General features: G+C 37.1%; 5 protein-coding genes, 1 long non-coding RNA gene and 1 other non-coding gene across 9 annotated transcripts; 1 reads left to right on the top strand and 6 right to left on the bottom strand.

Moving 5' to 3' along the window:
- Positions 1-7207: 7207 nt before the first annotated feature.
- On the bottom strand, positions 7208-7278 carry TRNAG-GCC (transfer RNA glycine (anticodon GCC)). Its single transcript has one exon. It is a non-coding gene; the product is annotated as a tRNA-Gly (tRNA).
- A 647-nt stretch (positions 7279-7925) lies between these two features.
- On the bottom strand, positions 7926-12127 carry LOC103418780 (uncharacterized). Of its 2 annotated transcripts, XM_029099580.2 has the most exons (9): positions 11634-12119; positions 10940-11125; positions 10335-10427; positions 9996-10178; positions 9810-9912; positions 9527-9712; positions 9117-9452; positions 8947-8995; positions 7926-8787 (listed from the first exon to the last, which is right to left on the bottom strand). In XM_029099580.2, exons 1-9 carry the CDS (start codon positions 11880-11882, stop codon positions 8763-8765), a joined length of 1410 nt encoding a protein of 469 aa, XP_028955413.2. In that variant the 5' UTR covers positions 11883-12119; the 3' UTR covers positions 7926-8762. The 2 variants fall into 2 exon arrangements, with proteins under 2 accessions (XP_028955413.2, XP_028955411.2); XM_029099578.2 differs by having other exon boundaries at positions 8947-9452; positions 11634-12127.
- Positions 12128-14991: 2864 nt separating this feature from the next.
- LOC114823879 (small ribosomal subunit protein eS26x-like) lies at positions 14992-17272 on the bottom strand. The gene is made up of 5 exons (XM_029099577.2): positions 17020-17272; positions 16825-16917; positions 16561-16645; positions 16253-16383; positions 14992-15317 (listed from the first exon to the last, which is right to left on the bottom strand). Exons 1-5 carry the CDS (start codon positions 17020-17022, stop codon positions 15231-15233), a joined length of 399 nt encoding a protein of 132 aa, XP_028955410.2. The 5' UTR covers positions 17023-17272; the 3' UTR covers positions 14992-15230.
- A 2281-nt stretch (positions 17273-19553) lies between these two features.
- Positions 19554-19919, bottom strand: LOC114824094 (superoxide dismutase [Mn] 1, mitochondrial-like). Its single transcript, XM_070819489.1, has one exon. The coding sequence runs from the start codon at positions 19917-19919 to the stop codon at positions 19554-19556; it is 366 nt and encodes a 121-aa protein (XP_070675590.1).
- A 643-nt stretch (positions 19920-20562) lies between these two features.
- On the bottom strand, positions 20563-24073 carry LOC114823878 (UDP-xylose transporter 3). Of its 2 annotated transcripts, none has more exons than XM_029099574.2 (9): positions 23559-24073; positions 23343-23391; positions 23067-23242; positions 22442-22626; positions 22159-22226; positions 21818-21950; positions 21476-21637; positions 21097-21369; positions 20563-20993 (listed from the first exon to the last, which is right to left on the bottom strand). In XM_029099574.2, exons 3-9 carry the CDS (start codon positions 23185-23187, stop codon positions 20886-20888), a joined length of 1050 nt encoding a protein of 349 aa, XP_028955407.2. In that variant the 5' UTR covers positions 23188-23242; positions 23343-23391; positions 23559-24073; the 3' UTR covers positions 20563-20885. The 2 variants fall into 2 exon arrangements, with proteins under 2 accessions (XP_028955407.2, XP_028955409.2); XM_029099576.2 differs by having other exon boundaries at positions 23067-23211; positions 23559-23750.
- Positions 24074-25580: 1507 nt separating this feature from the next.
- LOC139194163 (uncharacterized) lies at positions 25581-28524 on the bottom strand. Its single transcript, XR_011578937.1, has 3 exons — positions 28415-28524; positions 25886-25934; positions 25581-25797 (listed from the first exon to the last, which is right to left on the bottom strand). It is a non-coding gene; the product is annotated as an uncharacterized lncRNA (long non-coding RNA).
- Positions 28525-38772: 10248 nt separating this feature from the next.
- On the top strand, positions 38773-39126 carry LOC139194603 (ribonuclease T2-like). Its single transcript, XM_070819488.1, has one exon. The coding sequence runs from the start codon at positions 38773-38775 to the stop codon at positions 39124-39126; it is 354 nt and encodes a 117-aa protein (XP_070675589.1).
- Positions 39127-56911: the final 17785 nt, after the last annotated feature.

The raw sequence follows: 56911 nt of genomic DNA, 5'->3' as shown, positions 1-56911 counted from the left end.
TTCAATACGTATTATAAATCATTCTATAAAAATTATATGTATAAAAATATTAATTAAAAATAAAGTTATTTAATCAACCAACTGCAATAAATAGATAGATGTGTATGCTTTTATTGTACCTGATTATTTGTTTTTATACATTTCAATAACTAAATAATCTTATATTTGATTGATTTTCGAGAAATAATCTTTAGTTATTTATAATATAAATAATCATAAGGGATAATCATAAATATGAAATTTTGTGAATTTGTTACAAAGCTTCTTGACGAGAACTCCTCATCCTTGGAAGAGCCATGTGTCACAAACCCTTAAGCGTATTTTTTCTTTTATACATTCAAAGCTATAGGTTTGATTCTTTTGTTCTTATATTCGCTTCTATAAAAAAACAATAAGAGAGATTTGAATTTGAAATTTCTTTCAAGATATATGCTCCCAGTATATGCCAGTGACATATGATAGTTGAGTCAAGTCCACAGACATCTGGACTAGCAACCTTTATGTGCTCAATAATATGAAGGCTTTCATTTTTTTCATCTTACAGTTAAGTTAATGATGATGTCTACTTGAATCATATTTTGTAGATCACAAAGATCCTGACTATCAACTGACACATCATTTAGTTTACAAAATATAATTTAAAAACATAACATCTCAAGTCTTCGACCCTCTCTAGCATTTTCCTTAAGGCAAATACGTTTGTTTAGGCGCTTGTCAAAGCACTACTAAACAAACTTGATGCTGTTGGTAAATGGTAAGGATGCTTCTTACTCATTGGAATTTTCCCTTACCGATAGAACACAATCTGAAACCATAATGTTATTTTTCATAAAAACTGTGAGCTATAATTCGTAATCCGACTTTCTAAACCCTATTTTCGTATTTTCGATGCACCATGAATTTCTTAAATAACTGTGGGAAGCCACCGAGGGCGCCCACCTCACGATTCTTCCAAGTAATTAGTATTGGGTTGACAAATCTATCAACCTCTCACTTATCTTTTCATGCATTTCAACTTTTCATTGGGGTCCCTCCATTCCCACTTATTCTATTCTTATCCTCTCTTTCTCAATGATATTTCTTCTTTGTATTTGGCCCCATTCTTCTCTGATAGGATTTTTAACGTCTATGCAAATAGGGTCAAAATCACATGAAATACTTGCAAGAATACAAGGATATTGTAATATAGATGCTCATGTAAGGTCGTTTTCCTCAATGACTATTTGGATAATTTATGTAGAAACAATTCCTAATCAAAATACTTAGAATTAAAACTTGAGAAAATAAAGTTTGAGATTGGGTAAATTAAAAAACGAATTTTAATTAAAAGCTAATATAATCGAAGAAAAGATTTTTAAATACCAATTTATAAAGGCACTAGGGTTCCACCATCACCTAGCAATCCTATGAATTTCTACCAATTACTTACGATTTACACATGCTACTTCAAAGGTTAGGTTTTCCTAATATATATTCTCCTCGTGATATTCAAGCAAGAACGTATATCTAACATGCAATCCGTCTGTGATATTCAGATCGAATATGAACATGCAAGACTCATTAAGATTTATGAAAACCTTTTGAAGAACCATGCAACCCCTAAGAACGTGATATTCGCCTTAGATGAAATTACAATTATCAATCACAAGAAGCAATACTCAATCCTCCGGTGATATTCCGACCGAATTGCATCCAATTACTTGTCTAAACATCCTAATGGTGGCCAATCATCAAGATAATTAGATAGTTTAAAACAGTGATCAATAATTCAAAGTGCGCATGCAATCAATCATAAGCAATTAAATAAAAATTACATATTCATGCTAAGGCTCAAGGCTTCGCCCTAGCAAAAGGAATTAGTTATGCATATTCATAATTGAAATCATAGAAAATATTATTACAAATAAAAGGAATGAAAGCACCTTGAAGTAGAAAATCTCCAAGAACCCTAGCCAAGTTCTTTGTCTCTGAAGTTGAATAATAATAAGCGTAACCTAAAACTGTAGACGGCCCAAGCAATATATTTGCTCCGCCCCCACAAACCCTAAGACATAGGTTTTTTATTCCAACTAGGAAACTAAGAAAAATAATAAAACATCTTAGAAAATAAAACCCTAATTAAACTAGGAGAATCTGCCAATTACTTGTCAAGCCACGTTTTAGCCTCAGATCTCCTCCAAATCCGGCCCAAGATAGGTTGTTTTAAAGATAAGGGCGTTCCGAACACATCTCCAGAAGGTCACGAAACCATCCGAGGTCATCTTGGGCTCCAAAAACGCACTTTAAGCCCAGAAACGTCATTTTCCAGCACCGCGCATCGCTCCTTTATTTTATCGCCAGCAAATAACCGTTTGATGGAAAAATCCCAAATTTTGATACGACCAAGCTAAGTAACTCACGAACGTCCTCCAACTGGAATTACTTCAAAATTCGTCCATTTGTCCATGTTTTGTTCCAGAGGAAGTCGAAAGTCCTATATTGAAAATACAATTTAAAGTATCAAAATTCTTCCAAAATATTAACCAAAATATACCAAGAATAGGGTTAAATATATAATATAAAATTCACTTATCATTCTCCTCACAGCATACTTCACAGTTACCTCAATATATATATATATATATATATATATATATATATAAACTATATATGCTGCATGAAACCTGTGAAATTTGTCACCAAAACATTTTTATACCTTTATTTGGCTGACTATTTCAGCCACGCATGCACACGTACCATCTTGCGACTCATCTTCTGTAATTTATAGTAATTTACAAAAAACTTGTTGATAAGAATTACAGGATAAATATCTGAAAACCCTAATATGAATTTGGACTAATTCAGACAGGTGAGAAGGGGAAGACATTTTGTTTGTGGGTTGTAGTGTACAAATTAACAAAGAACAAATATTATCATAATTAAATGGATAAACTTTCCATTACCATTTTTTCATTCTATTTCTAATGAAACAAGTCACGACTTGTGGGGTAAAATTTGAAGAAAAAACATTAATAAAACATGGTGAATTGTATTATGGAGCCATTTGCTTTTGTCTGTGCAGCCGAATCCAATTATACATTAAAATAAGGGTAAATAATGACCACAAAATATAATGTTATTAGTCCAAATTCACAACGAGTTGCATTATATTAAGTTTAACTAGCCTTCACGCACGCACTCACGCGCGTGAAGATGACATTTTTTGAATCACGGCGTGTTACGAGCGACTTTATTTACACGTTTTAAATGTATTTATATGCGTAAATTGACAAAATGAAAGTTAAATATTTGAAGTAAATGAATAATTTTAGATCATGCTAGAATAAACCCCTTATAAACCAATTAAAGTAGCTGAATTCACATAATAAAATCAGTTTCTTTAGAATTTACATTAAGAATAGAGAAAATAATATTTAATAAACAATTGATTGAATCACATAATTGCTAGCTCATTGTGAGGCTAAGCACACCCCATCCCCCTTAGTGTAGATAATATCGTTTATTAAAAAAAAACAATCATTTGACAATTAATTTAATCACATTATTATCCGCGTGTAAAAAACCTTTTTGTTATAAAGAAAATCATATTTACTAAACAACTGATTGAATCACATTATTGCTAACCTATTGTAAGATACTAATTTTTTTTTTTTTATCTTTACTAATTTATCATTGGCACTACGCGTCTCTTAAGATGTTTTGAACACAATATTCATCATTTTTCTTATTTTTTTATTATATTTTTATTTCCCTTAGACACCATCAACTTTCACTTATCCTTTCATTTTTTTTATTCTTTTCTCTTCTCACTTATATTTATATTGTATTTTATGATGACCAAATTACCCTTACATTATTTAATATATTATATTGGGTTGCTTTTGGATTTTTTTGGTTGAGGGGCAATTTTATCCTAATATTTTTTGTCAACTGCGTGACCCCAAAAACTTTGTCAACATGCGTGACCCCAAATTAGGGCTCTCGCTTTCTATTATATAGATTTTTATTATATTTTTCTTTCCCCTTTACGTGGGCACCATCAACTTTCACTTATCTTATCATTTTTTTATTCTTTTCTCTCTTCTCACTTATATTTATATTATTTTTTATGTTGACCAAATTATCCCTATATTATTTGATATATTATATTAGATTGCTTTTGAATTTTTTTGGTTGAGGGACAATTTTGTCCTAATCTTTTTGTCAACTGCGTGACCCCAAAAGCTTTGTCAGCATGCGTGACCTCAAATTAAGGCCCTCGCTTTCTATTATATATATAATGTAGTATTACATTTATAAGTTCAATGGAGTATTACATTTATAAGTTCATGCACTGCGAATACGAAAATAGTCATACTCAATGATTGTTTTAAATAATGAAGAAAATGAATAAATACGGTTTTATAAAGCAATCTAAATTCTTCAGCCAAGTGTTATATAATTTTATATTTGAGTGATTTTTAATAGACATGATTTTTAAGAAGAAAAAAAAAACCTCTATTTGAGTCATTTTTAATAGACATGATGATCTTTAAGAAAATATCTGAAAAATAGACGACTCAGATCATCGAAATACTTTATTAAAAATATGTATGGCACCCCATATATATGCTGTCACATCCCGGCCCGGGCCGTACCACTTCCCGGGCCCGTTCCATCACCGTAGCACGATATTTTCCGCTTTGAGTTTACCAAGCCCTCACGGTTTTGTTTTTGGGAACTCACGAACAACTTCCCAGTGGGTCACCCATCTTGGGAGTGCTCTGGCCTCCTTCTCGCTTAACTTCGGAGTTCCTACGAAACCTGAAGCCAGTGAGCTTCCAAAATGTCTCGTGCTAGGTAGGAATGAGAATATACATTTAAGGATCAACCCCTAGGCGATGTGGGATGTTACAATCCACCCCCCTTAGAGGCCTGACGTCCTCGTCGACACACTTCCGCCCAGGGATTGGCTCTGATACCATTTGTCACATCCCGACCCGGGGCGGACCACTTCTCGGCCCCGTTCCACCATCGTAGCACGATATTGTCCGTTTTGGGCTTACCATTCCTGTGGATTGTAACATTCCACATCGCCCAGGGGAGTGATTCTTAAATGTATATTCTCATCCCTACCTAGCATGAGGCCTTTTGGGAGTTCACTGGCTTCAGGTTCCATCGGAACTCCGAAGTTAAGCGAGTAGCGCACGAGAGCACTCCCATGATGGGTGACCCACTAGGAAGTTCTCGTGTGAGTTCCCAGAAACAAAACCGTGAGGGCATGGTCGGGGCCCAAAGCGAACAATATCATGCTACGGTGGTGGAGCGGGCTCGGGAAGTGGTCCGTTCTGGGCCGGGATGTGAGAAATGGTATCAGAGCCCATCCCTGGCCGGAAGTGTGCCGACGAGGACGTCGGGCCCCTAAGGGGGGTGGATTGTAACATCTCACATCGCCCATGGGAGTGATCCTTAAATGTATATTATCATCCCTACCTAGTAGGAGGTCTTTTGGGAGTTCACTGGCTTCGGGTTCCATAAGAACTCCGAAGTTAAGCGAGTAGCGCACGAGAGCACTTCTATAATGGGTGACCTACTGGGAAGTTCTCGTATGAGTTCCCAGAAACAAAATCGTGAGGGCATGGTCGAGGTCCAAAGCGGACAATATCGTGCTACAGTGGTGGAGCGGACTCGGGAAGTGGTCCGTTCCGGGCAGGGATGTGAGATATGCACACTAGTGCAGGTAATTATAGTTAAAGTATGACTAGACAATTGTGCCCGTTGATTAATTTGGCTTAAATTCTTACATGTGTAAACAACAACAAAAAGGGATGTGATATTCACATACTCATTTTTAATTCTTACACATCCTTCTAATTTTTTATCATCAAATTGGATGAAATGAAGAAGATTAATGGACAGAAATTAACAAGGGGTGTGTGAGAAGTAAAAAGAAGTGTGTGGATAGCACATCCCCAACAAAAATTAGGATGAAGATGAACAGGTACAATAAGACAAGTTTTATGCCTGCCATTGGTGTTTGGAAAGTGATCATCTCTGGATTCCTTCCTCCTAATCCACCAAACCAGAGGATCCGTGCAGTTTAAATTTGATCAAACGGCTGAAGTTATTATAACTTTTAAAGTGGGTCCTTGTTTGTAGCCGTTTGATCAAATTTTGAGCAACACAGATCCCCTGATTTGGTGGATTAGAAGGAAGAGATCCAGAGATAATCCTTTCCTTGGTGTTTATCTGTTGATTGAGTAATTTGCTACGACAAACTGTGGCTCTAATACTGTAGGAAGACTTGGGTGTCAATGTCGCCTGCATAGATTTTCGTACGAGTTTTACACTTACACAGGAATACACACACACACACATACATATACCAACCTGCATAACGATCATGTTTACAATAGGTAAATAAACTTGACAAAGAAATTCATTATTTATCATACGTGATAACTAATACGAGATCAATACGAACAAATTCTTGATAGAGTTCATCTACCTCTCTCGTACTATGACCTCCTCGTGAGTTAATTAATCTGCGCGTACGCAAACAATTCAGAAATGTGATTGTTTATCTTATTGAATTGTAATTTGTAAATGTGGGGTGTTAAGCCGCCCACATTTTGTTAGTGGTGGATGATATCCGCAGAGGCCGTTGAAAGGCATATTGTGATGTTGAAGGAAGGAGGAAGCATGAAATGGACAGATCAAATGAATTCAGCCAATTTTATAAAGAATATAATAATAATAATATACGGTTCAAGTTTAAACATATAGTCTTTTTATAATAATTAATAATTATATTAAGAATAAATAATGTGAGGGACAAAACAACTTAATTGTATCCGTTCATCATACATTGTGCAACCAATTTTCGTTAGATACTATTTATATTTAATTTTAAATTTTAAATTTTAAATAAATTTTAACCGTATAATATACGATAAACAAAAATGATTGATTGATCATCCAAATCTCAAGAAAGAGAATCCGGAAAGGATACTATTCCCTCTTCTTCCTACTTAATTTGTTTCTTCCCAAAAGTCGATTGCCACGTCGTCAGGTTGGCGGGAGACTGTGTGGTTGGAAATATGGATTCTGGAGTGGACAAAACTATCCTTTTCATTAGGTTCTTTTTTGAAAAAAATAATAATAAAATAAAATAAAGGTCACAGGTAAATCTCTTTTCTGAAAAAGATAAAAAAAAGGAAAAAAGGTATGCACCAGCCGGGAATCGAACCCGGGTCTGTACCGTGGCAGGGTACTATTCTACCACTAGACCACTGGTGCCTTGATGATGGATTCGGTTTGCATGTTCATACTTATCCCTCAACTACAAACTGGAACAGGTACCCCTCAAGGGATATAGTTGGTGTATTTATCATTTTAGGGCTGATTTGGTGGGATTAGATTGGATTGGATATCTCAAGACGTGCTGAAGGAAGAAATGAATAACTTTGTCCAACATGAGGGTAGAAGAATTACTTAATAAATTCTCACAAAAACGTAGGATTTTAGGAGCAAACAATCAAACAATCGGTAGGATTTGAAGAGTCTCCTTCATGTCTAACCATTTCAAATCCTCCCCAGAAATGAAAAATCATTCACCTCATCCTTATAATCCAATTGAATCGAGGCACCAAACGAGCCCTTTCATGCTACAATTTTATTCATCTTGTGTCAATCACAAGGTTCCTAGATGGTAACCCTTGTAGCTGATTCATTTTTTTAGTACAAATATTCTAAGTTAATATAAAACCTAAATTTCGGAGAGTGTTCAAACTCGATTACTGAGAGAAGATAAAACACATTGTTCTAGGCAACTTGATTAAACTTAGACCTGCAACTGTCACGACTTCACTTAAAACAAATGAACTTGACCAAAATATACTTTCATCAATTCATAGTAACATTCTGACCGAAAAAAAACCTAAACATAACCAAAATTTTCCTGGTTACATTTATAAATCTCATCATGTGTATGCTAACCAGTTCTAGCCGAAATACCTGACAAAGGTTTCTCAGTAGTGTGTTTAGAACTAGAAACTTTGGGAGGGAATGACAAGCCGAGGGGCAAACTTTGCCCCGTATATACAACATCCACCCAACCCAATGAAGGCGCACAAATGTGCGCATAGTTATGAAACGAAAAAGAAAAGGAATCAGCATGTACAACATATGTATTCTACATCGAAACTACCAACAACAGAGGTCCCCAAGGATATCGAGGCTGAGAGGAACAAGTCTTGCCGGAAGCTCAGTCTAGTGTATTAGCACCTACCGTCATAAGCGTCTTCATTCTCCAATGCATAATCCTTCCTTCAACGGCACTCGAGGGGTGAGTGGTGGACATCAACAAGAGAACTTTAGCTTTTGAAGAAAAGCTATTGTGCAGGAGGACTACTTCAAATTACCAAATCCAACTACCTCTCCTCATCGGCTCCAAACAACTTTGCTTGATGATTCAATTCTGGCATGGGTGCCTCCTCCTTAACTGAAGGGATGAGGATCTAGAGTTGAGTTTTGCTTGCAAGTTGGAGAAACTGTTGTCATGAAAAGACTCCCAAAAAGGCATGTGAGGTTAATGGTAATCTAATGTTGGAGTTTCCATGACTTAAAAACTGGGTACTCCGCTTCTGAGAGCTCTCGGCTTCATTCTCTAGGTGAGACTGACTCTTGAGGAGCTACAGTGAAGCCATAACCAAAGGCGTGTCTCTGAAATGGAAAACAAATTCCTGGTGCCTGTTTCCTTCCCCTTCCAGGCAACCTATCCTTTAAGGAACGGTAATTCTGAAAAGACTGTAATAAGATGACCATGAGATTATGAAAACCAGGACTAGTCCTCTGCTGAGAATGACTTCATAGAAAAATAAACCCAAAAATATAAAGCTCATGAATATAAAATTACAGGAATGCAGTCTGAAAAAATGATTATATAGAAAACAAAATTGCCACTACCGGATTTGGGATGTACGTTCCGGTCCCTCGGGGATTCCTTTTCTCTCCTCTGAAAGCAGCAACGGAGAAAGTGGAATCATTTGCATGGTATGCATGTGCTCCCCAGTCAACACCATGTATGTTAGTTTGAGAATTAGTATTCTGATGGAACTGAAGGGCTTCAGACGTACCTCCCCATGGGTTCTTTTTCCATAGCTGAGGTGACAAGGGAAGACTGGGAAATAAAGGAGGTAATGCAGCAGATCCAGGGAAAAAGGGACCATATTGCAGGTTCATTCCATGACTGTCGAAATCTCCACCAAGCTCCAACAAAATGTTCAAAGATTCAGAACTTCCAGACAAGGCATTATTGTGAGCATTAATCTGACCATTGCTTCCATGTCTATCCAAAGTATTTGCGAAAAACTTGGGCAGCTCATCTGCTATGCATTCCCCAGGTAATGAAAGAATCCAACCAAGCTTGCGAGATCCATATTTAAAGGCACTGCATATTCGATAGAAGTTACCTGTGGAAAACCCATCAATCATACTATGATAAAACTCCACAACAGCATGAGAGCGAGAGAGAGAGAATGCATACTTCTGCTGACACTTCGCCCAAGGTTGTTGTCCTGCTTTAGTGGATCTATTATATTAAGATGCTTCAGGGAAAAAGCTCGCAAGTTTGTCTCATACCCCTTTGCTGGAACAGAGAACATTTCCACACAATTTCTCATAAATTCTTCACTCAGCAGTAGATCATCTCTCCCATTTTCAGGTGCCTTAGCTGCAGTTTAAGTGAGTGAGTCAGAGAGAGAGAGAGAGAGAGCAAGAAAACACAAATAAGCCATCCAACATCAAAAGCACACAATAATATCTCTTACCCACTATATCAGGCAAGGATGATTTGCATACTGGTCCGTTTAAACTTATGCAACAGTTCTCCCAGTCAAATTTGCTTAAGTAATCCAAAAATTTATAAAGGACCTATAGAAATGAAAAGTAATTAAGTTCTTAAACTTATTTTATGTATTTGAAATAAGGATTCAAAATTGACTTGGGAGACTCACTGCCAGAGGGCCATCCAGTGACGAATGGAAAAAATGGAAAACATATAGGATTAATATTTCCAAAGCATATGTTGAAATCAACCCATGATGGGCCCCAAGAATACGACTCTCATAGTAGCACCAGGCTTTTATCAGAATAATACTCCGCTTGAAGAGATGATTTTTGCCAATATAATTATCAACCTGCACACAAAGCGACATGAGAAATATGACCCAAAGATGAAACCTGAGTGAACTTTCATGCCAGTGATATAGTAGATAAATTAAAATTGCATCGGAGCAATCTGACTCAGTTATGTAATACCAACCGTAGCTAATCAAAATTTGAAGTGATCATACCTGTTCAAGAAAGTGTAGAGTACTAAATCCTCCTAACTGATTGGAGGATATATCTACAACTATATTTTGTATAATGCACTTCACAAGCTTAACCTGCAACGAAAACCTCCAAATTTTAGACGACGTATCCTCGTAAATGGAAATTGAAAATGTATAATGAAGAAAATTATGATATCTTCATCAACCTAGGAGCGTCATCAATGTGCCTGATGCATTGATGTTAAAACACAGGAAAGTAAAAGCACTCAACAAAATCCATGCAAATGTTGAGTTCCATAATATCCAAGCATGAATATCAGAAACCTTTCCCTATTAATAAGGTAAAGTCCAACGACTTCAATCTAGCGAATAGAAAAGCTATAAAAACAGCTGTGTTGTATATATAAAAGGGGGTAATATAGCACAATAGAACTCTGAACCAACATAATCAGTTCTAGACAATGTATGGAACAAAAAAGTATTGTATGTTGATGCAAACAAAAGAAAATACCAGATAATACCTACATCAAAGACTTCAACTCTAATACCATATGGAATAGGAAATGTTTTCAACTGAAGAGACTGAAGGTTCCCAGAAAAAAATAAGGTGTCATGGTGAGAAGAACCTCGGCATCAATGTAATGTACATCCTTCACATGAAACGGAGAAGCTTCGTTGTTCTCCTCTCCCTTCATAATTGCATAGACATCAGTTGCAAAGACTTTATCAATATTTGCACTGCCAAATGCCGTCATATCAATATCTCCATCAGGCAGATACGTTTTCAATGGAACTGACCCATAAGGAAAAACCTGTGAGATAAACAATACAAAAATTGCAGACGTAACTTATTAGCAAGTCAATGAAATGAAGAAACTCAGAAACATCATTAGTAACATCACCGATTTCTCAAAAAAAAAAAAAAATAAAGAACTCGAAAACAATATTGCTTCACAAATTTCACCAAGTCCCAACATTTCATTGCCAAACAGAAATCAAACACGAAAATACACCTCTAAAAGTAATTAGGATCCAAACAAAACTCAATTAACGCGTAAAGTATCGATTTTTTCAGCTCCAAACAAAAATTCCATTCCATTTATTGCAAGTCATTACGTTGAAAAGCTAAGATCAATCACATCACAAGTAACATTTGCTTACAGGTGGGCAGTGGCACTGCAAGTCTAGACAAATTTGGACATTACCAGCTAAACCATATCGCCATTACCACCAAATTGCACAAGAATTACACAAAACCAACACTAACCCAGATGGCAAACTGAAATCGAAAGAAACGTAATTCGGCAGAATTTTAATTACCTGACACCCGACGTTACATGTGATGAGGTTCTGCACATATTGAATGACCTCCGTCCTCGTCTGGTGGGCCGCCAGAGTAGGCTGAATCTTTGAGACTATCTCCTGGATTGCCTGCTCGGCTCCGGCCCAAGACTCAGGGGCTATGGAGGAGGGATCGGCGTTGGAGGTCGGCAATGACGGCGAAGGGCAGGGTCGATCCTTGCGGAAAACGCCGTCGTTCGGCCGCGCCGAACAGAGGAGGCGAGCCATGAAATTGATCAATGGAGGCCAAATTGGGGGAGGAGAAGAAAATAATGGAGAGAAGAGGAAGGAAACGCGGAAACGGCGCCGTTGATGGAGGGATTAGCAGAGTGGTGGTCGGAGAATTGGAGAGGAACGAACAGTTTCATTTCTTTTGGTGGTGCGAGGAAAAACCTTTTAAACCCCCCCCCCTCCCCAAAACCCAAACCCAAAAGCGGCAAAAATCCTCTTCCCTCTCTCTCTCTCTCTCTCTCTCTCTCTCTCTCTCTCTCTCTCTCCCCTTTTGTTGCTTTCTTAAATTTTTATTTTTTGTTATTTTATTATTAAGTTAAATTGCATTAATGGTCCTTGTAATGTTTTCAATTTCATTCTTGTATTTTCTGTACTTAACATTTGTATCCCTAGAGTTTCGTTTTGTTTCCATTTACTTATGGGATAGGATGAAGCTAATTTTTTTTAGAAAAACTAACGAAAAGTTCAAAAAAACTTTAATTTTAATGAAAAATGACAAATAAAGGTGTAGTGACTAGTATCAAGAAAATGTAAAAATGTGATTTTTTCGTTAAATGTGAACAATATCGGGAGTGTTTCGTTAAAACTCTCAAATTTTTTAGGATGGAATGAAAAAATTTTTGCACGTGCTTGAAATGATTGAAAATGAACTTCGTTGTAGAGGGGGTGTCCCCCTTAGACCTAGCTTTAGCTACATTCATGTTTGAAGAATTCGAGTAACGTCAGTCCATAACAAAATTATAAGGATGAAAATGTAAGAAAAACTATAGTAGGGGCAGATAAAAAGTATAACTAAAACCAAAGTACAAGGACTAATAGTAAAAATTAAAGTTAAATTGTTTTTTTGGGAGTTTTCAGTCGTTGTGGGCCACACAAGTACCCAACAACACAGGTCTGCGGAAAGGTCAAGGAGTGTCTGCCCTTCCACTTCTGATGTCTTTCTACTTCCTTTTATTTGTGTGATCACGGTTAAACCAAGTCATTTTTATCTTATTATCTTTATAAAAAATAATATAAAATGTTGACGTGATTTAACCGTGATCACACAAACAAGAAGGCATGAAAGGCACCGGAAATGAGAAGGCAGACAATCCTTGTCCCTGCCGGAAAGCGACGCGACGCCATGCAAGCGCAAGGCCACGACTGGAACGACGACGCATCAGCGTGTCAAAGAGGAAGAACAATACGCCGCGACAATGCTTACGCCAGGCAGACACCACAACACCGCGCTGATGCAGACAAACGACGTTGTTTCGTGCCGCCTGCTTTTTTCAAACATTGGGGATCCTTATCCATGTTTCCTACCGTAAGTATATGAAATATTTATTTCCTAATTTCGTTTTTTTTTTCCTTTTTTTCCGCTGGAAGATCCTTAGGAATATGTTTTTTTTTTGTTCTCTGAATTTGATTTATTTTTTTATGCATATGAACAATTGTCAATCACTAATGCAGATACGACCGATTCTTTACTTAATGGTACAAGTTATTTGTGTGTCTAAATTCGATTTATTTTTTCATGTACGTAAATGAATCAATCACCGATGCAGAGACGACTTGCTCTTTGTTTAGTTGTACATGTTATTTTTGTGCTAGAATTCGATTTGCTTTTTTATATAGGTGAACGATTGTTGTTACTGATGTATGTATGACCAATATGTATCAGCTACATGCATAAAAGCAAGAACGGTCAAATTTAATGCTTTATTAAATAATGTCATAATTAATAAATATAAAAACATTCACAGTTTTTTGTTACGAAATTAAGGATATATTATTAGGTTCATGTCTTAGAGTGCATTGAGCCTAAATATGAAATCATACATTGCACTATCAATTAAAACCTAAAAATTGTTCCTCTTACTTATGGTCTTGCTCTGTGCCTTATTTATTACACAATAATAACAATATCCCAACTGGAAAATGTGTTTAAAAAACGGGAGGTAACATGTTCGATACTTTGTAAGTTGTGAATCAACTTAATCATGACCACGTGTAAGGTGAAATTCCCAGCTAGCCTCATTTGAATCCTGAAAAAGTGAATAACCGTGATTCGTTACTAGTAATTCCCATTTAAAACAAAATAAAGTTGGAAAATGTGTTGTTACATAAAATAAACAGTCAGCCAAAGAAAGTATGGCACCAAGCTGGATTTATGAGCAAAGAAAGATTTCGATAAGATTGCTGACTAAGACAACTCTTACAACTAGTAAGGTTGAAAGATGTCTTACGAAGATGACGTGGTTGAACATTAAATTTTTTATGATAATGCATCCCGCTAGCGCAAAATGGCATGATTGTGTAGTGTGTGGATTTGGAAGGCAGTGCACATGGTTTCTTTGGAATATTCAGAATGTCATGGTTATCATGACTTTTGACATTTGACACTTCTATCTCACCCGATTAGAGACGCAACAACAACACGTCCAGTTGTCTACTCTCTTCGACCTGCCGTCCAGCCAATTCCTACGCCCGCCAAACCATCCATCTCTTTCTCTGCGGACTAGTCCACCTTTAGTGATGGAAAACCAATGCTTTCCAGAAATTCAACCCCTACTGGACTAGTCAATCATAACACGCCTAACCTTTTGTTATTGTTTTAACCTACATCAATAAAGTATTTGACCGTTAGTTAACACCACATTACCACGTGGCGGTGGCGGTGGCGGTGTTCGTGAAATATGAACCTTGACGATGAACCTTTTGTTAACATTTTACCCTAAATCCGTTAAGTATCTTATCACAACACATCATTACCACGTGACTGTTCATCGAGTAGTGTCCTAGTATAAACTACATCACTACGTGGTGGCACGACCGAACAAATTTGGGCCGAATGCTTTAGCAACAAACTAGCAATAAGGAGAAAGCAAGAAAAATAACTGATTTCAACACTTGGATCCCAACTTTACCGATCAGAGATAACGAAAAGTATCACTAATGCAACACGAGACATAATGCGAGGATGAGAGCAACTATTATTAGAGTTCACGGACCAAAACTAAACTCATAACATCGTTCAAGGACCATGGCTACAATTTAGCCGAAAATCTAGAGTACCAAAATTTTCGAAAATAAAAATCTAGTGAAAACCAACACTGGATGAAAATTAACACAAAAATGAAAAATCTCTGGTTTTGAATCTCCTGCTACATTCTGCAAATAACTTCCCATAACATGATAGTATGACATATAAGACTAAAGTAGTACTACGATAGTACACATAAGTCATAACGGCGTCAAAGAAACATTCAAAGATAAAATGGAAATAGAGCAAGGTAGCAGCCAAAATTAAAAGACTCAATGCACATCCTCAAAGCAATCAAGCAGGTGATGCGATATGCCTTTTCATGGACGAGGAGCTGGCGCTCCAGCTCCAACAGGGCGTGGACCCTGACCAGGAGCACCAGGCGCACCAGGCCTAGGTGTATCCTCCTGAAATGCATAAATCGAAATTGAAAGGTTTAGTAAAAGAAAATGAATGATGAAAGCAAATGTACAAAATAAAAAATTACAGCCAAATGTGATGAAGACATAATACAGTTAACTTTCTAACACTCCAGCATCCCCAGCATTCCCTAGGTCACATAACAACATTGTTGGGGAAAAGGTTCCATACTACAGTCTCACATAACCAATTACAAAATGTCGCTTCCGAGTAGGAACTATCTAGCTAAAAAAGCAAAAGGCTAACATTCGGAAGACGGGATGTAGCCGAACTAGACAGATAGGAAGCAACGTGCATTTATAAGTACCGCCCTTCAAAATTTATCCTAATATTAGCAAATAAAAAACCTTAAATTAAGGAAGAAAGCAACAGCTGGATACGAAAAATCAGAAGCATTTATACCTTAGCAGGAGAAACTCCCTGACAGTAAATATGTTAATGAAATAATACTATGATAGCAGATATAAATTTGAAGTTAAACCCAAAATTGTTTAGCATGCGTTTTCAAACTCCTCAATGTCACTAATAATGGAAGTATGAGGATCATTTAACCAAATATCAAGTCAAAAGCTTAGGTACCAAATATGCATGTCCTAAAGGCAAAAGAGATAACATTCTTGCAGTTGGGTGCTTTTGAACCTCTTTTAAGAAAATTCAAGATGGCATTACCTCCTTCGCTCTTGAACTTGTTAAGTTTGTACAAAATGGACACTAATCCACGTAGGTATAATGTAGAATGTAGAATGTATAATGTATTAATTTCAGACACGAAATCCCCAAAAACACAAGTATTGAACAAACACAACACACACAATTTAAATGAAAGTATATCTCACACTGAACCGTAAACCAAATTGCACAGAGGCATAAACTAAAACAAAATAAGAGATTGAGATACATAGCGATGAAGTTTAGAGCATACCCGGCGCCTGAAACGCTGAGGGGGCTCACGGTTCCTCCTATTCTCGCGAGACCGAACCCTCACAACGTGGGAGTGGATGGCGCAAGAAACGCAGTATTGCATCTTAGCATACAGCTTAGGAAGGGTGTAACCTTCAAATCAAACAGCATTCCCAGTAAAACATTATCAGTACAATCATCAAAACAAATATAAAACTAACAGCAAAAAACATTATCAGCACAATCATCAAAACCAAAAACAAAAATAACACCGAAAACAAAACGAAGAATATTTTTACTGTATTAAACAGAAAGGGAAAGAAAAATTACCATCGTAAACACAAGCCTCCTGAACATCCCTAACTGCAGCCTGCTCAACAATGTTCCTCACCAGAAACCTCTTGATAGCTTTGTCCTTTTTAACACAAACCCAATAAATTAATCCTAAAACTAATACTAATTCAAAACCAGAACCCACTTAAAAAAATCCAAAAACTAATTCAAAACCCATAACCCATTTAGAATTTCAAATCTTTCACTAAGATTTAAACTTTAATAAAAATACGAGAAAAGAATAATTAGGTAAAAGCACACCTTGGGGCAGCATTTTCCGCAGTTGGAGCAGCGGATGAACTTCACGTGGCCGCGGCCGTGCTTGTTCCGGCCGCCGTTTCTTCTCTTGAAAGTCTGCAAACAGAGAGAGATTGAGATTTCCAAACTGAATTAAGTAAAATATTAGTCGTTAATCGTGTAATTCGGGGATGGAGATATGAGGTAGAGAAGAATTACCATGGTTGCTGATTTGCCTACAGGGAAGTCAAACCCTAAGCCGCCGTCTGGATCTGAGCTGCTTCTTCTGCCGCTGCCAAACGCTTCGGCGGCCTCTTAAGGTAGGAGGATATATATGTATGCGTTTTTTTTACTAGGGTTTTGCGGGGTCTTATGATCCATTCGGGGCGGGCCCGCTAAAATCTGTTCGTTGTCTCTCCCTCATTTTTTTTCATTCTCCTAAAAAATCAATCAATCAAAACTGCGTTTACTCAATCCATAAGGAATTTTGTTCACGAGTACTAAGTTATGTGAATAGGTCACAATATATTTTAAGGCGGATTTCAAGGACGAGAAAAACTATTAATAGAATTCAAGATCGAAAAATAAACTCTTGATTCAGATCAGAGACTTTTATTACAATTTAATTGTACATTACTGTAACAAACAATTTCATTATATCAATATTGATATCATTTCGATGTTATGTATGTTATGTGGATATCAATCTTATTAACCTATTGTCGTTTTGATACATTGGTAGTATTGTCATTTGAATATATTGGTTTCATAATAGTGCTATTTGTGAATGGTTCAATCCTTGCAAACTTCAATTTGTCTACCTTAGTGGTTTTTTTTCAAAATATTTCTTTTGCCATATTCATAAGAGAGACTTTTTTGCTTGCAGATTTGGATTCAGTTCTTTTCTTGTTATGCACACTCCTGTTTATTTATATCGACTAACTTTTGATTTATTCAATTCAATTGTCATAAATAAATGATGGTGTGTAGGGAAAAGAAAAACGTGTGTGAAAATCATCTCTATTTGAAAATGAGCAATAAAACCAATCGGCAGGGCACCGCAGGTTAGTCAATGATCAATGTGTTGCCATCACTAGAAATCCAGAGATTAAAAAAAAAAAAAGAGGATTTTCAAAAGGGAGCTACATGCTTCACCATCATCAACTTAAGTAATCATAAGTTGGAATACAGGGTTTATTACACACAAGAGGAAAGGAGATCCTCAAATAAACGAGTTACACAAAAGCTGATACACTATACAATTATGCATCGTCGAAAAGACAGGATGTCTCGGTACAAGTTTCGGAATCCCATCAACGGATGCATCTTATTCCTGCACAAAGTGGACAAACGCAACCTAAAAACTTAACGGGAAAATGGCTTTAGCCCTCAAGGACACACTTTCTTATACACTTCACTTGCGTATTTCCAGTTAATAACGTTCCACGCGTTCTTCAGACAGTCTGGCCTCGCGTTTTTGTACCGCACAAACGTCAATAATTCAAGACTTCAAGTTGCTAAGGTATATCCCGTAATGATCGAATCAAGTAAGATAGCTCGGCACATAGTGGAACAAAGCAGAACTCCGAAAAATGTTATGAAATCAAGCACTTTTGTTCATGTCAAGTAGTCATGAAACGGCCACGTAAAACTATCGGGGGTGCATAAAAAAAACCAAATGCAACCAATTTACCTGCAAGTAGTAAGCATGCTCCCACACATCTATCCCCAGCAGAGGTACATAACTTGCTCCTTTGGTCACAAGCGGATCCTGCATTAAGTTTACGTCAGGCAACATAATACACAGCGCAGCCAGAAAAATGGAATACAAGTTTACCAATAAGAGAAGCAAAAGTGTGTATTATACACCCTCAACCCAATCATGCCGTAAAAGTACCCTCTGAATTACCGAAAGGAACCGAGGAGTACGCAAAATGCAAATAGATCTAAAACTGAAAGGCAGCCCGTAACATCTCCAAATCCATAAATCCAAATTGTCAATAGCAAAGACTCGAACACCGTACCTGATTGAATGTGGTTTCGATAGAAGCTTCTTCTGATCTTTGTCAAGAGCAAGCCACTATCAAAATTGAAAAAAAAAGAAAAAAGAAAAAAAAGAAGCGTTAACTCTCAATACTTGAGTCTATTCGTTTTAGCGAAATCCATCCTAAAGAATTGAATGGAACAAATAGTAAAGCTAAGAAGTAGGCAAAACACGCCTACCACCCAACCGGAACCTTGCAAAGCGGCCCCTTCTGCATTCATTTTCTGAATCAGCGAACCTAAAGAACCAAAGCCATCGTCAATTTCGGATGCTAACGAACCCGTTGGAGGCTCCCCACCTCCTTCCTGCACATTGCATTTTATTAACCAATTTCTAGATAGAAAAGAAAAAGCCAACAAACTAATTCCAAACCACGATTTAAAATAAAGTTAGAACTTACTTGAACAGGGGTAAGATTCTTCCAGAAAATAAGTTTATATGACCTTCCACATTCAAATATACATTATTAATTAATAAACAAATAAATTAAAGGCCAAATCACGATTTCAGTCCATGCATTTTTAGCGAAGTTCCACCTTAATCCATATAGTTATGCTGAGAGTGTAAACCACATCGAGGAAATAAGAGACTTTGCATGTGCTCGAATTGCAACAATTATATATTAAACTACACAGTAGACATGCAAAATCACGACATTAGAAACTACGTGGACAATAGTCGAACTTCGCCAAAACTACAAGAACCAAACTCATGCCTTAAGCGTAAAATCAAAATCAAGTACAAGGTAGCACATTAAAAGCGAACCTCCGCCGTTGAATTTGATGGCGCTCTGTAACTCGACGACGGTGGATGGCTGCCCTTTGTTCATGGCCTGATGGAGGTTCTCGAGGGCGTTGTTGAAGCTGGTGACGTAGGTCTTGTGGTGCTTCTGGTGATGGAGCTGCATGATCTCTCCGCTAATGTGGGGCTTTAGTGCCCCATAGTCGTAGGGCAGGTCCGGCAGCGTGAAGGTCTTCAATCCGCGGACCGAGACAAGCCCTAACCCTAACCTTCCGCCATTGTTGCTCAGAGTTAGCCCCGTTAGGGATTTCCTGCTCAGAGTTCTCACCGCCATTTCTCACTCTCGCACTCCTCCTGTCGGTTCTCATTCGGCAAATGTCAAACCGGAGAAACTTGTGGTACACGTAAGCTGGATATCGTGGCACGCCTGCTTTTTATAACGAACAATAAAACACCAAATTACATTTTTGGTCACCATAGTTTCACTTATTTTCAACTTTGGCGCATGTTATTTCGGTTTTGGTAATTTTAGTCCCAAAAAAACTCGACTTGGGTAGCCGATCACGTCAGCCGTAGGATAGCTCCCTCACTAAATGTGGGATCCCTTGGGTTTTGGTCTTGCATGATCTCAGCTAGCTAGTGTGAGAAGTGTCCTAATCAGGTAATTCTATCAGAATTTTTATTTTTGTCAAGTACTTCTGTGAAGAAAATTAAACGTCTTGTGTTGACAATATGTTCTAGGGAAATAAACGATGCCTCACATGTAGCAATTGCATAGTGCCACATCGAGTTTGATCTCCAACTACATGTCTGAATTAAATTCACAGTCTAATAACATAAGCATCTGACGTCTACAGACCAAATAGCGGTTTAGCATTTTCATTGTCTTCACTAAAAAGGATGAGCTCAAGCCAACATGGCTCCTTGCTTTGTGAGGGTCAAGAAAAAATATCTATTTTACGTAATCTTACTCTTGCTTTGCAAATAAAATGTTTTCACTGTCTTCACTAAATAACACTTAGGAATACTTTTTAGTATTTGGTGGGTACAACAGAAAATTTTCAGTATAAATCCGATTTGCCAAACCCGATTTCGACAAAATTAATTACCAAAACTGCTATATAAAATAAGAAAAAAGAGACATTTCTTTTACTCTGAAGCTTACTACTACACTGGAAATCATAAACCCATACAACTCCCCAGATTGAAACCTCTCGCCGGCAACATCTTCATTGCCTGAACAGTTTTGCCCCCACTAAATTTGATCTACCACAAATGAACTCAGAGATCGCAAAGGCTTTTAAGCTTGTAGGTCCTTGTTCTTCCATACAGGAATTTTCAGATCGTCCCCTAGCATCCCACTACCATTTTCCACACCTAATAAAGGATCACCTTCGCTTTCTCTCGTCTGCAACCATGTGGCGGATAAGAAGTATCAGCAAATTATTCGGCACAGAGTGGGAATTACACAAAGAAACATGTGAATGAGATATGAAAAAAATGGTAAGCACCTGGGGTAACTGTTGGGATACTTCATTAGCCTTCCGCTGGCTCTCGAGAGTGCAATAATAAGAATAGAGCACCATTCCGACTATAGCAATCAATATCCCCAAAATGTTGCGCCAGCTAAATGGATCGCGAAGTAGAATGTAGCCAAATGCCAAAACAAGGCACGTTTTCAGATGTCCAAGGACCTGATAGGTTACTGCAGACGTCCTTCCAATAACCAAAAATGTACTGAAGTTCACAGAGACAGATATCAGGCAGGACAGAACAATGAAGAACTGCAAAATAGACAACATCACGGTTACAAAAAATAAAGGATATCACACAGAGAAATGTCGGAAAGGGGTTGGGAAAGGCAGCGCTTGGGAAATATTGAATACTCACCAGCACTTGAGGGGTATACGCAAAAGCAAAAACATTTTGATTAGTCAAAAATCCATCTAGAAATGGACCGATGACAAATAACGTTATTGCCTGATAGGGGCAAGACTGGTACAGAAGTTGGGTTGATGAAACTTTGAACTTCTTCTGGATCGTATTGGTCATCTGAAATAGCTGTTAAGGTCTAAAACAATGCATCCTTTCTTGATGCCATAAAGTAATCAGTAAAGAATGCAGATCTTTTCTCTTTGATTTGCTTGCTTTTCTTATCAAAAGCACTTCGTTTAAACGTTAAACATGTGACAATGCATCTAATGAAATAGAACTCAGTTCAAGTTAGGATACAATCTGAGCAACACAAGTTGTTAGAACTGCCAGCAGGGACAAAAAGGAACCCAGAGCATTGAGCTGAAGATCCGTCACTGTTGCAACCCCAACTCCCAAAAGAAGGATAGAGAGTGAAAACTGCACACTTCGACTATTATAAGGTAAGCATGTCAGATCCAGTATGCAGTTGTATCAGTTGAAAATTCAATGCAATGGTACATCGAAACTAAATTTAACCACACAGGTAAATAGTGAAGCAAATATAACATCCTAGGTAGAAACCATGCAGGGTTTAGTTCAAACTAGAATGAACTACAACAAATTCATCCACTACAGATTGATCTATGATAAATACTGACCTGAATTTCTTCTTAAAGAAAAGGGTTTCCAGAAAAACAGTACAGGGGATGATCGCCAGTTTTGTCATCTGAAATAGAAAATTAAGGGGAAAAAAATCTACAGAAATCAATAATTTACATGAAAATTTTAAAATGCTGAAACGGTAACTTGATAGATTTTGAATGAAAACGTACTAACATAGCTAAAGAAGTAAACAATCAAAGCATGAATGGGATCATAGTACAACACTAAAAATGGATGATATCTCAAGTAGAGGGAGGCAGGAACTAACAAAAAATTTACCTGGTAAAAACCAACGGAATTGAAACCCAAGCTAAGATTCAGAAGGCCTATAGAGATTCCATTAAGAATTCCAAATCCCATTACAGAACGAGGATCAAAAGGTTTGTGTTCAAAAAAATTCATCCATAATGCTACATGAAGCGAACAAAATGTGACCAGAAGATGCCAGCTTGTCAAAGTTGTGGCTGCATAACCCATATTGCCATATTGTGATTTAGTACATTAAATGACATTGACAAGGCGTTAGTACAATATCATGATCATTAGCATGATGTTAAGTAAAAGAAACTATATAATTACAAGAAACAAAAGCAAGTGAGCTGAGCAATCTTTGTAACACATTATGGCTTTTTAAATGAATCACCTTAGAGAATACACACGAGAATTCTCAAAACATCAACATATTTTCTACATTCATGAATCATGACCAACCATCCCGTCGGTTCCCGTCAAAGTAACCACATTCAAGCTTTGAAGACGCACCGGCCAAATTAACTAGAGCAAATTCTTTGCCAACAGTATATGTATCTAAGCAACCAAATTAAAGAATTCCAACCACCGAAACAAAGCAGAAAACCAATACATACATATGCCAAATTTCATATCAAACATGTGCATTACTCACCAAAAGTGAAACCAAGTGTGCTAATAAGGGCCTTGTTGCAAATCACGATCGATACCGACGACACCACCGACAAACTCAGAGCCCCAATGGTCCCCAGCCGGAACTTCTGGTTCTCTCCCATTTTCTACCGTCTTGCACTCTTTCCCTGAATTCAAAGCCCCAACCTTTATACGGATCTAGCAAATCCCACACAGAAAAATTCAACCAGTTTCAATCAATTTCCAGCCAAACTCACAAAACAAACATTCCATAAATGCCCACATTCAAAATTCCCACCTCATCATCCGAAATATCAGATTTTTTTCAGGCGCAGAGCAGCTCAAAACTGCAACACAACAACAATGGCAAACACGTAAAATTACCAAAAGCCACATTTACTGGCTCCAATTTTCGATTACGAAGCCATAGATCTGCTTCTTCCTAAGAAACACCAAACCAACAGGGAAAACGAGAGAGAGAGAGAGAGAGAGAGAGAGAGAGGGAGAGAGTTACCGTACGGAAACGAAGACGCGAAAGCTGGAATCGACGAACGACGACCAAATCAAATCACTCAAACACTAATCACTGGGATTGCAAGAATCGAGCGTGGCATTGATGGCGGGCATCGCCAGCATGTGTTCTTCTTTTAATAAACAATGATATGAATTTTATTTTCTTTTATTTTCGGATTTTTTTAGACTCTTTTTTTTTTTTTTAAAGACTCGTATTACTCCGCATTTGTCGTTTTTTACAAAGAAAATTAATAAAAATAATTTGAAAATATTAATTTTTAATTAAAATAATAAAAAAATATTATAAATAAATAGTACCATGAATGCTTTTTTAGATTAAAAATATTATTTTTGTTAAAAATAAATAATACCCAAAATGTATCATTGAAACTTCCTTTTTTTTATATTTGGATGCGAATTGTCTCGATTCTGTGGGTCTTTGGATTTTGGGTTGATGAGATTCGAAATTAACGTGGATATGGACCGAATTCTTACCAAATTCTGTGTTATTCGCTCATTTGGCACGTACGGTGGATGGTAGGGAAGTAAAGGACCTTCCATTTCTAACGACCACCGACAATGTTATATGTGTGTATATATATGTTAACATATTTATAAATTATAATAGTAAGATACGGAGCGAATAAAAACTTTTACGTTGCTTATAGAAAGATTAAACTCAAAATTATAGGCGACCTACAAAATTAAACTTCAGAAAAACGATCAAGCTACAAAATAAGAGACGAGTGTTACCATATGCCAAGAAAATAAGAAAACAACACACCTGACATTAATATATTTTAATTAATATGCATATACTTTAAATTGTGGACAACCATGTCCTTTAAATAAAAATAATGTTGTATTTATATATGTATACAAAGAAATTCTTTTGTGCGTGTAACAATGTTTGTTGACAATAAGGGATTATTCAACTTAGGTCAGTTTGAAATGACCTAATTTTAGATCTAATTCAAACTTAGGTCAGCATGCATTAACCTAATTTTAGATCTAGATCTGTAGTAGATACATTTTATCAACTAATTATGCTTTAATGATGTATAAATATGTAAGGTAAGTCCAATTAGAAACGTCAAACACTTGTATTTTGTACCAAAGAGAAATGGACATTACAATTTTTTTTTTTTTTTTGAACAAACGATATAATCTACACTAAATGAGAGTGGGTTGACTTAGCCTCACAACGGGCTAGCAATAATGTAATTCAAATTCGGGTAATCACTTACCACTCCACTCTCTTATTTACCCACCATCACTTCTCTCTTCATTTCTCACCGAATCTCTCTCACACACACTCCACTCTCTCTTGTATTATGTGTATAATGCTAGCAGAAAAAGTGACAGTGGAGGTTGTCCACTCTAGAGAAATATATTGGCGATAATACTGGATGATATTCATGTGGAGGTTGAGATAGGAGGACCTCAATTTTGTTAGATTTTAGATGCTGTTATCTTGTAAAATGTTAGACAACTTCATTCACTTAATATTATCTAGTTAAATTCGTTCTATTTTCTCTTCAGATATTGTTTCTAATCTTAATACCTCACCCAATTCGTGAACTTGAGTTAATGTTTTTTTCTTTCCAATTTTCTTCTCAACTGATGCAGTTTAACTTTTATTAATTATAGATCGATATAATTAGTATGTGAGTGGCAGGAACCCGGATGTAATTCATGTGAAAAAAATTTCAATTCTTTTTAAATAAATTTGGTATAGGGCAAGTTTACACAAAAGTGCTCACTCAGTTGAGAATGGTTGTCAGACCTGCCAGAATGAAGGCACAAATAAGGTTCTATTGTGCTTTACCTTAATAACACAAACAACTATATTGTGCCCCTTGACCAAAGAACACACTCATAAAGGGCACGCATAAAATTATTGTTGTTGCACTATTGCTATTTGTCTATGAGCACATATGTTGGTGCTCTTTGGCCTCAAGGGACACAAATAATTTATTGTGCGTGCCCATATTTTTTTGTAGTGTCAAGTGCTATGCATATATATGCAACCGAAGAACTTGTATAACGACCGATTTCAGCAATCTTGGTCCAAGATTTCAGAGATTTGTCATCGTAGTCAATTTCATACAATGCAAAGTGAGTTACAGGGAAGGTCAAGCTAGTAATGCTTTCATCGAGAATATTAACAATTTCACCAGCCTTTTTCCTTTCTTCTTCCGTCAACTTCCCTTAGAGGAGACTCAAATATGGCATAGAACCTGCATCAAATATTGCAGACACACAGATTACATATGTACATTCCCGTCAACACGAGAAGAAATTAAGTTACTGTAAACAACAACTTACTATTGTAGAAACCGAAATGGTAGCTCCAACGTTGGCCATTTTCAAATAACTGAGAAAAGAAGGTTTAATGATAAGTGAGTCTATTCAAGCTCAAGAAACCAAAACGAGAAAGATGAAAAGGAAAGAAAACATCAAGAAAATGAATATGTATTAACAAGGGATCGAGAAAATATATATCTTTCGATCCATCAATAGTGAAACACACTGGTGATAGTAATTCTTAGTGACTACTTGATCAACTTTAGCAACGATGTCATCCATAGGGGCAAATCTAAACTTGTTAAGGGCATTCTCACGACTCATCATCTAGATGGATCCCAAGATGGGGATGTGAGGTTCGATCTCCGGCCTACCAAACTCTGCCTGTAGGCCCTCCATCACCTTCTTGATTCTATGGCAAACATCAGCCGGTGGAATGGCCCAAACCGAATATGAGTACAACCTCCTGCAGCTTTCCCTCTCCCCATCGCATCTTCATCTTTATCTGAGCAAGTATTCTCTATGCTCTCAAGCTTGTCACTGCGTCCCATGACCGAAACTATGCTATTCACATAAACAACATAATCGTTATCTTCTGTTTCAATGGGAATATGCTTAAGCTTTTTGGTACAAAGATTAAAGAAAACCACGTGTCCATCACTGTCAACCATAAGACACTCATCGCCCAACAACGCCACAGGTTTAGACCTACGTATCTGATCATCTGTGCCCTCAATAGTCAAGTGTTTTGTCCAGGCACCCTTAAAGTCATCATCCATCACCCACATTTCATAAGGTTCAGGATATCGACAACTGTTCACACTAAGGGCAAAAAAAGCAACTGATTCGTTCCAAACAGTAAGCTTCAAATAAAGGTGATCCGACCGGACAAACTGTTGGAGCTCAGATGGTAAGGGTATACCGTGAAATACCTCACAACTTGTATCGAACGAAATGATCAATGTCCCATTCGCATGGAATCGATGCTCAACTGCGTCAAATGGAAATAATTCCTTATCTTGCTCAATTCCCAGCCAATAACACATTCCCTTGAAGAACATCTGGAAATACTCAGGCCAAAACAAAGTAGTTTCGGTTTCTAAAGAATCGGTGTTGATCTCTTCCCAAAAATCACAACCCATGGTGTATACTACTGCTTTGTGCCGACTAAGAAATCTCCGGCATGTAAGAATATGAGTATGAGATAGAGAAGTTTTAGGACCGGTTACAGGTATTCAATTTGGATAGAAAGTCCTATTGATGAAAGGAATGCTGATCCTTGACTGAAAAGGATTTTGGTTAGCATTAGGAAACAAGTGTTTGTTTCCGATGAGGATTTTGATAGGAAATCCTGATCTATTTTGGTGAAGTCTATATGTATATATATAGTGACCTCTCTTCTCACAGAACTAACGCTCATATTGGACCATAACCTATCTGTGAGTCGAGCTCTTGACAATCTGCAAGAGAAGAGAATGATCACTGAAAGTTTGATGCAATGGCTACGAGTTCTGGTGCAGCTGCAGGTATGTTTTCCCTTCTGTTATTTATGTGCACATAATTGGGTTGGTTTCCTTTTGTTTGTGGTTCTTGTTTTGGTCTTTGTGTTTGTTTGTTTACAAGTTCTTACACGGCAGTCTTCATCTACCTCTTGAAAATAAGTAGTAAAGGTCACAACTTTGTACTCGTTAGACATGGGATCATAGCCAAATCCAGTATGAAAACCAGTTTTGAGATGGTCTTGCCCATCGTAATCATCCGGCTGGTCCAAGGGCCACATTGGAAGGCATGGCTCATCGGGAATACGATTGAATTCCCCAATTCCGGGATTGCATAAAACTAGGCTACTCTCACTAGATAGTAAAACGATGCCATTGCAGTGGCCTTGGATACTAAATTGTTTTTCCGAGACTCCGATCTTTTGAACCAAAGAATGAGGAATAATGATGTCCTGGACACTAACAAGAGAGCAGCTATTGCTATGCTCGTGATCAATATTATCATCGTCTTTGCAAAACTCAAGAAATGATAATACGTCTTCAGTCTCCTCCTTCTTAGTGGTGCTGTTACACTTGGGGTCCTCCTCCTCCTTATGCTTCCGCTGCACTACTAATCGCTCCAAAAGGACGTGAAGAGTGGTGAGATTGTTGTTCGCGGAGTTGGAGAGGTGCTTTGACACGAAACCCGGATTGTTGATGAGAGCAAACCACCATTTAGAGACACATTTGAATCGCATCAGAGTTTTGGGAGGCAGAGTTGGTAGGATTTTCACCAACATATCTTGTCCCATTTTCATTTTGATGCTACAACACTACTCGCGCTCCCCCTCTAACGATAAACAACAAATTATGATAATTTTTTAATTAAGATTTCTAAGAAGAAAAAAAATCATATACAGGAAACTGACTGACATTTTAGATCAAAACCTTGATTAATTTTCGGAAGCAAGGTTCAATTATATAAATGCTGATGTGTGTGTGTGTGTATCATCATCATAGAAACTGATCTGGATTAGTAAGTAAAGATTTAATTAATTGTTGCAGAAATTACCAGAGATGAAAGAGACCCCCGCAGGAGAAGGAGTCAATGGAGGCCATGCCAGCCGGCGTTCTGTTCTCTGTGACTGTGAGTGGTGCAATGCAACTGGGAGGGATTTGTTTCAAGTTCAACTCTTTAATTTTATGGGTGTTTCTAATGCAAGGTCGCACGCAAAGTTCGCACTTTAGAAAACGCTTTAATTTTATAAAATGATAGACCAAGTGTGAGAGTTGCATTGTTCGAACCCACACCCTCAAATTTGGGCCGATTCAATATCATTCATTATTTGTTTGCAGGCCTTATATGTTATATGCATCTTATCTACCAGCTCTGTTTTCCATTAAGAATTTAAGATTGTCTTATTACACGATTACACTCACCCTATACCATTAATATCAAGGATATTATTTAAAGTATACTATCATAAGATTAGCCTAGGCCCTAGGATACTATCATAATATTAGCCTAGGTCCTAGGATTTAAATCATTAAATCAGTTGCTTTAATCACAAGTATTATCCTATTATTCACAAGTGTTACAAGTCTGGTTCATAAGATCACAAACTATAATAGCGTATCCATCCAATAGTGATGGAACATCATCTTAGGTTGGATGGATATGACCAAGTGTGAGACTTGTGTTATTCGACCTCACAACCTTACAGTTTGGCTGACTCGATATCATTCATTATTTGTTTGTGGGCCTCATGTTATTTGATTTTAGCCCAAGTTCATTTTATTTTGTCACATCATGTCCACATAATGAATGTGGATTATGCAGGACTTCATTTTCACCCGAGTCATATTGTGAAGATGCGTTATTTGGAAAAGGTAAAATATTTGCATTCTTTATGGAATAGATATGAATCATGTCCATTTTAGTGTATTGAGATATGCATACATTGCATCTCTATTTCTTATTCTACATTTGGTGGAAGGTATATATGCATCTTATTTGCCAGCTCTGCTTTCTATTAAGAATTTAAGATTGTCTTATTACACAATTACACCCGGCCTATACCAGTAATATTAAGAATATTATTTAAAGTATTTTATTATAAGATTAGCCTAGGCCCTAGGATTTAAGTCATTAATATCAATTGCTTTAATCACATGTGTATGTGTTTGGTTCCCCTCAATAGAAAGTTAGATAAAAAGACCCAAAACCATTGACTAACATTTGCTTTAATCACATGTGTTGTTTCCCCTCAATAGAAAGTTAGATAAAAAACCAGAACCATAAGCATTTGTTTAATATTTTATTTCTTCAATTTAAACCCATTGACTACATTTTTTCTCAACAAAAAAAGGCAAAAAAAAAAAACCATTGACTACATTGCTACCCCCAATTTACTTTTCATATTAGATTGATGAGTAAGATAATTTTTAGGTTCAGTAATTCTTTTTTTTTTTTTTACATCTGTTTTTCCCATTTGTGAGCAACGCATAGAAACCACGCATTATACCATTTTTTTTTTCATATTTTATTTGTCATTATTGTATATATTATTTTGGTTTTGTATTTGGTTTGAATTTTGAATTTTGAGTTTGTTGTTTTTGTTATTGTACCATATATGGAGGAATCATTTGTATTGAAATTTTGCATGGTGAGAACCTTAACTACATGTGTTATAATTATATATTCTTTTTGCTTCTACATGTCTTAGAACTTGTTATGGTGATAACTCATAATCGTGTTTATATCTTTGCTTTAGGTATATAATCGTGTTTAATTGGAGCCAACAGTAGGCAAAATGCTACTATATTAGTACTAGTCAAATAAGGCATCATTGTGGTGATTGCCATCTTTTCAATTACGTTATGAGAATGCACTTTGTTGGACCTTTGTTACGATAATATTTTGTATTTATTATGGTTTGGTAGAAACGTACTTGCAAGTAAGTTTCTTTGCTCTGTTGAGAATATAAGTTGATTTTGTCCCATATTTTTTATGTTTGTGCATTGGCTCAAATGTACCGGGTAACACTTTTAATTTGGTACATTATTGGACTGCAACTTTGTAATGTACCAAGAGTTTGGTACGTCATTTAATGTTATGCTGACATATATTGATCGTTTGGTACGTAAAGTTTTTAGTTTTGAAACGTATCTGTCTGGAAAAACGTTATACATTGTGTGTTTGTAATGTACCAGAAGTATGGTACGTTACTTAATGTTACACTGACTTATATTGATTATTTGGTTCATGAAATAATATTAAATTAGATCATTCCAGGCGTTTGGTACGTAAAATTTTTTTATTTTTGAACCATATCGGTCTGGAAAAATATTATACAATGTGTGTTTGTAATGTACTAGGATTTTGGTACGTTACTTAATGTTATTGTTTGGTTCATGAAATACTATTAAATTAGATCATTCCAGGCGTTTGGTACGTAAAGTTTTTTATGTTTGAAACGTATCGATCTGGAAAAACGTTATACAGTGTGTGTTTGTAATGTACCAAGAGTTTGGTACGTTACTTAATGTTACACTGACTTATATTGATCGTTCGTTTCATGAAATAATATTAGATTAAATCATTCCATATGTTTGGTACGTAAAGTTTTTTATTTTTAAAACATAAGAGGCTGGCGAAGTATTGTGTGTTAATCCAAATGTACCAATGATGTGGTTTGTCTTTTGTCATTAGTTAGACAATTAATGATCAATTGGTATTAAACTATCAACTAATAGGTACGTTAATTAGCGTTATATTGACACATTAATACGATAAGTTTGAACTATTGTAAATTACTGTGTAAATTACTGTGCGATATAGATACTATTGATTATCAAATGGTTCCATGATATATGGGTTTTTGAGATATTGAGAATATTTTGAAAATGAGCTGTCTTTCAAAAGTGTATGATAACTGAGCTGTCTTCAATGTAATCACAAGGATTGCCATCGTTGTGCATGATAGTTGCAACTGCGTGTGAGCAAGGGAAACCTTTAATCTGCCACTGACAACATGAACAATACCATTTTTCCAAGTCCACCATCATCGAGTCATCGCTACGTACTTCAAATACAAACTCGCTTGACCGGCTAATGTGCCAATGTCTTCCCACCTCCAATAACTTATCCAACTGGTTTTCCATTTCGGGGCATAAGAGTTCCATTTCTCTGCAGCAATACGTCTCTCAACATTCATCACCATCAATTTAACTCTTATGCTTTCTACCAATTGGAATATTGGTAATAATCGTTCTTTCCTAATCCAAGAATCGAATGACTCGGCAACATTTGACCACATTTCACCGTACTTGCCAAAAAAAAAGTCAATCAAAACACTACATAATCCTGACATTATGTTGTTCCATAACCAAGATTTCATACCAACTGAAAACTCCTAAAAAATATATTGTTGAATGAAAGCATAATACGAGAAGGAATAAAAATGAGGAAAATGAATAGTGGTAGGACGACAAGTCTTAAACCAAATCATGTACACAAGCACCTCTACAATTAAAACTCAACATAACAATTGTACCTGGCACCTAAAAAGAATGCATCTGAATAGTTCTCTTTGGGCAAGTCCTCCAAAAATTTGTCAATTAGTCCACCACCCTTTTTTCTCAGAATCTGCAGGTTTACATCGAACACTTCTGGAGTGGATGAATAAGCACATTTATCAATATAAAATAGTGAAAACACCCACTAATTGAAATGGATGATGCCATTCAAAATTCAAAAATGAGGATCACAAAATTTAAACGTGGGAGAAGAAACAATATGCTCAAATGTGGGAGAAGAAACCGGCTTCCTAAAGAATAGGCACGTACATAAATATATCTACATAAAAGGATATATATGGAATTTAATAATTAACATATTAAATTAAAAAAACACAATAATGACTTGTAATCTAAATAAATATAAAAATGCTAACATGTCTATTGTTTAGGCGTCCTAATCAAATTTTGTATTAGAACCAATGTTTAATCTAAAGAGTATTAGAAAAGTGAAGGGGATTCTAATTTTCCCATATATCTATCTTATAGGTAATCAAATGAATATGTTAAGTAAATATTTTCATAGATATAGACTATACAATTCAACCAAAAAAAAAAAGTGTTTTAAACATCAATATCATAGGTAAATAATTTGTATATAATTAGGATTTTTTCAATTTAATTCCATATTTACCATAAGGGGAAAAATAGTCATAATACTAAGTGGGTTTCTTATTGATTGATATTCATGTCATTCAGGTCGAATGAAGGTTCTGTTGGTATATGGTCCAGCCCATGATCAATGTTCTAGATTATTCTAGTAAGCAAGAGATGAGGCTGGAGCTTGCTAGACAATTCTAGCATGTTATTAAGTTGATGGAAGAAGCTAGAGAGTACTAGCTTCCTTGGTTGCAAATGGAAAGATCTAGAAGCTACAAGTATGTGGCTAGTCTAGATTTTTCTATACTAGAGGTTTGAAGAAGGAACTAGAAACTAGTAGAATGCCAAGCCCTCACCTATAAATATGGGTGTGATGTAACCAATTGAGAACCAAGAGTGAGTAGCAAAGGATCAAGTCCAAAGCTAGAGTTCAACTCCAAGAGTGAGAGTGAGAGTGTTCCACTACACATTGTGTGAGTGAAGTTTAGAGTGATAGAAAGTGTGTGTTATACTTTCTTGTATCCATCAAGCCTTGTCTTTGGCTTGGTAAGACTACTCTTGTTGTATTCATCTTTTTCATATAGTGAAGATTGATCCTTGTTTGGTGGACGTAGGCATAAATTGCCGAACCACATAAATTCTTGGTGTCCATTTTCTACTTTACCTTGTGCATTCTCTATCTTGTAGTACCGACATTCCTAACAAGTGGTATCAGAGCCCGGTTGGCTCGTACTGCGAGATGGAAGGAAGTGGCACTATGATCAAACTCACCAACTCCAATTGGGTAACATGGAAGCCAAGGATGGAGGACATTCTCTATTGCAAGGATCTGCATGAGCCAATTGAAGGAGATGCCGCTAAGCCAGAGAGCATGTCCGATGCCGAGTGGAAGAAGATGAATCGCAAGGCTATTGGCACAATTAGACAATGGGTGGACGATAGTGTTTTTCACCAAGTGTCTAATGAAACCAATGCTCGCGAGTTTTGGACAAAGCTTGAGTCCTTGTTCGAGAAGAAAACTCCAGCTAAGAAAGCCTTCTTGATCAAAGAGCTCATCAATGTGAAGTACAAGGATGGTTTAAGTGTAGCAGAACACTTGAACAATTTCCAGAATATCATCAACCAGTTGGCTACTATGAAAATGACGATCGAGGACGAGCTACAAGCGCTCTTGTTACTTGGATCCTTGCCAGACAGTTGGGAGACCTTTGTGGTGAGTATAAGTAACTCTGCTTCTAATGGTGTTCTTACCCTTGATAATGTTAAAAATAGCATGCTCAATGAAGAAACAAGGAGAAAGACTTCTGGCACAGATAGCAGCCAAGTATTTGTCACAGAGAACCGCGGAAGAAGCAAGAGTAGAGGACCTAGAGGTCATGGCAGGAGTCCTAGCCGATCCAAGTCAAGGTTCAGGGGTGCATGCCACCATTGTGGCAAAGAAGGCCATATGAAGAAAAATTGTCGAGTTTGGAAGAGAGAGCAAAGGGAAGGAAACAATCAGAAGAAAGATGATACTGGCAATACCACTGCTGTCATATGTGGTGATGTACCAGAAATATTGTCTGTTGGTGAATGTCTGCATATGGGCAATTCTGACAGAGACATTGAATGGATCTTTGACAATGGAGCTTCCTTCCATGCTACGTCCAAACGGGAGTTCTTCAGTACATACAAAGAAGGTGACTTTGGCATAGTGAAGATGGGGAATGAAAGCTATTCCAAAATTCTTGGAATTGGTGATATATGTCTAAGAACTAATCTCGGCTGCCAATTGATGTTGAAAGATGTGAGACATATTCCTGATATACGTCTCAATCTGATATCCATTGGTACCCTTGATCGACAAGGATATTATCACCATATTGGCGAAGGAAAATTGAAGCTTACTAAAGGCTTAATGGTGGTAGCAAGAGCACGACTTTGTTGTACGTTGTACCGGTCAAATGCCAAGGTTTTGAAAGGTGAGTTGAATGCTGTGGAGGACTCATCTCTAGACTTGTGGCATAAGAGGCTAGGTCACATGACCGAGAAAGGCCTACAGGTTTTGGCAAAGAAGTCTCACATTCCCTTTGCCAAAGGTACGTCGTTAAACTCTTGTGAGCATTGTTTATTCGGAAAACAAAGAAGAGTTAGTTTTTCTGTTTCATCTACAAAGAAAGGAAACTTGTTAGATCTTGTTTATTCAGATGTGTGTGGTCCCATGGAAGTCGAGTCACTTGGAAGAAATAAATATTTTGTTACTTATATTGATGATGCTTCACGAAGGGTGTGGGTGTATTTGTTGAAATCCAAAGACCAGGTGTTTCAGACATTCCAGGAGTTCCATGCCATGGTGGAGAGGGAAATTGGGAAACCTCTTAAGTGCCTTCGTAGCGACAACGGCGGCGAGTACACATCTCACCAGTTTAGAGAGTATTGTGTAAAACATGGCATACGTCATGAGAAGACAGTTCCTGGAACTCCACAACATAATGGTGTTGCTGAAAGAATGAACCGAACCATCATGGAGAAAGTCAGGTGTATGCTGAGGACTGCAAAGTTATCTAAGCAGTTCTGGGGTGAAGCTGTAAGGACAGCCTGCTATTTGATCAACCGATCTTCATCAGTACCATTAGGTCTTGATGTTCCAGAGAGAGTATGGGCTGGTAATGATGTGTCTTACTCTCATCTGAAAGTGTTTGGCTGTAAAGCTTTTGTGCATGTGCCCAAAGAGCAGAGATCGAAGTTAGACTACAAAGCTACACCGTGCATCTTTCTTGGTTATGGCGGTGAAGATTTTGGTTACAGATTATGGGACCCATACCAGAAGAAGTTTATCCGAAGTAGAGACGTGGTCTTTTATGAAGATCAAACAATTGGGGATTCGGATAAAGAGGCACAACCAGATGGCGCAGTCAGATGAGTTGATCCATTAGCTTCAGATGAAGAAAGTCACGATGACATCCCTGAAGCAACTGCCAATGAAGTGCCTGCAGAATCAGATAATGCTGATCAAGAGGAGCCTGATCAAGATGTGCCAGACCATGAGATTGCTGATCAGGTGGAGCCTAGTCAAGAAGAGCAGATTCAAGGAGAACCCAATCAGGGGGAGCCTCCAGCCCTACAAGAGAATGAAGATCAGGTCAGAAGATCCATCAGAAGTCGAAGACCGTCTACCAAGTATTCTTCATCAGAGTATATCATGTTGACTAATTATGGAGAGCCTGAAACATATGAGGAGGCCAGAGCTCATAACGACAGTGACAAATGGATGAAGGCAATGGAGTCGGAGATGGATTCCTTATCAAAGAATGATACCTATGAGCTGGTGGAGCTTCCAAAGGGCAGGAAAGCATTGAAAAACAAGTGGGTGTTCAAATTGAAAAGAGACGACAACATGACAAGGTACAAGGCTCGTTTGGTTGTCAAAGGTTTTGGTCAAAAGAAAGGAGTTGACTTCGATGAGATTTTCTCACCGGTGGTGAAGATGACTTCCATTCGAGTTATCCTTGGTATGGCAGCAAGTATGGATCTTGAGCTCGAGCAGTTAGATGTTAAAACTGCATTTCTCCACGGCAATTTAGAAGAGGAGATATACATGGAGCAACCCAAAGGCTTTGAAGTCAAAGGTAAAGAAAATTTGGTGTGCAAGCTCAAGAAAAGCTTATATGGTCTTAAGCAGGCTCCGAGACAGTGGAATAAGAAGTTCAACTCATTCATGGTGAGTAATGGGTACAAGAGAACTCATGCTGACTCTTGTGTCTATATCAAACAATTTTCTGGAGGTAAATTCATCATCTTATTGCTTTATGTTGATGACATGTTGATTGTCGGACAAGATACCTCTATGATTAAAAAGCTCAAAGAAGAGTTATCTAAGTCCTTTGACATGAAGGACTTAGGGCCAGCCAAGCAGATTTTGGGCATGGATATAATTCGTGATAGAAAATCCAAAAAGTTGTGGCTGTCACAAGAAAAGTATGTTGAACGGGTGCTTGAAAGGTTCAACATGAAAGCAGCCAAATCGGTAAGCTCACCTTTAGCCAATCATATCAAGTTGAGCAAAGAGTCGTGTCCAAAAACATATGAAGAAAAGGAGAAAATGGCAGTTGTTCCCTACTCTTCAGCAGTAGGAAGTATCATGTATGCAATGGTGTGCACACGGCCAGATATTGCTCATGCAGTAGGTGTGGTGAGCAGGTTTCTCTCTAATCCAGGGAAGGACCACTGGGAAGCTGTTAAGTGGATTCTCAGATATTTGAAGGGGACTTCTAAGATGTGCTTGTGCTTTGGCGGTTCCAAACCAATCTTGGAAGGATTTACAGATGCTGACATGGGAGGTGACCTGGATGGTAGAAAATCTACGTCTGGGTACTTGTTTACTTTTGCAGGGGGAGCCGTGTCTTGGCAATCCAAGTTACAAAAGTGCATTGCTTTGTCCACAACCGAGGCTGAATACATAGCCGCTACAGAAGCATGCAAGGAGTTGTTGTGGCTGAAGCGGTTTCTCCAAGAGTTGGGTTTGAAGCAAAGTGATTATGGCGTTTATTGTGATAGTCAGAGTGCTCTGGATTTGAGCAAGAACACTACATATCATTCACGCACTAAGCACATTGATATTCGTTATCACTGGATTAGAGACGCTATCGAGAACAAGTTGCTACAGCTGAAGAAGATTCATACCGATAATAATTCTTCAGACATGTTGACAAAGGTAGTCACAAAATCAAAGTTGGAATTCTGCATTAAGGCTGCTGGGATGAACTCCAGGTAACTTGGAGTCATGATCGGAATTCCTCCCTCATGGACTGGAGGGGGAGATTGTTGGTATATGGTCCAGCCCATGATCAATGTTCTAGATTATTCTAGTAAGCAAGAGATGAGGCTGGAGCTTGCTAGACAATTCTAGCATGTTATTAAGTTGATGGAAGAAGCTAGAGAGTACTAGCTTCCTTGGTTGCAAATGGAAAGATCTAGAAGCTACAAGTATGTGGCTAGTCTAGATTTTTCTATACTAGAGGTTTGAAGAAGGAACTAGAAACTAGTAGAATGCCAAGCCCTCACCTATAAATATGGGTGTGATGTAACCAATTGAGAACCAAGAGTGAGTAGCAAAGGATCAAGTCCAAAGCTAGAGTTCAACTCCAAGAGTGAGAGTGAGAGTGTTCCACTACACATTGTGTGAGTGAAGTTTAGAGTGATAGAAAGTGTGTGTTATACTTTCTTGTATCCATCAAGCCTTGTCTTTGGCTTGGTAAGACTACTCTTGTTGTATTCATCTTTTTCATATAGTGAAGATTGATCCTTGTTTGGTGGACGTAGGCATAAATTGCCGAACCACATAAATTCTTGGTGTCCATTTTCTACTTTACCTTGTGCATTCTCTATCTTGTAGTACCGACATTCCTAACAGGTTCCTCTCGTGAGTAGCCTTGGCTTGATTGGAAATTAACTTATTATTTAGACAGGGGAAGGTGGCATGTGTAATGGTCGTGATGGAGTACTTGAAATTGTATATATGTGATTTGTTGGTGAATTCTATGAAATGGAAACAAAACAATAATCTGTGTTGGATACAAAATTCTCACAGCATGTCTACACATGCATGCAGTTTCTTTTGCCTATCAATTGAAAACATGATAGTGATATGTAACAAGTTATATACTGAATTGCAGACTTGTATTGATTTTCATTTGTAGTGGGAGTAGGAATGTTACTTAAGTTTTTCACAATTTCGCATCTGTTTCGTTCGTTTCATTTTAACCCCTTCACCACCTCCACCTCCACCCCATAGGTACTATAAATGCATGCAACTTCGTCTTCAAAACATCAGGTAGAATTAGAAATGGAGTCAAAGTTAGTGCAAGTCATATTTTTCTTCTTGTTTGTCACAGTGTCATCCGCTTACACACCATTCCAATACTTTATGCATGTTCAGTTCTGGCTAGCTGCTGAATGTCAAGCTTCAGGGGGGGTGAATAAATGCCACATCATGCAACCATCTCATCTTCAGTTCACTATTCATGGTCTCTGCGAATAAATCATCCTCTTCATCCCTTGACTGCAAAGGGGATGCCTTTAATGTGAATGGGGTAATTATTCACAAATTAACTCTCAATAGTTAATATGAATGTGTGTCCTTACGTGTGTGTATGTATATATGTATATATATGTATATGTGTGTATATATATATCTCCCTGCATGTGTACCGTGTATGTACGTGTATTCTCAACTAGTTTTCTTCTTATGTTTTAATTAAATAATATATGTAGATGGATGATGCACTGAAAAAGGAGCTACTCAGTTCGTGGTGGGCTTGGAGAAACGGGAATCATGTCGAATTCTGGCAACGAGAGTATGATAAGCACGGAAAGTGCTCCGACAATGTGTTCCCGAAGACCGAGTACTTCCGGAAGACCCTAGCGGTGTATCATGATTTTGATATAGCTCAGACCCTGCAGAAGGCTAATATTGCACCCCAACCACTTCAGCCCAAGATGTCATTGTACAAATTGTACTCCATCGATCAGATCACAAAGGCCATTAAGTCCGAAACCGGCCGGCGGACATTCCGTCGATATCAGATGCTATCAACAAAACCAGAAGAACAGCACGAACGGAAGTAAACCATTAATATATTTGGCCCAAGTGGTTCTCTGCTTCAATGAATCTGGCAAAAACAGAACTGGTTGCGATCCAAAAGAAACAACAAAATGCAAGTTAAAAACAGGCGACCTGGAAACGGTACCGAGCATAGCTCACATAAGGCTCTGGGTGTAACAAATTGCTGAATTGCATGACGGTCGACCGATATCACTACGTACCTACGGATACTGTATTAGTTAGGGCCGATCCCTGTGCACGGCAATATATATATTTAGTGAAATAAAAAAATATAGAAAACTTCATTTTAATAATTGGCAAAGATGACTTTTAAATTAAAACCATGAGTAAGATCAAAATCTAATTTTAGTGCCTTGATACATTAATAACCTCATTTATTAATTATATTTTGATTTTTTAATTATTTCTCTTTTTCTTCCTAATTTTTAATGTATTAATTTTATTTCATTATAATTTTTATTTTCATTTCATTTATCACAATATATTTTGTTGTAAACATTTAGATAAATTAACTTTTGTTATACAATATATTTCGATGTATTTTGTCTTCTTCATTTAGGTATATTAAATCCGTTATAATACATTTCAGTGCATACATTTAGGTACACACATTTCGGTACATACATTTCTATACAAACATTTAGATACATTAATTCAATATAATACATTTCAATACTACCATTTCGGTGCATACAGTTCGGTACACACATTTAAGTACATTAATTTACTATTACATTTCGGTGCATATATTTCGGTACATACAATTCGGTACACACGTTTAAATACATTAATTCAATATAATACATTTCGGTACTAACATTCAGGTCCATTAATTGCATCTTTCAAGTTTGAACAATGTTAAATAAAATTAATAAATTAAAAAACTCTTTTTTGGTCAAAAAATAAATTAAAATTTGTATATTAATAAATTTAAATATTTAATGGGAGACATTAAGTAAAATGCACATTAATTATTTTGAATTAAGGATACATCAAGGGATTATAATCAATATGTAATCTAACACCAGGTTTATTTTAAATTTCAATTTTCTTAAAAGATTAAAGTTAAAAAACCCCTAAAAAATATGTTGTTCCTCTGAGTACATATCTTCTTTAGCACACCAAACCTATATATATCTTGTTTAACTTTAAACACCTCAGCGAGCTTTGAAAATATTTAGGGGGCGTTTGTTGCGTCGTACTATCTCAGACTGGACTAGCTTCAAGGACTAAGCTGGACTGGCTTAGACTAGACTAAGCTGGACTAACATAATGAAGCGTTTGGTGTAGTGTTGGGCTAAGAAACTGGATAATAACAAATTCTAATATTATATTATTTAATATATAAATTATTTATATTTTATTATGAAGTGATCGGAGATGACGAGAAGTCTATCGGGAATGGTCGTTGAGCATGACGAGGACGAGAGAGGATAGTCTTAGCTAGTCCCATGGTTATTGGGGGGTCTCGCTAAGACTTTTTAGTGAAGTGTTTTGTCCATGCTAGTCCCTTTTAGTCTCATTAATGTTAGTCCCAGCATGGAACAAACACGATATTGGACTAACAGCTAATCCAGTCCAGTCCAGTCCCACTTAGTGAGGGCAAACAAACGCCCCCTAAGGGTCTAATTAGTTACTGCAGTCATGCATCCGCATAATCGAGATTGTACATCTACGATAGAGAAAGGGTTTACCCATTATAATTACAGAGAGAGAGAGAGAGAGAGAGAGAGAGAGAGAGAGTAAAAAGACATAAAGTCGGAAAGATGATTCAGGAATGTACAACATCAAATTCAAGGAAAGGGTTAATTAATAATACTACTTCAAGACAGACGTTGTAATTCATAAACTTGATTAGGGGATCCATCTTGTTTCTAAGTGTTGAACAAACTAGTTGATATCTTCTTCTTCTTTATCACAAACAAAAGTTCGCTTGTTATCTCGTTAACGTATTCCTCTCATTAATATTATTATCATCGTCTTTTCAAAACTCAAGAAATGAAAATACTTCTTCAGTCTCTTCCTCCTTAGTGGTGTTGTTACACTTGGAGTCCTCCTCCTCCTCCCCCCTCATGCTGCCGCTGTGCTACTAATCGCTCCAAAAGGACGTGGAGAGTGGTGAGATTGTTGTTCGCGGACTAGTTGGAGAGGTGGTTTGATACGAAACACGGATTGTTGATGAGAGAAAACCACCATTTAGAAACACATTATTTATTGATATGAAAAAAGAAGTTAGACCTAGTCAGGGGAGACATAAACTTTACTCCTCATAGAACCAAAGAGGCGGGGACATACACCTTACTTATTTTGAAAAAGAAAGTATAGGAAAAAGAGGGGGGGGACATAAACTATACCCCTCTTGAAAAAGAAAATACAAGAAAAAATTGGGTGGACATATGCCCAAACCCCTCTATAAACCTTAAAAGGTAAGAACCTGCAAGACAAGCTGCAAAACCAAAAAGGAAAACAAAAAAGATTAGATGAAAAAGGAAATCACACATCAAGAAGGGGAGGCAAACCTGTAGGCTGGCATGCCCAAGAAATATGAGTGCAGAAGAGGAAGAATCTCTATAGGATGAGTGGAATGCCTAACAAGTGAAGATGAGAGAAACTCTAGATTAGCTAATTTGTCAGCAACAACATTCCCTTCTCGAAATGTATGAGAGCAACGGAAAACCATGTTTTGCAATCGAAGAATACAATTGTTCTAGCGAGTCTGGAACGACCAAGGAGGAGAGAAAGATCCAGAAGCGAAATAGGATATCACGCTAGAAGAGTCACTTTCAAACCATAGATTTTGCTAACCCTGCTCGTGAGCCAATTCCATAGCAAGGATGACAGCATGGAGCTCCGCATAGAAAGAAGTACAATGCCCTAAGTTTAGGGAGAAACCACCAAGAAAATAACCTGCAGAATCTTGGAAAACCCCGCCACAAGCCGCAGAACCTGGGTTACCTTTAGCAAGGCCATCAATATTCACTTTGACCCAAGAAAAAGGAGGGGGACTATAGAGGGAGCTTTACAAGACTTAGCCGAGATTCCAAGAGAGACTAAAAGTTGCCTATCCAAAATGCCTCGTACATGACCAGGGGTGAGAACTCCAACTTGCCTATTCCAGGCCGAGGTGGAATGGCAAAGGCATGAGAAGGAATGAGGTTTACTTTCAAACTTCACTTTATTACGCATCTTCCAAATAGCCATTAGCAAGAAAAACCCTGAAGCTAGCCAGACATTACGAAGTTGTGGAGAAAATAGTTTTGACACAAAAGCAAGCCATAAATTAGAGAGGGAGCCCGTAGGTGGAAAAATAGTGCCAAATTGGGTAGCTAGCCAACACCAAGCACGTTGTGCAAATTCACAACTAAAGAATAAGTGGTCAATAGATTTAGAATTCTTGTAACATAGTTGGCATAGTGGGACCAGCGGAATGCCCCGTTGCTGAAGTTGATCCTCTATTGGGAGCTTTTGAAAAGAATCTTCCAAACTAAAATGGAGTAGCGAGGTGGAATGAAAGGACGCCAGATAATGGAAGTCCAACTCTTAACAGGAAATCGATGATGAACAATTTCATAGCCATAAAAAAACGAAAAGACTCCAGATGTAGAAACTTCCTAAATTAACACGTCCTTGTCCTCATTAATTGGAAAAGGAATTTCTAAAATCTCTTTAGCTAGGTCTGGAAAAGTAGAAGAAAAAAGAGAAGGAATAACCCATTTTCCCATACAAATAATTTTTGGGACCGTAGTACGAGATAGAGAATGAGCAATCTCAGTTGCACCAACGACTTCCAAAATAGGCATATCCAACCATTTATGAACCCAGAGAGAAGTACTATAACCATTTCCGATCACCCAACGACAATTCTGAAACAAGGTATGAAGAATGGATTTAATGCCAGGCCATATAGAAGATCACTTGTAACTACAAGAATATAAACGACCATGTAGCTGGAATCGTTTTAAAAAATAAACACTCCAAGGAGAGTCAAAAGTAATAATAACTCATCCAAGCCTTAAGAGAGCTGTAGTATTTAGAGAGCAAAGATCACGCAATCCCAAACCACCCTCATTCTTCGGAGAACATATCTAACGCTAAGAAACGGTAACAATCTTCTTGGCGGTCACGTCACCAAACCATATAAAATTATGAGCACATCGTGAAAGAGACCTCAGCAAGGAAAAAGGCCACTGATAAACAGAAAAACTATGCAAAAGCATACTCTGAAAAACTGATTGAATGAGTTGAACTCTTCCTGCCATAGATAAAAGTTTCCCCTTCCAACCTGTTAACTTAGCTTTAGCTTTATCTGCCAAGGCTTGAAGATGACACCTCTTAGGCTTGCCACAAAAGATTGGAACTCCTAAATAAACAAATGGTACTTTGCCTTCTTTGAATCCCAAGTAACTCTCAACCACAACTTTGCAGTGCCTTGAAGTAGAGCCCAAGTAGAAAATACTTTTTTCCTTATTGATAAATTAACCAAATGCCCTACTATATCTATCGAAAAAACCTTGCAAATTACCAGAGTGACACCATCACTTGTACAGAAAATGAATACGTCATCTTCATAGAGAACATGAGAAGGAGAGATACAACCTCTTGGGGCAAACTGCAACATTACTCGCGATCTCCCTCTAACGATAAACAACAAATTATGAAAATTGTTTAAGTAAGATTTCTAAGAAGAAAAAATCACAAAGTGTAAACTGATTCAGATTTTAGATCAAATCTTTGATTAATTCTCGGAAGCAAGGTTCAATTACATACATGCTGATCCTGCGTGTGTGTATATCATCACCATAGAAACTGATTAGGATTAGTAAGTAAAGATTTAATTAATTTTTGCAGAAAATACCTGAGATGAAAGAGACTCTTACCGGAGAAGGAGTCGATGGAGGCCGCGCCTGCCAGCTTTCTGTTCTGCTCTGGGACTGAGTGGGTACAATGCAACTGGGAGGGGTTTTGTTTCAAGTTCAACTATTTAATTTTAAAGTAAACTGTCAATGTTTCCTGAAATTTCACTTAGCTTTCGATTTTCTCTTAAAACATTTAATTGAAAAATTAGTTTTACTTAATTTTCCAATTAAAAAGTTTAGGGGAAAGTTGAAAGTTGAGTAAAAGTTTAGGAGAGAAATTGACAGTTTATTCTTAATTTTGTAAAATGATAAACCAAGTGTGAGCGTTGCGTTTTTCAAGCCCACAACCTCAAAAGTTGGGCCCACCCAATATTATTCATTACTTGTTTGTGGACCTCATGTAACCATGTTATTTGATTTTGACCGAGTTCATATTCTTTTGTCACGTCATGTCCACATAATGAATGTAGATTAGGCCTTGATTTTAGTCCGCATTATATTGTGAAGATACGTTATTCATGAAAATGTAAAATATTTTCGTTCCTTATAGAATAGATATGAATCATGTCAATTTTAGTGTATTGAGTTATGCATGCATTGTATGTATATTTTTGTTCTTGTTGGGGGACTTTTAGGTCAAGGTGGACTTGGGCTTTGAGAACGTCCTCTTATCTCACTTGGTTCGGTTTCGTACGAAGTCCCAGAATATCTCGAAAGAGTTAGCTTGTCTTAGGAAATATCCCGGTTAGACCAACGACTTGAAGATAACATGATTTAGGCAAATAATGACTTGATCAAGAGAAGCGTGGTGTAAAAGATAGAAATTCATCAGTTTAGCATGTTGAGAGAAAGAGAGTTGGCATGGTTGCATGGTGTTTCCCGGTAAATAATCTGGGTTTCCTAGGGTAGCAACAAGGCTTACGATGGCTGGGATTTTAGTGCAAGGCTATGGGAAACACTAAGGTTGCATGGATGATGATTCTTGAGGCTTAAATGATATTTCTGGGCTAATGGAGTTCTCTGGGTATGTTTCATGGGTGTTACTTGGCTCTGTATGTTTGTGTTCTCTCCCTCTTTTATGTGTTACCTCTAATCCTTCCTCCATTTTCTCTAATGGTTTCTCCCTCCTTATGTAAGTGAATGGCTCTTTTCTAGGCTTAAAGGGAATCTCTCTTTGTGGCTTGGTCTTCCCCTCTTTTCTCCTTAGCTCTCATATTATTCCCTTTTTTGTGTAAGATAGATGCACTATTGAAACCTGCAGTTTGCTTCTTCCCAAGGCGCGGCTTTCTGCAGACGTTACTTTTGGTAGCGCGCCTCACGGCTTTCGCATGTTGGTTGTCAATGTAAGTTGGGAAGGGAAAGTTATCATTAAATGCCTGATTTTCTGGGTTTAGCATACATTTAATGCATGAATCTGGTTTGGTCCTAACTAAGAAGGTTTGCTTGCTAGGGAAAGAGGCAAATTGGGCTAGTTTTCTCTCAAACTACCCACGTGGAATACAAAGGCCATGGACTTGGACTTTTGGGCTCCTAAGTAACCCAAAGTCTTCCACAATATTGACTCCACGTAGGCCCAATGAACTTCCGTAACCATCCACACCACAATTTACTTGACAAGCCTTGTCATGTGACTTGGGCTTAGCGTGAATAGTGACTATGTGATAAATAGGCATGGCATGATTCAGTCTAATTACCGTAGCATGACATGTTCGTAAATATATTTCTTCCTCGATCCCGCACCTTTGCATGTATTTAGGCTTGAATAGAGGCTTGCATGACAATTGGCTTCGAGGCTTGGTTGGGCTTGCGTATGACATTTTTGGGCCTCAACATTTCTAAACTAGCAACTGAGCCGGCGGTAACGATGTTGTGGGTTTTAAAATTGTGTTAAATGTGTAACATGAATAGTGCCAATTAAACATCTATTTTAGACTAAAATAATTTGGTGGAAGGTATACATGCATCTAATTTGCCACCTCTGTTTCCCATTAAACGTTTAAGATTATCTTATTACACAACCACCCTAAACCATTAATATTGAGGATATTAATTAAGGGAATTGTTATTGGTACTCTAAAAATCTCATTTTGTACTCCAAACTTTCTTTAATTAGAAAGAAAAATACACTTCTAAGGAGTGCATAATGAGATTTTTAGGGTATTAATAATAGTTTCCTTAATTAAAGTGTACTAGCCTAGGCCCAAGAATTTAAATCATTAATATATTCATGATTCCCCTAAATAGAAAGTAATTTGTCATACCTTTTTATTACCCCTTTTAAAACTTCAATAAAACACATTTAAACCATATGGTAACGTTGTCTGCTATAACTCCTGCAAAGATCAAGGCCTTGCCAATGTAGTTTTGGTCTTGAATTCTTCCCAAATGAGAGAAAGAAGGTGATTTGCTTCTTTTGACCTAAATCTTGTGGGAGGATTCACAATCTAGCAGGGCTTAAAATGTTGATTTAAATTACCTTCCTTTGATTTTATATTCTAATGCAAACAATGAGAGCCTTTGTCTGGTTGAAAAGAGAGACTTGTCAAAAACACCAAACCTCTTAAACATGTTATGCAAGTTTTTTTGTTTATATAAATAATCAAGTTGCAGAAAACACTCACTGTGACAGTCCGTCCCGAAATATATTTTATTGATCGTGTGAAATGACTTTTATAACCTTAAGCGTTAAATTGTGTGTATGTAAATGATCTAAGGGTTGGACCAATTAGTTATATTCCTAAGTTATTGGACCCTATTAGAACTAAAGGACTTAAGGTGTTGTTGATTGGTTGCAAAACTAGACCACACACATACCCAAACTCCCGTTGACTCTCTTTCTCTCTCCTCCTTCTCGGATTTTTCCATTCGTCCGTACAACCTGTACGATCATCATTCAACCAACTCCATCCCTCACGAATCGACATAGAGGAAGTTGTTTTTATGTTCCTTGTGAGTCCAGGAGTCGAACCATAGCTTTGGTTGGACGTGAGGACGTCAGGATCTCGAGAACCAAGAAGCTCCGAGGAGATGCACAGTAGCTCAGTCATGATCGCAGACTTTTCTTCATGTTTTAAGGGTCTAGGGAGTCTTATAATTGCTTCACAAAGCTTTTAGAAGAATTTTGGAAGGTTTTGAACGTCGGGAAGCTCGAGTTTAGTGAGTTGCAGGGTGGCCGGATTATCGTGACTTTTTCCGGCGAGTTTCCGTTGGTTTTAGGTCCCCAAAGTGTTTAGGTTTTGTTCCTCTCATCCTAAGCTTCAATTTGGTATAAATTTCATCAAATTTGGTTGAGAAATGGAAGAGTTATGAAGCTTTAAAATTTTTCCAAAAACCGGCGATCGCAGCGGCACCGATGGTGGACTCCGGCGAACCAAGGTTGAAGGAGGAGAATATTCCGTCAACTTTGACGGAATATTCTAACGTCGTCAGGTAATTATAACGGTATATGCTGATTTTTAACGGAATATTCCCTAACACCGTTAGGGAATCCGTTTGGTGTGCCAGGCATGTGCCTGAGCGTGGGTCGCACGTCTGGCTGTGCCTTGGCCGGCGCTTGAGGGCGTGTAGGTGCTCGGAAAAGTTTTCTAAAAATATAGGGGTGTTCCTGAGGTTGAGTAGGTCATGGTGGTATATTCAAATACCACAATTGAGCTATGTATGAGAAGTTATTACCTAGTTTTATGTATGTGCTTTAAAATAGCGTTTATATAGTTGTTTCGCATATAGGTGAGACCTATTCTAAGGAATAGTGCAGTCAAGCAAGGCTCGAGGGTTACGACCCTTCCACATATCAGTGAGTGGGCTTTTGGTTTTCAGTATATACTTATATACTTGGTATTTTTCCCAGAAAATGCATTTAAATGAAATTATGTATGATTTTCATGTATTAATTTAGTGATTTTTCAAAATTTATTGGAATTTAAATATTTTTAGGTTAAAATGTTCATAAAATTAATTTAGGATAGTCTACATAAATTTTTGTTTTAAGTTATTTTTTTTAAATAGCTTTAATTCATTATTTGATAATCTTGGGCTAAAATTTAGGCCAGAAGGGTTAGAGTAGAAAAACTGTTTCTGGGCTAAAACCTAAATTTTCTGGAATAAATATTTTTAGATTTTAGGTTAGGGTTGGAGATGGTCTAAAAGGAAAAGATGGTGGATCAAAAAAGAAGGAAAGGATGGGTTTTTTTTTTTTTTTTTTTGTTTTTTGAATAAAAGTGAAAAAGTTAACAGATAAGTCATTTTTATTGTCACTCTACAAAACTGTATTTTAAATGTGAATAACTCATCTTTCCCTTTTTGAAATAATGAGCTCTTCTAGCTTCGTAAGTGCTTCAAACAATTTTTTCTGACTAAGAGTAGTGCTTTAACTTTCTTTTGAGCCTTTCGGCCCCTTTAGAGCAACACCACCCTTGGAGCCCTCCCCCCAGGCAATCCATGAAGGAAATTTTGTGAAAAACATGTTCATTTAAGCAACATCTATAGCATGCAATTAACAATTAAAAGGCGGAATCATGCTTGTATGCACTTAAAAACAAAACATTAACCATGAAATTCAAAGCCTAGTAGATTGGTGAACCAAGACTCAACTCAAAACAAAGTGAGTTGAGAAATTTATACCTTTGTAGATTCCTCTTTGGATAAGCAAAGGCTAATCACCCAAGGAGAGGGCCTTCATTCCTTACTTCTTAGATCCATGGATTTGGATGGAAGAATAGGATTCTTCAAGTTCCCAAAGTTGAGAACCTCTAAGTCTCCACACCAAGGTGAGATGTGAAGAAGAGATGAGTGACCTTGGAGGAGAAAGATTACTAGCTAATCCCTCCAAGGGGGCCGGCCTCTTTAGAGAGAAAAGAGAGCTTGTGTTCTCATCATTTCCCCAAAAGAAAACCCTAAATGAATTTTGGCTATAAAGTCATATTTATACCTTAATTCATTGGAGTGGCAAACTTGTAAATAAGTCCAAAACTCACTCCATCTCTAAATGGCCGGCCTTAGGGTATTATTGGGCTAATTGGGCCTTTGTGAATCATTATTCATTAAGTTGTCATACAACTTAAGTTAATGGGCTTGACGTTCGAAGCCCATTGGGCCTTAAGGTCCAAAACTATCCCGAGTTCTTTAACGAACTTATTCGTTTGATTAATTAACATATTAATCCTTGCCATAAATAATTAAACCATTTAATTATTCTTATTCATCTCCATTGTTTCTTCAATCTCCACCTTACACGGTGTACGATCCATTAGGTTCCTTTTAGCGAGGCAGTGGGCGATTAAAACCATTCAAATCGATTGTGAATTAAAACTTACTTTCAATTCTCCCTTTAGTGATTATACACGTGTAGGGCTTCCACAAACCATGAGTGACACCTAGCATCATATCATGGTTACCCAAGCTAATCAGAAGAGGTGGAGAACCTATTCAGTTTAGGATTACAAATGCAATACGGTCTTTCTCTAATACAATACTCTTGACCACATTGTTTGGTTTGATAGTTTATTCATGTCTACTATCCAATGTGATTCGTGTGCTTATATGATTACTTTGAATGTGATTTAAAACGACTTCCTAAATCTCATTCATACTCTGGCCAGAGATTCTTAATCATATCATAGAGTATTCTCTCTCAAACAGTTTGAAGGTTAGAGATCCCTTGTTGCGCATTCACTTGCCTCCATGGCTAAGTGGCTTAACCCCAACTAGGCCGTGGACACCCGCGAATGGAGTGACTTTGACATAATCAAAGATTAAGGACCTAACCACAAAACAACTATGATGCCTTAGGTCAAATGACTACTTTGCATTATCCCAACCATGAGTTCTCATGTGACATGAGTATGAGAACTTTTCGTTGATCGTGTTCAGTGAACTCATTCCTTATTGAGCACCTACGTACTTGTCTTGGTGTCAGTCACACCAATGACTCGAGACCAGTCACTCTCACTAAGAGAAGACATAGCACATACTGATCGTAACGGACTGTCAATGCCCAATTGGCAATCTTATGATCATGAACGTTTAGGATATGTATACGAAAGAGAATGGTCTCATGAATCTGACTTCTTTAAATTACATTCTCCTAATTACATATTCCTTGGACTTATCGTTTAAGCATATAACATTTATATGAGACGGCTTAAAACAATAATCTTTGCCCTTGATATTAAACTAGATTAGTTTAACATATGAAATGTCCGTAAAGTATCATCATATGATTGGTTTTAGGGCACATTTCCAACAATCCACTATTCAATCCACCATGTGAACAGTAACTGCCATAATGAACAGTAACTGCCTTTTGCATCTCCACCCTTACACTTGAATAGCCCTGGCAATAGGCAATAAAATATTTATTAATTTTTTTTTACAAAAAAATACTAAATAATTTTTTTTGTAATTTCAGATAAGATATTTTAAATCGTTCTCGTTGCGCCACATGTCATTTACCCAAAACGACTATTATTGGTCATAGATTTCGATAAGATTTTTATCCAATGTTATCGTGCCACGTGTCGTTATCTTTTCAGAATCTTTGAGGATAGATTTCGATTAGATTTTAAATCATTCTCGTTGCGTCACGTGTCATTATCCGAAAAGATAATTATTGGTGATGGATTTCGATAAGATTTTTATCCAATGCCGTCGTGCCACGTGTCGTTATCTTTTCAAAATCTTTTAGGATAGATTTTGATCAGATTTTTAACGAATGACGGCATGCCACGTGACACTATCTACAACCTAATCATTTTAGAATCCTCCATATAATGCATCATCCATCCTTTTAAATCTCACACCAATTTTCTCAATATCTCTATCATTATTTATAGTTTCTGCTTCTTTCTTTACCAAATCAAAATCTGTATCATTATTCATAGTTTCTACTTACAATGTCTTCTTCTTCAAGCATGATGTGGGAAATCAATCAAGAAGAGGAAAAATTGTTTAACCAATCTAAAGGAATGTTCAATCTCCATATAGCCCAAAATGAGAAGGAAGGGGATGAGGAGCGGAGAAGGAGAGATGACGAAGCAAGAATGGCCAGAGACTCACATTCTCATCGAGTCATCCAAGCTGTGGCTCAAATATGAAGGCCCACCCGTTCCGGAAACCTTGATAGAAGCAGGCAACAACGAGGTGAAGAGCTGTTGGACGATTATTTTGTCCATAATAGTGCATTTCCTGATACGTACTTCAGACGTCGTTTTAGAATGGAACGACATTTGTTCAACAAAATCATGATTGCTGTTTGTAACCATGATTCTTACTTTGTGCAAAATAAGGATGCTTGTGGTGTTATGGGTCTCCTTTCTGAGCAAAAAATTACTGCCGCGTTGCGGATGCTTGCGTATGGAGCAGCTGCAAACCAAGTGGATGAGATAGCGAGGATGGGGAAATCAACCATTCTTAAGTCCCTGATGAGGTTTTGCGGAGCAATCGAATCTATCTACACCGCAGAGTACCTCCGGAAACCTACTCACATGGACTTGGAAAGGTTTCTGAAGAAGGCCGAGATGCGAGGTTTTCCTAGGATGATTAGGAGTATTGATTGTAAGCATTGGACGTGGAAAAACTGTCCAAGTGCATGGCAAGGCGTTTATGGAGACAGAAAAAGAGCAAAAAGTATCATTTTGGAGGCGGTGGCATCTTTTGATACATGGATTTGGCACGCCTTTTTCAGGGTTCTGGGAGCTTAAAATGACCTCAACGTCCTTGCCCAATCCCCGGTGTTCAACGATGTCCTGCAAGGAAAGGCACCAAAAGTCACGTATGAGGTCAACGGAAGTATGTACGACGGGCTATACTACCTAGTTGACGGCATTTACTCAAGGTGGTCAACATTTGTCAAAACAATGCCACGTCCGCGAAGTGCAAAGGAAAAACACTTTGCAATATGTCAAGAGGGGTGCAGGAATGATGTAGAGCGTTGTTTAGGTATCTTCCAAGCTCGCTGGGCGATCGTCAGGGGTGCTGCTAGATTGTTTGATGTAGTGAAGAATGATGCATATGAGCCAAACACGTCATCATGATTATGAAGCTTTCTTACTCATCTTCCACAATTATGAAGCCGTTGATGAGTATGAGCCAGACACGATGAACAATTCAAGAACACGTATATATTGTGCTCATGACGCCACCGATGAGCCCGTGCAACATGAGCCATTAGAAATGGATGAACGTTACAATGAAGGGGTCATTCAACAATATACTGCATTTCAAAGGCCAGACATGCACAATGCCAGGCAAAATGACTTGATAGAGCACCAGTGGGCATTGAAACAAGCTGAAGATAATTAAGTTCATTTGGTGTGTTTTTATTATTTGGTATGTTTATGTAATTTTATTTGGTGTGTTTTATTTTAGTTCATTTAGTGAGGTTTTTATTATTTGGTGTGTTTATGTAATTTTATATGGTGTGTTTTATTTTAGTGAGGTTTTTATTATTTGGTGTGTTTATGTAATTTTATTTGGTACGTTTTATTTGGTGTTCATTTCGTGAGTTTTTTATTTGGTGTGTTTATGTTATTTGAATAAAGATTCTCTTATAGTATAAATATATTACCATATTAAATAAATTTACTCTTACTTTAAATAAAGTATTAAATTCAATAAATTGGAAACAACATAAAATACTCAATTAAATAAATAATAATTTACAACCCAAGGTAATTGGAAAACTATGGGCTCCGATTACAAAAAGTACTATATTCATCATCACTTAACCAATTTGTGCTGCTAGGACCATCTCCTCTTGCTCTCCCTTCTCTTGCACGCCTCCTACGCACCACATCCTTTTTCTCCGACTTCCAAAAATATTTAGAATTTAGAGACTTCCCTTCTAAAGGTGTGTTCATAATCTCACGATCTCGTTGAGCCATTCTTTCTTCTCTAACCAGTTCCCTTTCTTGCCATAACTCTATTTCTCTCTGATTAGCTTGAAATTCTCTCTCCACAGCTGCAGCTTTTGCCTCATTTCTAGCCTTATCAGCCTCAAATTTCGCCATTTCCCGCGCCAAAGTCAATTCACTATGGCGAGTAAGTTCTTCCATGTACTTTGCATAATCATGCTTGGAAGCACTTCCTTTTCTCTTTGAAGCCTTCTTACCTTGAGGCCTAATTGGATAACGGGTCGAACCCGACGCTTGTTCAGGGATGGGCGTTTCGGGCACTTCTTCTGCATCATCTTCATGCGAACCATTATCAGGTGTAGAGTATAGCGGGGTGCTGTTCATGACAACTTCTGGACCGACAGACACAACTCTGAATTTAGGACAATCTTTGACAATATTCCAACATTCCCACTGGTTGAATGATTTATTTTTGCTTTTGCTTTTGGCACCATACCAGCTTGTGCTTGAATTAGCTACACAATGGGGGAGAATAAATAATTATAATCAAAGTATGTAACAAATAAATAATACAAACAAAAAATTATAATCAAAGTATGTAACAAATAAATAATACAAACAATACCTTGAGGCCTAATTGGATAACGGGTCGAACCCGAAGCTTGTTCAGGGATGGGCGTTTCGGGCACTTCTTCTGCATCATCTTCATGCGAGCCATTATCAGGTGTAGAGTATAGCGGGGTGCTGTTCATGACAACTTCTGGATCGACAGACACAACTCTGAATTTAGGACAATCTTTGACAATATTCCAACATTCCCACCGGTTGAATGATTTATTTTTGCTTTTGGTTTGGGCACCATACCAAGCTTGTGCTTGAATTAGCTACACAATGGGGGAGAAGAAATAATTATAATCAAAGTAGGTAACAAATAAATAATACAAACAAATAAATATAATTAAAGTAGGTAACAAATAAATAATACAAACAAAAAATTATAATCAAAGTATGTAACAAATAAATAATACAAACAATACCTTGAGGCCTAATTGGATAACGGGTCGAACCCGATGCTTGTTCAGGGATGGGCGTTTCGGGCACTTCTTCTGCATCATCTTCATGCGAGCCATTATCAAGTGTAGAGTATAGCGGGGTGCTGTTCATGACAACTTCTGGACCGACATGCACAACTCTGAATTTAGCTACACAATAGGGGAGAAGAAATAATTATAATCAAAGTAGGTAACAAATAAATAATACAAACAAATAATTATAATTAAAGTAGGTAACAAATAAATAATACAAATAAAAAATTATAATCAAAGTATGTAACAAATAAATAATACAAACAAATAATTATAATTAAAGTAGGTAACAAATAAATAATACAAACAAATAATTATAATTAAAGTAGGTAACAAATAAATAATACAAACAAATAATTATAATTAAAGTAGGAAACAAATAAATAATACAAACAAATAATTATAATTAAAGTAAGAAACAAATAAATAATACAAACAAAAAATTATAATCAAAGTATGTAACAAGTAAATAGTACAAACAAATAATTATAATTAAAGTATGTAACAAATAAATAATACAAACAAATAATTACAATGTAAATTTGGGTATAGTACAAACAAATAAATAATATATTGTTACCTGATCCGTGTAATTTTCCCCACTTCGAAGATTACTACTTGCTTGTGCCAATGCGTCTCTTCAAATACTAAACGATTGGCTAAGTAATTTCCAACGACTAGACATCGATTCTTTGGTTCTACTCCCACCCATTTTTTAAAGATAATTGGTATGAATAAGACTCCACATTTCTCGTAACTGCATCTCATTACCCGTACGCGAACTATGAGTAACTTCAACCCAGCTAGTACACAATGCAACATCTTCAAGAAGCGTCCAATTCGTACCTGCATCAGTAGTCATTTTGTTGAAAAAATTGGATTGAAACTTTGAGAGAAATATAGGAATGTAATTGAAAGTAGTTGAGAAAATATGAAATTGTGGTGTAAAATAGATGATAATGAGAAGGTATTTATAGAAAAGTAGAAACATTTTTTTAAAAAAAATTTCAGATATTTTTTCGGATTATTTACAATTTTTAAATTTTTTTTATTCAAATAATTAATCTCTGCCGTTGGATTTAAAAAAAAAATTGAATTCCAACACTCCATATTGTGCCACGTGTCACAACAGTAACTTTTCTTAATCTTAAAACTATTTTTCTTTTATTTATAAAGCATATTAATATCGACCGTTGATCTCAGATTGAACGGTTGATATTAAATAAGATTTTTTTTTTTACCGTTGAGATCCAACGGTCCAAATTAAAGAGCCGTTGAGATCGAACGGACCATGGGAAGCCACGTGGCTTCCCAACGGCAACTTTTCTGTCTGAAAAGTCGGCTGACTTTTCTGAAAATTGGTCAGGCGACGCGCCCCCACGCGCGAGTGGGGTGCACGCGCTTGACAGAAAAAAATAAAAAAAGGGTCAAACGCCAGGGCTGGCGTCACACCCACTCGAGGGCTCGCGCTGTCAGCTCTTCATAGGTCCGAAGCTTGAGCCTCACCTCCTCTCGGGCTCCTTCAACGCTGGAGCAACTTCACAGGACCTCGGGCCCTTTCCTCTCCTCTGTCCCCCGAGCAATGTCCATGGTTGGACTTGCTCTTATATTAAAGCAAAAATAGTAAAGGATGGGAGATAGAAAAGAAAACTGTTGATTACTTTTAACTTTTTCTGCCTTCCTTCTTTTTTTGGTAGAGATCATGTATTTCTTATCAGTCACCACTTGCACTCCCCTTTGCCTGCTACGGTCTTCATCATCATTAGCTTTACCCATTTCTTTTCACTATCCACGTCTAAAGTAAATCTGTCCTCAATTATTTGTTTCTGATCGGAATCTTCTCCAATCTATCCTCAATTATTTGTCTCTGATAGGAATCTACTCCTCTAGATGCACCAAGCTTTCCACGTTATGAGAGAGAATTTAAACACTGTTGTATCTGGTATCTGTGATCACATCATTCTCCATTGCACTTGTAGTGTATCAAAGAGAGGAATTTAAAACACTGTGATTCATTTCATGAAAGGTCTTTATCTCAACAAGATTTCCTATCTACGGCAAATTTTCAAACTAAACGTGTGGACAATACAATCGAAATGATATAAAGCATGTGTGGCTCGAAGAAAGTTGGGATTTCATTCGAAAACCAATTAGCTATATAAAAAGTAGCTTAACTTCTTAAAAGCACATGCAACATTCATCTTCCCATCCATACAGGATTCATTCTCAACAAGAATGATGTGTTCTTGCAAAGGGACAGAAGGATTGAAAGAAAATTAGACAAATATGATTGGAAAGAGAGAACGTCTGCTTTGATTTTGACATTTTAATTTTTTGAATGAGTGTAAAGATACCTTTACATAGTGAAGGTAATTTAGATAGTAAATTTAGGTTTAAATAGATATTGATAGTTTAATTAATATATGGATGTAGAGAGTGAACTGAGTGTAGAGAGAGATTATAATGGTTTAAATAAAGGGACGTGCTATCCACACATCCCTTTTTACTTGTCACATATCCCTTTTAATTTCAGTTGTCAGATTAAATGAATTGAAGAAAATCAAAGGTCAAAAGTTAACAAAGTTGTTTGAGAAGTAAAAATTGATGAGGGGTAGCAACACCACCCTAAATAAAATTTCGCAAAAATATATATGAGTGGATTTAAATTGAAAAAACTATAATGTATTTTTTTTAAATGTAATTTAAACTCCGGCTTATGTGAATATATGCACTATTTTCAATTTTTTCAACATAAACTAAAATCTTAAGGCATATGTGATATCAATTTTTCAAAATCATTAATTTTTATCTCATCTTAACTCCATTAAGTTTTAGTTCATATGACAAATGCTTAAAATTTTAGTTTGTTTATACCATATTTAGGGCCTCGTATTTAGACCTCGTATAAATACTCGGAGGACTTAAATGTAATTATGTAATAAAGGAAGGGGCAAATATGTAATAAGTGAGGAGTCCTTATTCTATAAAAGGACCCCT

This window comes from Malus domestica, chromosome 03 (assembly GCF_042453785.1).
Source record: "Malus domestica chromosome 03, GDT2T_hap1".
NCBI classification, from domain to species: domain Eukaryota; kingdom Viridiplantae; phylum Streptophyta; class Magnoliopsida; order Rosales; family Rosaceae; genus Malus; species Malus domestica.
The sequence above is the reverse complement of the archived record's forward strand: the minus strand, read 5'-3'. Positions and strand labels throughout refer to the sequence as shown.

Coding starts and splice junctions, on each gene's coding strand:
- LOC103418780 (XM_029099578.2), bottom strand. CDS start 11,882: ATGGCTCGCCTCCTCTGTTCGGCGCGGCCGAACGACGGCGTTTTCCGC. Junction 11,126..11,633: donor CATGTAACGTCGGGTGTCAG/GTAATTAAAATT, acceptor TTTATCTCACAG/GTTTTTCCTTATGGGTCAGT. Junction 9,913..9,995: donor CACTGGATGGCCCTCTGGCA/GTGAGTCTCCCA, acceptor TCATTTCTATAG/GTCCTTTATAAATTTTTGGA.
- LOC114823879 (XM_029099577.2), bottom strand. Junction 16,646..16,824: donor GCGGAAAATGCTGCCCCAAG/GTGTGCTTTTAC, acceptor TGTGTTAAAAAG/GACAAAGCTATCAAGAGGTT. Junction 16,384..16,560: donor GGAGGCTTGTGTTTACGATG/GTAATTTTTCTT, acceptor TTTGATTTGAAG/GTTACACCCTTCCTAAGCTG.
- LOC114824094 (XM_070819489.1), bottom strand. CDS start 19,919: ATGGCGGTGAGAACTCTGAGCAGGAAATCCCTAACGGGGCTAACTCTG.
- LOC114823878 (XM_029099574.2), bottom strand. CDS start 23,187: ATGGGAGAGAACCAGAAGTTCCGGCTGGGGACCATTGGGGCTCTGAGT. Junction 22,627..23,066: donor CACACTTGGTTTCACTTTTG/GTGAGTAATGCA, acceptor TGGGTTATGCAG/CCACAACTTTGACAAGCTGG. Junction 21,370..21,475: donor CGTATACCCCTCAAGTGCTG/GTGAGTATTCAA, acceptor TCTATTTTGCAG/TTCTTCATTGTTCTGTCCTG.
- LOC139194603 (XM_070819488.1), top strand. CDS start 38,773: ATGGATGATGCACTGAAAAAGGAGCTACTCAGTTCGTGGTGGGCTTGG.